Here is a 71466-nt window from a genome sequence, read left to right on the forward strand (position 1 = left end):
TGCGAGTACGACCGCGCCCACGCCTTCACGCCAGGCGGCGACAACCCAAGCCGAGCCGGGCAGATACGCCGGAGGGGAGGCGGCCTGGGCGCCGAGATCGCCCGGGACGGCGCAGAATCGCCGGCTCCGTCCGCGGAGCAACCCGTCTACAACACCCCCGACAAGAACATGCGCGCGGCGCAAGCCGCCGCAGAAGAGCTGAACCGCCTCGAAGGCGAAGAGTTACGCCGCCAGACGAAGCGGGTAACTGAGCTGCTCAACGCGGCCGCCAAGCAGTCGGCCGACCCCAGGAACGCCACTGCCCCCAGAGCTTCTCACGCTCGCGGCGCTGCAGGCAACGACAGGGACGGCCCGAGGGACACGGCCGAGTCCGCCTCCCCGCACCAAGCCGGCACCGGGATTCCCGGGCCACCCACGCAAGTTCCAGCCGCACAAGCCGGCCGCCCAGTGGCAACAGCGGCCGCAGCCGGCCACCATCAAGCCGGCGTGAGGAAGAAGAATCCGAGAGGCCGGTGCCAAGACGCCAGCACCGCGCGGCCCCGGAGGCCAGTGGTCACCGCCAGCCGGCCCACTCCCGGCTGGGCCCACGCATCGAGCCGGCCGACGCCAGAGATCGCCTCGACCGGCTGGTCGAATCCCGCATTGCGGAGGAAGAAGGGCCAGCCGGCCCAAAGTGCTTCGGGCCGCGGATCCTCAACGAGCCCATGATCAACGGCTTCCAACTCCCCCGCGACACGCCCAAGTACGACGGCACGGCCAAGCCGGAGGACTGGCTGCAGGATTACTCCACCGCAGTCGGCATCGCCAAAGGCAACAAGCGCTGGGCTGTGCGCTACTCCCCCCTCATGTTGCTCGGCTCCGCCCGCACGTGGCTCAACAACCTGCCAGCCGGCAGCATCAACAGCTGGCTCGACTTCGAGGAGGCCTTCATCAGCAACTTCACCGGCACCTACCGCCGGCCGGGTCGCCCCCAACAGCTCGAGATGTGCAAGCAGGGCCCGGACGAGACGGACCGCGCATACCTGACGCGTTGGTGCGAAATGCGCAACTCCTGAGAGGGCGTGCACGAGATCCAGGCCGTCGGCTTCTTCATGGCCGGCTGCCGGCCCAACACCATGATGTGGCACAAACTGCGCCGCAGCGAGCCCAAGACGATGGCCGCCTTGATGGCCATCGCGGACAAGTATGCGTTGGCTGAGGGAGCCAGCAGTGCCCCGGCTGAGATTTCGCCGGCTCCGTCCAGGCGGGACAACAGCAAGCCGCTCGAGCACAAGCCGGCCGAGGGCGGCCATCATGGCAGCCGGCGGGACAACTACCGCGGCAAGCGGCACAACGACCAGCCGGACCGCCGGTACGGCTCCGCTCATGTGGCAGCCGTGTCGGACCACGCGGCGGCTGGCGGCAGCCGGCGCCAGAAACAAACAGACCAGCCTTGGAAGCCGAAGTACACCTTTGAGCAGATGCTCGACTCGCCGTGCAAGTACCACAGCGGCAAGAACCCCTCCAACCACACCACCCGCGACTGCCACTTCATGAAGCGGCTGACAAGCAGCGAGCCACTTCTGCCTCCACCCCCGCCTCCACCAGCCGGCGGGCCGGGTGGCCAAGCCGGTGCAGAGAACGCCAACCTCGAGCACCACGAGGCTAACCAAGTGCACCATGGCGGCCGGTACCTGGCTGAGGATGCCACGTACATCATCTTCACCACCGAGCCGGAGGACAAAACGAGCCAGCAGCGCCGTTCCGACCAGCTACAGACCGCAACCCGGCTGTCCGGCTGGCGGGAGTAAGAGCCTAGGGAGCCGGCACGCGAAAGACGGCTAAGGGAAAGAGTGAAAGCGAATCGATTCTTGCACAACTCTTCATAAAAGTGCTGGATTGCCAAATTCAGCTCGTTCGACTGAAATACTGTCGGCCTCACCCAGCGGCACGCTCTTGATCCGGCGACGGACCGCAAGTCGGACGTACGATCGGAAAGGGCAACGCCAAAGAGTAGGGCGGATGGGAAAAAACGAACAAGCCGGAAGAAAGCAAGCCGACACACAATTGATTAATAAACACATTAAAGTGTGCCCTAATAAACGGATATTAATATTGTCATTACATATGCACCCGGCATCCCGGGGATTTAATAACTTGTCTTTGCAAAAGCAAGATTACATCAAACAGGAAAGTCTAAACGCCGGCTGGAGGAGGACCAGTCGGATCAGCACCAGGCGGAGACTCCATCTCAATCTCATCTTCAAACTCCTCCTCGTCGTCAGACGGCGGGTTCGGGTCCTCGATGAAGATACGCTTGTCGACGAAGTCGGCGATGGCGCAGGCGCGGGCAAGCCGGGCAGTCTTGTTCTCCGCCGGAAGGTTTTCCTCCACGCCGGCTCGCCGACACTCCAGCTGGTCGAGGTTGACCTCGTCGTACCAAGAAAGCACGAAGGAGAGGGCCATATCAGCTCCGGCACGTGCAGCCGACTCCTTCCAGTCGTGGAAGCGGTCAGGCGCCATCTCCAGCCATTTGATGAGGTTGGCAAGGTCCTGCGGCAGCGTCTCAGTCGGCCACAGCAGCCGGATCAGCTCCTCCGCCGCCTTCCGGAGTTCCCAGCCAAGCTTCGTGATGGGCTCGACGCGGGCGGCCATGGACGCCAGGTAGTCGTCCATGGAGAAGCAGGCCGAGCTCTACTCCCCAGTAGCCTGCCGGCGCGCCTCCCGCGCCTTGCCGGCCGCCGCTAGCGCCGCATCCTGCGCCTCAGGGAAGGCCGCTGCAAGGAAAAAGCAAGTCAGAAGCTTATCGAAGGCAGAAAAATGCAAATTTTCAAAGTAAGACTGGCGGCAGCCGACAAGAACCGACTGCCCCCAGCCTGAAGATGGGGATTTCAAAGTCCTAAAGTAAGACTGGCGGCAGCCGGCAAGAACCGACTGCCCCCAGCCTGAAGATGAAGATTTCGGTCCTAAAGTAAGACTGGCGGCAGCCGGCAAGAGTCGACTGCCCCCAGCCTAAAGATGGAGATTCCGAATCTAAGTAAGACTGGTGGCAGCCGGCAAGAGCCGACTGCCCCCAGCCTGAAGATAGAGATTCCGAAGCTAAGTAAGACTGGCGGCAGCCGGCAAGAACCGACTGCCCCCAGCCTGAAGATAGAGATTCCGAAGCTAAGTAAGACTGGCGGCAGCCGGCAAGAAACGACTGCCCCCAGCCTGAAGATGGAGACAGCGAAAAGATCAGTTTCTGCCGCCGGCTGCCAACCTAAGCTGGCAGCCGACAGCCGAAAGCCGGCAAAGGGGAAGGAAAGAAAGAACGCAAGGACTCACCCGCCAAGCCGCGGTCGAGCCTGCCAATCTCCTCCACCCACCGCTTGGCGGTGGCCGACAGCTCTTCAGATTTAGCGGTCACCTCTCGCCGAAGTTCAAGCCGCTGCCGGTCCACCTCCTCCAGCCGCTTGGACATGCCCTCCACCTTCTCCTCCTCAGCCTTTTTGAGGGCGGCCAACTCCTTGAGATGGTTAGCCTCAAGCTTGCGCATCCGCGTCAGCTCGCCGTCTGCCACCCTCAGCTTGGCAGCAGCAGCCCGGCCCGCCTCCTCGCTCTTGGCGCACTGGGCGCGGGCGATCCGAAGATCCTCCTCCAGCTGTGGAACCCGAGCAGCTTCAGCTGCAAGACGACAAGAAAAATCATTAGCCGAATGAAATCAAAGAAAAAGAAGCCAAGTCAAAAGGAAGAAAACCCTACCCTTGACGACCTCCAGCTCGCGAGCCAAGGCGGCCCACTCGATCTTGGCCTTGTGGTAGCTGGTCACCACCTGGTTGTACAAGACGGTGCGTCGCTCCGCAACCGTCTAAGAGAAAGTCAGTTGTTTAGGCGAAACCCGGACCGGCTCCCGCCACTCCAAGCAGCCAGCCCATGCCTCGGAGGGCTACCAGGATAACAATAAAATTGCAAAAACAAGAGAAGACACTCACCTTGTCAGCATCCTCCAGCGTTGCTAGCTGGGCAATGGTCTCAGCGGCTTTGGCCTTGAGGCTGGCGCGGAAGCCAGAGAAGAACATCTTCATGGGCGCCGTGCCTGGCTGCCCCTCCCAGCTGATCACCTCACAGGAGTCAGCCTGGTGCCACGCCTTCTCCATGGTGCCAGCCGAACCAAGGCTGGAGTCAGAGGCGGACGGCACGCTCAACAGCCGGGCACCCTTGGCCACGTGGAGGCCTGAAGGTGGCTCCGACGGACCCTTCATCCTCACCAACGCCCGGGAGTCGGCGTCCCTCGAGCGCGCTAGCTTCTCCCTCAACGGCTCCTTCCCGGCCGGCTCCCCCCTCGGCGGCTCCGAAGCCGGAGGCGGCGCAGTCGAGGCAGTCGGTCCGGTGGGGGCCGCCTTCTCCGGCGTCAGATGCGTCCCTTCAGGCGGCGCAGCCCCGCCGGCTCCAGCTCCGGCCGCTGGCGGTGCACCCCTGCCAGCCCCGGCCGCAGGCCCCAACAGTGGAGCGCGGCGCGGAAACAACTCGTCCAGAGTGGGCCCGTGGGCCGACTCACCCTGGGCGCCGCGGCCTGGCGCTGAAGGAGGTGCAGCTGAAGAAGACGCCACCGCGGAAGGCGGCGTAGTCGCAGGCGGCACGATGACGACAGGCGGCGCGCGCGCAAGCATCGAAGGAGGCGGTGTCGGTTCCCTCTTCCGCCGGAGCGGCGGCACAACGCGAGCAGCCGGCCCAGAGCCGCCGCCCTGGGTAAACTTTATGGCGGCCCTAGTCGGACAAACAAAAGAAGATAAATACAAAGAAAGGAAAGAAAAGGAATCAAAACAATGAAGAAAAAGGACTCACCCGGTTGCCTCGGGAACCTTCTTGGGCCCCAGCTGGCGCTGCTTCTTGGCCCTGCTCTCCAGCGCGGCCGTGGACCCACCGCCGGCCCACTTCTTCCTCTTGGGCGCAGGAGTCGCCGAGTCGGCAGGCGGCCTCATGCGCAGGGGCACCGCGGGGATCGGCCCCGTAGCGGACATCGCCGGCTCCTCCTCCTCCCGTTGCTCTGGCAAGGGCGGCGGGTTGTGCTCCCCCTGGCCGCCTCGGTCCGGTACCTCCGGCAGCTCGTCATCGCCGGCTTGGTCAGCCGGATCAACATGATCCGGCGTCCAGTTCTTCTCCGCCAGGTCGCCGTCCTCGATGCCCTGGCGGTCGAAAAGCTGAAAGCAAAGCAAAGTAAGTAACAAGTCGGCCACGCAGCCGCAAGCCGGGAGTCGGCCAAAGAGCAAAAACTTACCAACTCAGGCGGCGACGCTCGGCCGTGAGGCATCAGCCCCCAGTCCCAGTTCTCCGGCATGTTGGCCTTGGTGACGTTGTTCACCCGGCGGGCGACCTGGAACTTGTTGAGCTCGAGCTTGGATGTCCGGGTTGGGTCAAGCCGGCCAGACATGTGCCCAATTTTGTGGACACGCATCTGGAGCGGCAGCACCCGGCGCTCGGTGTAGGTGCAGAGGAGGTCCTCGGCGCTCAGCCGGCCCTCTGAAACGCTGGCCCCCAGGAAGTCCCATAGGAGATTTACCTCTGCGTCCGGGTTCGTCGTCTTGGCGTTGTGGCCCCAGTTGAGCCGGCTAGTTGGGGGCGCCGGGTTGTACTCAGGCAGGTTGAGCCGGTCGAAGGCCGGATTGTCGTTCCGCACGTAGAAGAATGACATTTGCCAGTTCTTCACCGAGTCCACCGTCGGGATCTTCGGGAAGGGCGTACCCGTGCGGGGGTATATCGAGGCGGCGCCGCAGGTCCGCAGGTGGCCGTCTGTCGTCTGCGCCTTGAGGTAGAACAGCCGGCTCCAAAATTCGACGTCCGGCCACAAGCCGGCGTAGCCCTCCATGAAGGCCACATAGCAGCTGAGGAGGATGCAGGAGTTGGCCGGCAGATGGTGAGGCTGCAAGCCGAAGAAGTCCAAGAACTCGCGGAAGAAGGGCGAAGCCGGCAGGCCCAACCCTCGATCGAGGTGCGCCCCGAAGACCACGCGTTCGACGGGTTCCGGCCTGGGCTCGATCTCGTCGCCGGGCACCCTCGTAACCACCCCCGCCGGAATCCGGCGGAGGCGCACCAGACGCGCGATGTCATCCTCGCGCATGTACGAGCCCCTCCAGGAGCCACTTGGCTGAGCCATTGATGAGGAGGAGGAAGAAGAAGACCAGGAGAGGCGAAACAGCGAAGAAGAACCGCTCCTCGCTGGGGGAGAGCGCGGTGGCGACGGACGTACCGTTGAAACGCGGGGCCCCGTGGCGCTGGCTTGACGCGCGGACGGCTATCGGGCGGTGAAGGAGTCCGGCCGCGCTTGGTCGCCGGAGTTCGCCAGGAGGTCACCGGAGAAGGAGCGGCGACGTGCGAGAGCGCTCAAGTGAAGAAGAGAGAGAGCTCGGGCGCAGACACGAAAAGGGCAAGGAGAGTGCTTCGGTACCACACCCAGGGGCATTTAAAGCCGCCTGCCGCGCCCGAGGCGCTGCCACCTGGCGATCGTGGGCCACGACAGGATCAACTGCGCCATAACTCCCCCCCACGACGGCAGCGGTTACTGGAAACGGCCACACCACGTCCCCCACTACCGCACCGGATCCGGGAAAAACATTGATGTGACCATACGAAACGGCAGCAGGAGCCGGCCGTCAGACCGGTCAAGTCGAGCGCAGGGCCCGAGGCGGCGGAGACTCCGGCGCGCCCAAGCCGGAGCCGGACATAAAAATCAATCCGGCCCCAAACTCTTGTAGCAAGACGGAGGCATCATCAAGCCGCAAAAGCGAAAGAAACGTCCGGCTAGAGCAAGCCGGACAAAGCGAGCCGGATGAGGGCGCAGTCGGCTGAATGAAAATTCTCAGTCGACCCCTCCAGGAGCTGCCAGATACATACGAGGGATAACTAGAAGCCAGGAAAACCTGCCTAGGTCCTTCTTAACGCAGGACCTTGCCAGTTCGGGGGCTAATGTCGGGGGGGAAGACCCCGGGTAGGTAAATGGACACGGAGCAGCCGGCTTGAGGTTGGCCGGCTCGCGGCAAAGGCCGGCTGAGGAGCAGCCGGCTGGAGCCGTGGCCGGCTGCCTCGGGAGCCGGCTGGCTCTAAGTCCTAGTCGGCCTGGCTGCGGCCTTCAACGTTGTAGCTGGGCCGGCTTCTACAAGCCATATCCAACTGGGGTTTGTACCCTAGACCGACTCGAGGCTGGCGAGTCTTGCACTAGAAGGAACTGGGTAGGTGGTCCGGGTTCGAAGGTCCACGCTGACCTCACCTCCCGTAAAGCGCGGGGCACTGTGGAGCAACAGTGTCACGCGGTGGACAGACCATCATGGCGTACGTCGGTCCGTACCGGCTACAGGGCATGATGGCGACAGGGACACCTCCTCGCCATACCGCTGACTCCGGCAGGCGGATGGGACGGGCCATGATGCCTCAACGGCTCCCTGACGTCAACGCCTCGGGAAGGAGCGGAAGCCGGAGCCGGCCATGCCGGCCACTAGACTATAGGGACTTCTATGTAAAGTGCCAGTGCCTATATAAGCTGGGCTACCCCCTCGTGCGGGGGACGATCGATCACTTCTTACTCATTCTAGTCTTAGCGCTGCCCTGTGAGAGAGACCTTCGTCTACCTTAGCCTCCCAGGAGCAGCCGGATACAGCTCTAGGAGCACCATTGTACTGTGTGATCACCATATACACTCATAGCAGGAGTAGAGGTGTTACCTCCACAGGAGGGCCTCGAACCTGGGTACGTCGACCGTGTCACTCGTCCCCATACCCGCATCCGGATACCACCGCGAGACCACTTAGGAACCACTTCGATTAGCCACCCTATGGCATATGTCATGACGATACCACGACAAGGGTCTCTCTTGCTTCACCCGAAGTACCATATCTCCGACGTTAAAGCTTCGGTTGCGTATTCGTCGGCTGTGATAATTCCTTAACGCATGTTGGTACACCGTGGTTCTGGCCAAAGAAATGTCTCGAGCTTCGTCAAGGAGGTCTACAGCGTCTTGTAGTGCGATGTTGGAAGAAGATTCTGTGTATGCTGTTACTCGAGGGGCTTCGAACCGAACGTCGGCTGGTAGAACTGCTTCGGCTCCATGTACCAAGAAGAATGGGGTGTATTGAGTCGACATGTTAGGTGTGGTACGCAAGGTCCAAAGTACAGATGGTAACTCTTCGACCCAGGCTCCGGCCGCTCCCGTAAGGCGTTCCTTGATGCCATCCCCTATTAGACCGTTGATCCTTTCCACCTGGCCGTTGGTCTGTGGGTGAGCCACTGATGCAAACTTTAGTTTGATACCTCCATCATCACAAAATTTCTGAAACTCTTTGGAGTCGAAGTTAGTCCCGTTGTCTGTGACGATACTGTGAGGCATGCCGAATCGACAAGTTATTCCCCTGAAGAATTGAACTGCTGTTTTTGCTGTCTGGTCTCGTACCGGTACTGCCTCGATCCACTTTGTGAATTTGTCGACTGCAACCAATAAGTACGTGTGTCCTCCAGGCGACGATCTTGGTTGTGGTCCAACTTGATCGAGCCCCCATTGAGCGAAAGGCCACGCCAGAGGTATTGTCATCAGGTATGTCGCAGGGGCATGCGGTTTTGGGGAAAACCGTTGACAGGGGTTGCACTTCATGACCAGATCTCGAGCATCCGATGCTGCTGTTGGCCAGTAAAATCCCGCCCTGAAGGCTTTTGCCACAAGGGCCCTGCTTCCTGCGTGGTGTCCGCAAGTTCCTTCGTGTATCTCGCGCAACAGTGCTTTTCCATCGTCAATGGCTATGCATCTTTGGAAAATGCCGGAAATGCTGCGCTTGTATAGTTCACCGTTTACTATGGTGAAGACTTTCGATCTTATGACGATTCGTTTCGCTTCTATTGGATCCTCTGGTAACTCCAGCCTCGTTAGATACGCTAGGAACGGCTTGGTCCATAGTGGTTCAAGGAGGAGGACTTGTCCAGCAGGAGAAGTTGGAGATTCTTCGGCAGCTCGCCGCGGGCTCGCTTCTGATTCGCCAGCCGACGATTTTGGCGGTGCCGACGCCTTTTCTTTTATCGATCGCTGAATGATCACTTCGTAAAACACTCCGTCTGGGATGGGGGAGCACATGGACCCGATGTTTGCCAAAGTGTCAGCTTCCTCATTGCTGGCTCTGCCGATATGTTTAAGCTCACACCCTTCAAATTTGGCTTCCATGTTCTGGTATAACTGTCGGTAGGCGATCATGTTTTCGCTGACCGCGTCACACAGGTTCATCGACTGTTGTACAACCAAATTCGAATATCCGTAGATTTCCAGGCGAGTTGCCCCGCATGCTTTGGCCATCTTCATCCCATGTAATAGCGCCTCATATTCTGCTTCGTTATTCGTCGGCAGGGGGAAATTCATACGGAGTATGTACTTCATCTTGTCTCCCTGTGGTGATATTAGTACCACCCGGCTCCTGCTCATGTGCTTCGTTTTGACCCGTCGAAGTACATTGTCCATGACCCCGACATGTCGGGTGCTGCCGGTGTTTGCGATTGGATCCAATCTGCCACGAAGTCTGGGAGGATTTGGGATTTTATCGCCGTCCGATTGACGTAAGTTATGTCGTGTGGTGCTATCTCGATTGCCCATTGAGACACCCGACCCGTGGCTTCTGGGTTAGTAATTATGTTCTTCAATGGTGCTTCGCTTACGACGACAATCGGGTGCTCTGTGAAGTAGTGCCGCAGCTTGCGAGCTGACCTCCACACTGCGTATGCGAGCTTCTGATGATGGGGGTACCACTGTCTGGCAGGTGTGAGTACTTCACTGAGGTAGTAAACAGGCCTCTGCACGCCGTGAACTCTCCCTGCTTCCTCTCGTTCGACTACCAGCACGCTGCTAAAGACTTGGGCCGTTGCAGCTATATACATAAGCAGTGTTTCCTTCTCGCGGGGGGTTACGAGGACTGGGGATGTCGATAAGATTTTCTTCAGATTGTCGAAAGACTCCTGCGCCTCGTCTGTCCATTCGAATTTTTCTGACTTTTTCATCAAGTTGTAGAAGGGCAAAGCTTTTTCTCCCAGCTTGGCGATGAATCTGCTGAGCGCCGCCAACCGTCCTGCCAACTGCTGCACTTGGTGCAGATTCTTTGGCGGCTCCATGTCAAGGATAGCTTTGATCTTCGAAGGGTTAGCTTCTATTCCTCTTGCTGAGATGAAGTAGCCGAGTACTTGTCCCCCTGGCACCCCGAAGAAACATTTCTTCGGGTTCAGCTTGATCTTGTACTTGTCTAGGTTGTCGAAGGTTTCTCGTAAATCGTCAATGAGAGTGGCGGTGTGCTTTGTTTTTACCACAATATCGTCGATGTAAACTTCGATGTTCCTCCCGATCTGTTCTCCAAGGCAAGCTTGCATGCACCGTTGATAGGTTGCCCCTGCATTCTTTAATCCGAACGTCATGACGTTGTAACAGAAAACACCGTGTGGGGTGATGAACGCGGTTAATTCCTGATCCTCCTTTTTGAGCTTAATCTGGTTATATCCAGAGTATGCATCCAAGAAGGAGAGTCGATCGCACCCAGCTGTGGAGTCGACTATCTGGTCTATACGAGGCAGTGGGAAGTGGTCCTTCGGGCAGTGCTTATTAAGGCCGGTGTAGTCGATGTACATGCGGAGAGCGGTCGTGTCTTTCTTCCGCACCATAACGGGGTTGGCCACCCACTCAGATTCCTTGAGCTCTCGAATGAATCCTGCTTTGCGAAGTCGACTAACTTCTTCGCCAATTGCTCTTCTCTTCGGTTCAGAAAATCGGCGCATCGATTGTCTGACCTGGTTTAGCTGTCGGGTCAACATTGAGGGCGTGCTCAGCGAGTTCCCTGGGGATACCTGGCATGTCGGATGGTTCCCATGCAAATATCTCCCAGCGCTCACGGAGGAACTCGATGAGCACGCCTTCCTATGCGTCAGTAAGGTCTGTCGACGTGTTGACCGTCCTCTTCGGGTCAGTGGGATGCACCTGCAACTTCTTTGTCTCTTTTGCGGTGTCGAATTCGTTGGCCCTTACGTTTCGATTGTCGGCTGGTGGCTGTGCATGATCCGTGACGGCGTCGACAGTGTTGAGCTCTTCCTTCGCTCCGAACCGTGAGGCAATCTTCTGGAATTCTCTGTCGCAATTTTCTGAACGAGTGAAGCTTCCATGAACGGTTATTGTAGTCCCATTGTTGCCGGGCATCTTCAGCTTTAGATACGCGTAATGAGGCACGGCCATAAATTTGGCAAAGGCGGGCCTGCCGAGGATGACGTGGTACTGAGATTCCCAGTCGACTACTTCAAACTCGATTTTCTCCTTCCTGAAATTATTGGGTGTGCCAAAAACCACATCCAGTGATGTTTTGCCCAAGGAGTAAGCGGGTCGAGTCGGTATGATGCCATGGAATCCTGTATCGGACTCTCTCCGCATGTCGACTGTTAAACCCATCGCTTTCATCGTGTTAGCGAATAACAAGTTCAAGCCACTTCCTCCGTCCATGAATACTTTGCTCATATTGTACCCCCCGATCTGCGCCTCAAGGATAAGGGCTGCATGACCTGGTCGAGGGACGGCCTTCGGATGGTCTGTCCTGTCGAAGGAGGTGCTTTGCTCCGACCAGTCGATGAATTCGGGTGTATCAACCATAGCAACTTCTGCATACTTTACTTCTCGTGAGAATTTCTTGATTTCCCTTTTAGAAAGGCTAGTTTTATGGATCATGTTGACCTGCCCACACGGCTCTGGGAATGTTTCGGTTGGTACATACTTTTCCATCGGATCGTATGGCTCTGGTACATATGGCTCTGGCGAATAACTGTAAGACCTTGCCCTTTTCTCCATTACGTGGACTCTTGACATAGCTTCGGTTCTAAGATCATCACAGAACTGTCGAATCTCCAGGAAGTGTCGGCAGTTCCTTAACAGATGACTAGATTTCTCTCGACCATCCTTTGGATCAATATAAGAGTGGAGGTAGCATGGTGCCTCGAGTTGCTCCGTAGCCGATAGATACGGCGAACGGGTGCGACCGTGGATCGGTTGCATGTCCTGTTGTCCTCGCTCGGACTGGCGAGGGTGGGTCGCTGCACGTTCTTCCTTCTTGCTGTGCGAGTCCCTCCGTCTCTTCCTTCGTCCCATTGCGGGGTCGAAACTTCCTCGGCTGCCTCCTTGCGTGTTTCTTGGCGAGATTTCCAAGGTTGCTGCCGGAACGCCATCTACCGAGACTGAGGTCCTTGAGTCAGATGTACTTGTCCTGGGGAGGCGAAGAAAGCCTCCGGAGTCGACGATGAAGTGAACTCCTCCGAAAGTTGCGGTCATGCCGTCGCACGATTCTAAAGGGATCGAGCGTGGCGGCTCGAGATGTGGTACGAACTCAAAGGATCCGCAGCGAATCGGGTCTTTTGCATCTGATGGTGTTGGTGACTCGAGTACGAACGCTGCAGACGTGACTGGTATCGCCGATGACCTGCCTTGTGCCGGCAGATTTCCCACAGACGGCGCCAATTGTCGAGGGTGCTCCTCGGCAATGCCCTCCGATAGGGGCTTAGGGTTGATGGAATCCTGCAAGCTGACACGAGACATCGGTTCACAGACAAGCGGGGAGAGCGATTTACCCAGGTTCGGGGCCCTCGATGAGGTAAACCCTTACGTCCTGCCTGTCTGTTCTTGATTATGATGATAATAGGTTACAATGGGGTGCCGAATAGTTCGGCTGAGATCTCGTCGAGATGCTAAGCTCTACGGTGACCTAGCTCTAAGCTTCTGGTAGCTAAGATTGCTAAGATTGATTGTCCCCTCGGCAGCCCCTCTCCTGGCCTTTATATAGGAGGCCAGGTCTCAAGAGGTCTAGCAGAGTACGACTAGGTTTACGAGTAGCTTTAGATCTAATCTTTCCTTGTTCGGTACGCTTCTTCGTCTTGCTTGTCAAGGAATCTTCTGGTGCACCACCCGGATGGGCCGCCTTTCCTCCAAGTGTCTTCATAGGCCTTCAACTAGGAAATATAGGATAGGGCAACGCCGGTTACCCGAAGGGTAGTGCCCACGTCACCCTCTCTTCAGAAAAAGATGACTTCATGGCGTCAGCGATGTTAATGGTCGTGTCAGCGACTGCCTCCGCATTGACACGTAATCGCTGACTATGGACCCGAACATTCACAATGTTTGTCAATTTGTGTTCAAGGCTAGTTTAGTGTTTTATGAGAAAATTTGGGCAAAATGTGGTAGATTTCTGTTTCCAAAACCAAAACTGATACTGATCGGTAAATTTTGCTAGAAAAAATGGTGGTTTATGCTAACAACTCTAATTTTAGGGAAGAAAACACTAATTTTGGTTTGTGTATATTGGAATTTTATTATTTTCAATGTCTTTGTTTAGTGCTAAATGACGCTAGCAAATATAACTAGTAGGCCACGTATAATCACCCAGGTTCACATATTTTTCACATGCCACACGTCATATTGTCACCCGAAAAAGACTAACTTAGACAAACTGAAAATTGGTTGATTGAGAGATAGAGACGGATGGGATAAATGGAAGCCGACCTACATAGTTCTTTAATTTTAAATATTTAAAATTCGTATTTCAAGAAAAATCTGAAAATTAATCATAGAGGTAGCCAATGACATAAACTACAAACCTTTAAAAATATCAATATGAACTATTTTATATTGTAGGCTACAGAAAAATGACGAAGTCTGATAAATTATATAGTGTTGAAACATGCACTGTTCACTATAAAATTTTGTCAAATTTTATCATTTTGTGTACCTTAGAATACAAAGTAGTTTGTTCTAAGATTTGACACATTTGTATTACATATCAATGGCTACCTCTAAAATTTTCTGTGAGATTTTTTTAGAACTTTTAAATACTAATTTCATTTGTTTGAAAATAAAGTGACTCGATTATATACAAAAAAAAGTATTTAGATACATCTAAATTTAAACAAACCTGTGATATCTACTCTTGCCCCTCCATCTAGTTCTAAAGAACTATATGGAAGTGATATTTTGGCTCTTGGGTGCATATTATCTCTTTATTTAAAAAGATATATTTTATATTTTTAATATATTTTTGAATGTCAAAAAGTTTCTAATATTGCGTCCTTCTCGGTTGATCCGGTCTTCCTTGTAATCTGCCATTTGCTCGAACACGAAATGGCAACCATCTCTGAAATCTGAACCCATTCCTCCCTTGTCCAGAATGTTCCCTTCCATCCCTGCCACGGCCTCCCGCGTCCTCCTCCCCACCACCGCCGCCGTATCTCGCCCCGCCATGGCCGCCGCCACCGCAGCCTCCGCGACCCCGCCGCCATCGCAGCAGCCAGCACCCAAGGCGGTCCGGGTGGTGGTGAAGGGCCGCGTGCAGGGCGTCTTCTTCCGCGACTGGACGGTGGAGACGGCGCGGGCGCTCGGGCTCGCCGGCTGGGTCCGCAACCGCCGCGACGGCACCGTGGAGGCCCTCCTCTCCGGCGACCCCGCCAAGGTCGACGAGATGATCTCCCGCCGCCTACCAGTCGGGCCGCCCGCTGCTGCCGTCACCGCCGTGCTCCCCTCCCCCGCCGACCCGCTCGACCCCTCCGAGGGGTTCCAGCGCAAGCCCACGGCCTGATGAGGACTGTTTTCTGATGTGGTAAACCCCTAATTGTTTCGCTTTAATAATTTTTATTATCATGTTATTGAGCGAGATGTCAGCGTGTTGAGTGGTTTTGAATAGAACTATTGGAATCGGAATTCTAGTGCCAGGAATGCCGGAGGGCGAGTTTGGTATTTTATCGATGCACTCTGCTCCTGTGTGATCATGGGTTTTGGGGCATGATGAGGTGCTGTGTCCGATAAGCAAACATACTAGCTGCATGATTGTACTGACATTTTGCAGAGTTATACCATGAAACCCTATGTAACCAAACCGAAATTAGGTGTTAGTACAGATTTGTCTCTAATCATTTCTTACACACTTTTATTACTGGTTACACTTAATAGTTCATCGAACCTAAAATTGAAGAAAAAGTGTAGAAGCTTAAGTTATAATGGTAACCACCCAGTTGAGCTTGCGAGCTCGAACTGTTCAGAATTAGCTTAGCCCACCCTCATTCCACAGCCACGCTCCCCAAAACCCAAAAGGACAATCCTATCCAGCCATCTCCCCTGCCCTAGGCAGCCAACTGAAGCTCTAGAGTATATTCCTCAATCCAGCGAGATGTCAGCCTACTGAATCAAACTATTGGAATTGGAAATCATAGTTACAGGATCATGAGTTTGTCGTTTATTGAGCCACGCTGCTCCTGTGGTTTGCTGGTCATGGGGTTTTCAGCGTGATGAGATGTGTCTCATAAGCAAATATACTAGTCGCAGGTTCTTGCTGACATTAGCAGTGTTATATATAATGAAGCCTTGTGGGATAAAACTCAAAGTAGGCATTATAACAGATTTTGTCCCTAATCATTTTCTACAGTTCTGCCATTTGACACTAAAATTACTAGTTGATCCTAAAACTGGACAAAAAGATGCGCACGATCTTATTTTGAGCTCCACGAGATCGAACAGTTCATAATGATCTTAGCACACCCTCATTCCCCGATCTTCAGGACCCAAAGGAACAGCCCCCACTCCTCGGGCCTTGTCGGCCAACTGAAACTTTAGAAACTCAGATTTGAATATTCGGTGATCCATTAGTTCCATATCATAAGGCTGTGAGTTACCACATTTGCTTTCATTCACCTGGATTAAACTCCTACAGTGCAGTGTGTGTCTGTGCTTATCATATCAAAGACAGTGCTAAAAAAATTACTCGAGAGCATCAGTAGAAACAAAAGGGTGTTATGATTCTTTTATTTCAAGAAAATTTATACAGTGCTGCTGAGTTGTGATTTAAGAATTTTTTTTTTTCGAGAATACACCCTGGAAGGTGTATCGATCACATAGAAGAAGAGGCCAAGACGGCCGGTACAACACCCAAAGGGCACCACGATACAACACAACGCCACACAAGCACCATGATACAAACGCAACGCCACACGGTTGACAACAAAACCCGCTATAGCTAACCGGCAAGGACACGCCTTGCACCGCCACCCGCCAAGAATGGAGGGGGTGATGCACTAAGCCTCTAGGCCGCGTCACAACCGAAGGAAGGAACTTCAGCAGGCCGGCTCCAACTCCAAGAAGATCCAAGCCAACGCAACCGTCCACCCGTAAGCGCCTAAGGGTCGGCAAGAGAACGGCGGGACCGAACCAAACTGGAGGAGGCGACGACCAAGAAGCACCGTCGAAGGTGTACATAGCGCCCCGGAAGCCCACGCTCTAGGTGGCGGCCGACATCGACTCCAACAGGTGCACCGAGGACTCCACGAACCACCAAGACGACGCCTCCAAGGAGGGGAACGACGCAGCCGCGCCGCCGCCGCCCGATCCATAGACCGGATCTAGGGTTTCCCCTGTGGACGGGAAGGGGAAGGATGGACAGTGCCATGACGACGCCTCCAAGGAGGTGACGGCGCCCTCAGGCGTCGCCGTCGTCAGCAACACGCAAGGATTTCTCCCGGCCCTGCCATCGACCCCACACCTTCGGACACGTGCAGAAAGGAGCCGCCTTGGCCTCACCACCGATGAGAGGCGCGCCATGGCCATCAGCCAAGCAGGAGCAGCCGACAACCGCCCCACCAACACTGAAAACGGGGGCAGGACGATGGGGATCCGGCCCACCGCTGCCTGGCCGGCCGCCGGCACCACCACGGTGCCCAGCTACCGGCGCCACCAGGCACCACCGCGCTGGCCTGCTGCCAGAAGCCCAGCCCCGCAGGCCCGCCCAGGCCCAGATGGGTAGAGGCGGGCTTGGAGCTTGCAGCCATGGCAGCAGGGGCGCCTCCACCGCGAGGAGGGCGCGCCTCCGTCGACGTCGCCGTGCCGAGCTCGCCGCCGGACCTCCGCAGCACCTCGCCGCCGAGAACCGCCGCCGAAACTCGCGCCGCCGCCAGGGAGGAAGCTGCCACCGCGCGAGGGAGAGGGCCCCGCCGCCGCCGTCGCCGCCTGGGCTTCGCCCGGCGGGTCTTCCGGCGACGGCGAGGAGGAGGGGCGGACGGGGAGGGGGCTGGAGAGGCGGCGGCGGGATCTCCCCCCGTGTCGCCTAGGGTTGGGCGACGCGGGGGCCGTATCAATACCGACTCGGGATCTGAATGGAAGAAAAGAACGAAAGGCTTGTGATTTAAGAATTATGCTGCCAAGATCAGATGGTTTCTGACATTGACAGGTTTGTCAGATAAATTTGCCATCAGGCCATGCCCAATGCACTGCCCTAGAGCTACTGCCTCACACCTTTAACTAGGTTCGGGTGGTCCAAAGTAGGTTCGGATGAGGAGGCAGCCTCCTCTTCAAGAAGTGGGATCTTAAGCCCAAAAAGCATGCTTTTTGGAGAGAGAAGGGGATACATAGTGTCATATTTGTGGGGTCCCTTCTCTCTTTTTTCTAACTAAAGTTGTAGCTTCCATTGGAGAGATAAAATTAACCATGTTACTTCTGACAACTTTTTACATGAAGCGGCTAGTTGTGTATGCCACCATTGCTCATGCCCTCAGACACTTCCATATAACCTGAACAACCCTCATCCCGAGCTATTAACTTTAAGCATAGCGAGCAGAACTACAAATTTCTTGAAACCTGATATTAGCTCAACTAACTAGTGAATCAGCAACATTACTCTCTGTTCCTGTTCCTGATCTCCATACAAATCCTGAATTACATATGCATTTACCTCAATCTCCACAGATCTATCTACCTTCTTCTAGCTAGCTAGACCTGTACTAGATTGCATGTTGTTACTCACTCAAACATTTTCTTGCAGCTCCACCATGGACTTGTCATCCCCCTCCCCTGCCTTGTGGTGCTGCACGGGTTTGAACTTGTATTGCCTAGCGCATATCAGGTAGTACACCAGGTTCATGACCTGCAGCAGCGTTACAACCCAGTAGAAGTAGTCCAGCTTGCCATGGTTGATGTTGTCCGGCAGCCAGTTGGAGCCATCAGGGCTGGCGCTCCACCGGTGCACCACTGTGATGAGCAGTGTGCTCACGTAGCTCCCCAGCGAGATGGAGAGCCAGAAGAGCGCCGTCGCCGTGCTCCGCATGCTCTCTGGCGCCTGGTCGTACATGAACTCGAGGTGTCCCACCGAGTTGAACGCCTCCGCTATCCCGTGCAGGGCGTACTGTGGCACCAGCCAGTATGCGGACAGCGGGGCCGTCCCTGCATCTGTGGTCCCCCCAGCTGCCGCAGCCTCCCTACGGTGGCGCTCGACGAAGCCAGCGACGAGGGAAGCCGCCACGGAGATGGTGAATCCTATTCCCATGCGGTGGAGAAAGGAGATGCCGCGGTCGAGCCCCGTGTAGCGACGGGCCAGTGGGACGAGCGCACGGTCGTAGACGAAGAGGGTGATGAGCATGGGCAGCAAGGAGAAGACGGTCATCGACCCCGCAGGGATCTGGAAGGATGACAGGTGCGGCGCGACTCGGCGGTCCATGGTGCTGGCTTGCTGCAAGGAGAAGGTGCCCTGTTGCGACGACGCAGTGATCACAAGGATGCCTGCTGCCCAGATCGGTCCCATGCGGATTACTGATTTGAGTTCCTCTACTCGGTGCACCGTGCTCAGCCGCCACATGTTGGGGACAGCGGCTGGCGGCTGCTTTCCTGAAGTGGCCTCCGCCATGAGCAGGTCGCCATCAGTGATGATGGCAGCGCGGTCGAAGAAGCTGCATGACAGAGTCAAGTAACAAATCAATTTGTTTTGAGAATTCCATGCTCAAGGAGCTTGCATTTCACGAGAGGAAAAGCCAAAAGAGAAACAATGGCAGGAATGCTGCCATGGTTGCCTCCGGTGTACCGGCCCTTGCTGCTCTCCGACCGATGGGGGTGCAAGGTGACACCTACCGCTGTCTGCTAAAGCGGGATGCTGGAGGAGGAGAAATCAAACTGGTGCATGGAAGGCTAGTCCTGGTTGAATTTCACTTGAAACCTTTTAGATTTTTGTTGTTGTTGAGTGAAACCTTCCAGTTTGGAGGCTCCGGAGATGCTGTGAAAGTTTGTTCTGGGGAATAAACCCAAGTTGCAATTTCAAAGGGTTATCCCAATTAGAAGTAGGTAGTTTCAAACCTGATTTAGAAGTATTCACATGTCTGGATTTATCCCAACTGAATTGGAAGTTGCAGACTTGATTTGAACAAAAGAGGGTATCTGAATTTGAATGCGCTCCCCGGTTTGCTATTTGCTCAGCTTGGGAACTGCCAACCAAAAATAAGTTTGTCGATTCGGCCTGGAGTGGCTCCTTCATCTTTTTGGCAGCCTGGCTCCAGTGGAGAATGACTAGATCTTTCGGGACGAATTAAGGCCACGGTTCAGTTTTAGAATGGCTGTCAATTATTCTTTTTTGATGCTGGACACTGCTGCTAGAAATGGTCTTAAAGCAAAATAAAGATTTGCACCCTTGCTATTTGATTGGCGACTGCCGTGAGTTGTATGGGTGAGGCGGCTGGTCGATGTACCATAGATGAGAGCTTATATCAATTTTTTCTTTACTATCGAGCTTTCATGCCTGATAATATTAGACTGACTACCGTGCTTTACATCATTTCTTATCAGCATCAACCTTGGACAAGTCGTTGGAGATGGACTAAAAGATTGAAACACCCAGCATCGTGCAGTGTTTCCTGGGGTAAAGTTTGCTAGTATTAGTGTCTATGGACTTCAAGATTTGACACAAAATTAAGTGAAGAGTATAAGTTTATTGACAGTAAGTTACTGTGGTTAAGATGTAAGGTGTGGCTGTTTTGAAATAAGGAAAGTACGATGGCAGTATGGATTAGGGAAGATGGCGTGGAGTGTAGAGAACTAGTGTCATTAATTACATGCTCATCTTGGTAACTTGTAAGGGAAGAAAAAATGCCAAACCACGTAAAGGCCACCGAAATGGGATGTATGTTTAAGCTGCGATGGCCGATGCCGACTCGAAGTCTCAAAGTAATGGAGGTTTTGGGTACAAACGTGGGAAAACAATACTCGAACACGGCTTGTTTTTGAGCTAGAAAGTACTGAACTCAGATTGCAACTTCTGTGCCAGAATCCAGAGGAGGACATCGTCTCAGCTCAGCACGGGCAGCTGTATTTTTGGCAGCATTTTGGTGACATCGCCTTCTCATCTCCTACGTCCCGTTGTCCATAAATGATCTTCTTTTTTTTTTTTTTGCGGGTGTCCATAAATGATCTAAATGGACTATTAGGATATGCTTCGACTAGAGGAAATTCTATGGACCCAACCCAACAATTCCTTGTAGAAAAGAAACAGAAAATAGAGATAAGACACAGCACATACTTACCGGAGCTGGCTGGTGTGCACGAGCTTGCCGTACATGGAGATGGGCGCGTCCATCTCGTCGTTCTCGTACAGCCTCCCCGTCTCCCCGCCCGCCCTGTCCACCCGCCGCTTCCTGACGGCGGCGACGACCACCTGCGCGAGCCGCGTGAACGGTGACCCCACGGGCTGGAGCCGCCTGTACATCGGGTAGCCCGCGACGAACGCGGCGAGGGAGATGCCCATGCACACCGCCGGCACGCCGAGGCCCCAGCCCCAGCCGACGTTGTCCTGCACGTACACCACCGCCGTCACGGCCACCAGCATGGACGCGCCGTTGCAGAAGTAGTACCAGTTGAAGAAGCCCCAGGTGCGGGCGCGCTCCGCCGACTCGGACTCGTCGAACTGGTCGGCGCCGAACGCCACGATGCAGGGCCGGTACCCGCCGGCGCCCACCGAGTTCAGGAACAGGCAGACGTACAGCACCGCCAGCTGCCACGGCAGCGCCTGCTCGCACGTGCTGCCGCCGGCGATGGCGGTGTCGCACGGCGCGGGGCGAAACTGTGGCAGCGCGGCCGACACCGTCAGGAGCGCCATCCCCTGCCACAAGCGCCGCCACAGTTCAGCTCTATCTCTTTCGTTTGCTTCGGTTTGTATGTGTGTCAATGTGTGTACTTACGACTTGGTAGACGAGGGAGGCGCCGGCGATGGTCCAGAAGCGGCCGATGACGGCGTCAGCGAGGTAAGCCCCGATGAGGGGCGTCATGGCGGAGGTGCCGCCGAAGTTGGTGAGGGTGGTGGCGGCCTTGGCGAGCGGCATGTGCATCTGCTGGGTGAGGTAGATGAGCATGTTCGTGGAGAAGCCCACCACGGCGAGCTTCTCCGCCACCTCATTGGCTGCCGCGCGAGCAACAACACTAAGTTAAGCAAGCAAATAAATTCAAATGAATTTGCAAGAGAGTACTATGCCATTAATTTTCTTACCGAAGATGTAGGGCATTGTTCTTAGGCCGCCCTTCTTCTTGCTCTTTGTCCCATCCATGGCCGTCGCCTCAGCCGCCATTCTCTGATCTCGTGGTGGCGATGGTGTACGATTGCACGTGTTGCCACCGCTCACTGCTCCCTCTATGGCGAGTTCCTGAAACCAGCTGTAGGCTTCACATATTTATAGATAAGCTACCACTGCCAGCGCCCCATGTCACTCGTCGACTATAAGAAAAGCTTCCAAGTTTATTTACAAGGAAGAGGAATTGTCCGAGGTTGATTGCATTATTTATGTGCTCCACTAAATAAACGTACGGGTACTTCTGTCCCTGGCCAAATGCCGTTGCCAATCTCCTTTCGGCATGGTCCCTTTTCACATTTCCGAAAGAGAAACATGGTGAGTCCCGTGTCCATGTGACAAACACGGTGAGGGCCCTCGCGTCCCCCAAATGACGAATGGGGAAAATCGTGTTCCAGTTGCGTCCTTTAAAGCTAAATAGCGTTTTATTTTATGTCCGACGTTCCTGGTACATAGAGTCTCTACCGGGGACGCCGGACACAAAAACAGAGTCCGGACGCATGCATGCAGCCCCTACTCCCAACATGTCATTCTCTTTTCCCACACTTTCTCTCACCTACTTTTCCCACATAGGATGGTCCCCTCTATTAAAATGCATGTATCTGGACCCTGTTTGATGGACGCGGCTAGGAAGGGCCTCTTTTTTGTATAAACTTTTGGTCTCTTTTTGTCCGGCGCGGTCCCAAACATGTCCCAAATCGTTTGTGCCGGACGTTTTTTGAGGGACGCGACTGGAGATGCTCTTAGGGCATCATCAGCGGGCCGGCACAAACGATAGAGGGTGTTCAAACATGTCCGCCTGGACAAGGGCACGGCCTAGTGGCGTGACTTAAACGGGCGAGCGGCGCGAACCTGTTCGCCGGGATCCATTTGCAGCTAAAATTTGGAATGAAAATGCGGTCATGCGGATGCGTGCACTTTCCCTTCTTGTTCTCCACGGGTCCTTCTATCAGTGGCACATTTACACTCCCCACCTGCCGCTCTCATAAGAAACCATCGACATAGTGGCCAAATCCCTTGCGAGCGATAGAAGACGGATGTGCTGCTCACAAATCTCTTATCTCTATTTTATTTACTACACGTTTGCACTTTATTTCTATATGTATGCATAGTTGCAGGAGAATCCTTAACCCTGGCTTATTTCCATCCATTGAACACAACCCAATTAAGATTAAACTAGATAGGTCCGATAAACATAAAATAAAATCAACTAGCAAGTCTTGTAGACGTTTCCTTTACAACACTTTAGCATTGCTTTTTAAGGTTCGATTAAACCTAGGTCTTCTAGGGGAAAAGCTTATCATGCTACAATCCATAATTCGGATCGAAGGTATCAACCTACCTATCTACCCAAGAAAGTTCGAATTTCCCCAACTATTACTTAGTGGATTTGGAAACTCCAAATAGTCCTGTTGTGGGGGTCCTTGTTGAGAGTGTGCATCTAGAGGCTAGCTTGGTGTTGAACTAGCTCTTGATGTGGTTGGGAGCCTCCAAGTTGCATGGGGAGTCTTGCCCCAACCTTGTGTGAAGGTCAGATGCCTTTACCGGCCTTATGTAAGGGTACATTGCCCCTATGTGTGGTTTTGGTAATTAATGACAACCCCTATGGACTAATGTTTTCATTGAGTTTATATGAAGGAATATTCCATAGGTACTACTTGTACTCCATGTGTTGGATTCAAGTATGGATGCCATGAAGATAAAGGTATACCTTGTGTATTGGCATCAAGATCATCGGTATGAAGATATATATATGTGATATGATCAAGAAGAAGAAACGAAGATGGAGTTCTTATGTGGAACTCAATATTAGCCATGCTCTATCTTATGTGAGTATGAGAAGATACAAGGTTGAGTTGGGCAAGTTCAAGATGAGCATCTCAAGTGAATCACATGCTTGAAGCTTGCCATCCATTTGGTGATAATGGACTTGTGAAGATGTGCATCAATGGAGCTTTCCCATCATAGTGTATGGGGAGCATTTGTGAGTCTTCACGAAGCAACATTGGTCAAGTGAGGCATTCGGCTTGAGTGGAGCGTGAAGAGCTATCATCAAGATCAAGCGGGATGCGCAAGGCAAAGGTATGACCTTGATAGGTTTTCCTTTTACCGGTCTCAAGGTGGTTGTTGGGAGACCGGATTATAGGATAGATAGCCGCACTATTAAGAGGGGCTTTCGGTTGGGTAACTTGATCACATCGTCTTAGGGAGCTCAATCCTTTGCATACTTTGCATATCCGTATTGCTTCTTGGTGTTTCTCTGTGTGAGGTTCTTGAGCTTGTTGCTAGCTTTACAACAAGCCCAAGTTCATCGAAAACGGAATCCGCATGCATCTTCTATTGCGTTTTCGAGGTTGGGTGATTTTACTCGGTTATTCATGATATAAGGTTCTACCTTTTATATTCATGATAAAATCCCCTCCTATAGATTCTTGTGTTTTCACTTTCCATAGGATAGCATTTGTTGTTGTCTTCCAAACAAAACTGGTTTCATTCGAATCGGGATTCGGGAGCAAAAGTTATTAAAGAAAAGAGGAAAAGAGAAAAGAATAAAAAGAAAAGAAAGAAAAAAAAAGGAGGAGGAGCAGCCGGCCGGTCGGCCGGCCTGCCGGGCCCCGCGCCGGCCCACCCGGCCGAAACCGGCCCGGGCGCTTGTGCCATCCGGGGTGGGCTCCAGTGGCCTTTGGGCCCATGTCCGGTCACAGGCCCGGTGGCCGACCAGCCCACCCGCGGCCGCCCCGGCCGGACCGGCCTCCCGCCCGGCCGGGCCTTACGCGCCCCGCGCGGCCCACCTCCCCGCGCGCCCGTTGCTCTCCGCCGCCCGTGCGCTGCTGCCGCCCCGCCCGGCCAGTGGGCCGGCCCGACCGGGCGCCCAGCTGGGCTGGTCAGCGCCAGCTCCGGTCGGCCGGCCTGCCAGCCGGCTGGGGCACCTTTTTGGGCCGTTTTTCTTCCCCTTTTCATTTTTTTTCCCCCAACGGCTCTATTTTCCCCTTAGCTATAAATAGGCTTCTTCCACCTTGAGCCAAGTTAGTTCTTCCCATTCTCTCACCTCCATTGCTACTATTTGAAGAACTTGCTCTTCCTCTTGAATCCTCCAACCATTCTTGCTCATATTTGAGGATTTGTGAGAGTGGATCTAGATCTACACTTCCACCAAACCAATTCTTCTCTAAGTGAGGGAATCTCTTGGGATCTAGATCTTGGAGTCTTTGGTTGACTTTCCCCTTGTTCTTCCTCTCCAATCTCATCCTAGCATTCGTTGCTTTGGTGGGATTTGAGTGTGAAGGACTTGAACACCTCCGGTGTTCTTGCCTTGCATCATTGCATAGTGTTGAGCTCTCCACCACGATTTGTTCGAGTGAGAGACCGTGAGCTTGTTACTCTTGGAGGGTGACCTCCTAGTTGGCTTGGTGATTGGTGCTCCGGTGATCTCTTCAAGAAGATTGTGAAGAGGCCCGGGCTTCTCCTTCGTGGAGCTTGTGAAGTGGTTGTGGAGCTTGCCATCTCCGGAGCGGAGAAAAAGCTAACCATAAGGAAAGGGCCATTATCCTTCGTGGGTGTGGTTCGGAGAATAGGGTGAGCCTTCGTGGCGCGGGGAATCCTTCGTGGGACCTCCACTCCTCCAAACGTGACGTACCTTGTTGCAAAGCAAGGGAACACGGGAATACATCCTCGTCTCCGCGTGCCTCGGTTATTTCTATACCCGAGCTCTCTTTCCTTGTGATAGCCATCGTGCTTGAAGTACATATATCTTGCTATCACTTGTGCTACATATATCTTGTGCCTATCTTGCTTAGCTCTAGTTACTATTGTCACACTTAGTTGAGCTTAGCATATTTAGGGTTTGTGCTTGTAAACTAAACGATAGTTTAATTCCGCATTCATACAAGACAAATCCGCAAGAGTTTGTAATTGCCTATTCACCCCCCCCTCTAGGCGACATCTCGATCTTTCAATTGGTATCGAGCAAGGTCTCTCCTTGTTTTAGGCTTCACCGCCTTGAGAGTAAAGATGTCGGCTAGTATAGTGCACAATGACACAATTGTCTTTAATGGCACAAATTATCTTTTGTGGCGAAATTGCTTGCTTTGTAATCTTCGGACCTTGTGTCCACATATAGAGCAATTTCTAGATGTAGGTTTTTCTCCTCCGATGGATCCTCAAAATCTATCTTTAGAGGATGAGAAAAACTTACATCTTGAAGCTCAAGTATCTAATGAGCTTTTATTCTCCTTGAGACCCGATTTTCGTAGGTTCTTGATATATATAAAGCGAAAATCGTCTCATGAGATGTGGATCAAGCTTAAGGAAATGTTTGGTGGATCCACTTCTCAATTGGTCGGTGGTGACTCCGAGGAGCTCTCTTCCCCTTCACATCATGAAGAGCTCCAAGTTGCTACCACCTCCGGCCGTGATGAGTTCTCATCTTCTTCCACTTCACCAACGTGTAGCAAGACACGAGGTAATGATATGGTGAGTGGTGAGGAAAATTGCAATGTTGATATTGTGCTCAATAGTGATGATTCTTCATCTCTATCCCATTGTAATGCTTCCTCTTTGGACTTAAACACATCTAGCATTAAAAATAACCTACATGCTTGTGTTGATGGTCCTTGCATATCATGTGTAAATTGCTTACATAGATCTCATGATGATATGCTTACCTTGTCTTGTTCCCATAATCAAAATGCTTCTATTTCCTCTAGTTGGTTGTTGACTAACAATGTAGAGGAAACCGAACACTCTATGGATCAAGACACGACTTCAAATGAGGATTCAAGAATATCTTCATCTTCATCCTCACGGTATGCACATGTGCCTTATGGCAAATGGATCAAAGGTATCTCCTACTTTGACTCCTAACACTTCCTCTAATGATGAGAATGATGATGATGATAATGATGAAGAATATAATATCTTGGTGCATAATATGGCAATGGTATATGCTTCTCTTCATGGTAATAAAGAAGCTCGTGCTAATCTCGAACACTCTATGGATACCTTGAGTAAATATAGGGAAACCATAGTGGAGTTGGAGTCCCATATTGAAAATGGGGAAAAGAGATTCACTCTCCTCAAGCATGAGCTAAAAGATGAGAAGCATACTAATTTTATGCTTACACAAAAAATTGAATCCTATATGCATGAAAATGAGAAAACTATTGTTGATGCTTGTGCTACTAACTCTACTTCTTGTGAAGCATCTACCTTAAAGGAGAATGTTGAGCTAAGGGCTCAACTTGAGTTGCTAACTAGCAATTGTAGGGAATTGGAAGAAAGCAATAAAACGCTCTCACACTCTCTTGAGGATCTTCTAACTTCCTACGATGGGCTAAAGTTAGCTCATGAGGCTTGTACCACTAAGGTAACATCTTGTGAGCCTCATGTGGACATTAGCACAATCTCTACTACAAATGCTATATCGACATGTGCTAGTCCTAGTAGTCCATCTAGTCAAACTAGTGATACACCTTGTGTTGGATTACTTGCTTTGCCTTGTTGCTCTAATAATGAAGCTTCTACTTCCTCTAGTACTTGTATTTCTACTAACCATGTAGAGGAAATCAAAGAGCTCGAGGCCCAAGTCCTTTCTTTAAAGAAAGACTTGGAAAAGCGTCATGAAGGGAAATCCGCACTTGACAAGATGTTGAGTATGCAACAATCCCCCAATGACAAGAGTGGACTTGGATTCAATTCCAATAACAAGAGCAAGTCCAAGAGCAAGAGCAACAAGAAGAAGGGCCAAGACAAAGTCAAGGATCCGGCCAAGTTGGTTTGCTTCAAGTGCAAGGTTGAAGGGCATCATGTTAGATCATGTCCATTGAAGAAGAAGAAGCACTTGAGTGAGAAACAACAAGGGAAACGGCCACAAGGTCAAGGTCAAGCTCATGCTCGACCTCAAGTTGAAGATAGGCCACTTCCCAAGAAGAATCAAGATATTGTTCCCCAAGAGAAGAAATCAATAAAGAAGAGAAAGGGGAACACTTGCTACTTATGCCGTGTGAAGGGGCACTTTGCTTCTTCATGTTTAGGTAGTATCTTATCTAACCCTATAATTGTTGATGATGATTATTCTCTAGGGAAGGATAAGGATGGCAATGTGTTTGCCAAGTTTGTTGGAACTCAAAGTGGTCTCAAGAAAAGGACCATTTGGGTTGCCAAGCCTATTGTGACTAACCTCTTAGGACCCAACTTGGTTGGGGACCAACAAGCTCAAACGTGATCAATAGGTACATGTGGAGGTCATTGGAGACTTGGCTACTTCATGAAGAATTAAGGGATCTTCATATATTATATTATGACCAAGCCAAGTCGTATGGATTATCATCTATATCTTATATCCAATGTTCCTCCCTGCGATAACGTATACTTCAACTCACCATATTTATTGTAAGTTACTTGCCCCTTTGCATGTTTGGTTTTGTACCAAATATTTGTGTGTATGTGTTGTGTCTTACTTACCTATCTTGTGTATTCAAGTATGTTTGTTTGACTCATCATATACTTGTGTATTGTTGGGAGCCTAATGCATCTTGATGATATCTTATTTGGCTCTCTTTGAGTGATTAATGGAACATCCCATTTTGGGGGAGTGTTATGCATTGTGCATCTCTCTTTCTTTAAAATGTGTGTATGTGGGTACCACCACTTAGTATTGATATTGCAAGATTATCTAGTAACTATGTGGTGTGGCATACTCATGAGAAATTCAAATTCTAAATGTCCATTAATCATCTCTAGTTGAATTTTAGTTGCCTCTTGTTTAGAAGAAATGTTTTATCACATTATGGGGGAGTAATATGTTTTGTACATATCACAAGCCTAGAAAATGTGAACATATGAGGTTATGCCACTTAGAGTTGATGCTCTTAATTATCTTGTTCCTAGGTGGCATGTTTGCTCAAACAAGCTCCACTTATATTAAAAAGCTTTTATTGGCTCATCTTATGGACTCTTGTTTGATTAAGAAATTCTTGGAACGGTTTTCCTCAAATACATATCTCTATATCTTATTTGGGACACTGTTTGCTTCAAGTTATTCTAATCATTGCCGTGCATGATTGTTTGACTAATTGAAGCCATCAAGAATCTTCATCCGTGCATAGTGCTTAATTATATACACTTATCCTATGCCTTTATTTGTGAAGTTGATCCTTACTATCATTGTCAATTCACCACCGGAAATTATGTCCAATATACTCATTGTCTTTGACAATTGATAACCTTGTATGTGGTTGAATTCATGGATCATCTTCACCTTGGATTGCTTCTTATTTACTTATTTTATTTCCAAGAAATCTTTGTTGCTCCCATTTGGCTTCCTTGTCCCTTTGAAAAATCTTTTGATAAATTCTCTTAATTCATATTAAGTGTTTGTTTTGGAAGACAAACCTTTTCCTTACGGTACATTGTGCCATTGTGAAAAGTGTAGAGGGTTTGGTTTATTTGTTTGAACCTTGCTCTTTTTGGGAGTTTTGCTATCTCATTCCTTCTTCTATGCTTTATTTGTTGAATGAGATAAACCTTTGAGCATGTTTGCTTTATTTCATCATTTATGCTCAATGGTTTCTTCTTAGTTCATTTGTTGAACTTTGTTGAACAAATCTTTTGTGATTTGCGTCTTTGATATAATTTGGACAACAAATTTGTTTGGTCACACCTTTTATGCCCTATTCGATTCTTTTGGTGTTTTGTCCAAAGTATATCTTTCTTGGATCTTTAAAGTCTTTATGTGTGCTTATATGTAATTTGTTTATATTTGTAGCATGCTTGCTTTGGTTGATCCATTATATAGGGTATACTCCATCAAATCCTAAATGGCTAAGATGTGCATGAAATTCAAATTTCATCTAAAATATGCACATATTTATATGGAGTGTGTCCTATATATTGTGGTTTGTCTAACCATGTTGGACCCAATAAGTTTGGGGGCCAAGATGTACTTGAATGATGTTCTAGGTACATTGGAGATGCAATGGAGGCTTGTCTCATCTATAAGGAAGGTGTTATCACCATATGAGAATTGGAGTCAAGACTAGGAGGATCGATGAATCTCTATCTACTACATCATGCCATTGCTATCTCGGTAACAAGTATCTTATTCATGCATACTCATATAGCATCCAACCTCTTGTAGGTTGCATCTTGGCATGAAATTCTTTATTTCGAAAATATTGAGGTTCTTGAAAAATCCTTTTAAAGAAAACTTCTTATTATACATTTGAGTAATTTGAGAAGATGCATATGATAGGAATATATATATATATATATATCATGTTTATGATTCACCTATCTCAAATACGCCCTCTAGCAATTTATTGCATATCAATTCCTCAAAGAGCTCTTATGTGCAATATTGATGAAATTGCGAAATAAATCCATATTTATGATACTTGTTGCCTTTCTCAAAACATTCCAACTAGCTTTACTTCCCTTATTGTTGGTTGTGATGTTTTTGAGATTTTCTTAGTTGAAGCTCATTCATATACCACTAGTGAAAATTGGAGCCATAGGCTATATATGCCTTTTAAGCAAATATCCTTTGGTATATTTTATGACTTCATCTTGGATATCGTATCTTATTTATTTTGATAACCTCTTGTGTGTGCATGTTTCTTTATGGATCACTATGTCCACTTTAGAAACTTATATACATGAGAGCGTTAATCCATCACCTTGATATCCTTGCTCTTTGCCAACCATCTTTTACCCTTTTGTTTTTAGTGATGTTGGTAAAGAAGATTTATGAGTGCTTGGTTTATTTGTTTTACTTCATGCACTCATATCTCGTAATTGTTGGACTCAAGTTGTTCTTGATAAGCATATTATCTTTATCTTAGTTGTGTTCTAAATGATATATATAGGGAGTGAGGATTCCATGTTTGTGCATATTGTATTCAAATACAAACATTATAAATTGTGCACGAACCTTGGGGAGCTTTCTTATTTTTATTTAGAGCACTATATCTCTCTTATCATGATATCCTTGTTTGTCCAATTAGATCTTTGATTGCTTGCCTTATTTGTGAAAACTTTCTCCATCATGATATTCTTATGCAATCTTTGATCCTCAATATAGTTTGACTTCCTTCAAGTATTCATCATTGATATGTGCATTTGATTCCACTCAAATTATGAGAAGTGCACACTTTGGGGAGGAACTCACATTATATTGGCCTTCTAAATTTTTTACCCATTTTGACAATCGATGCCAATGGGGGAGAAGTTTAGAGGGTTCAAGGGAATGGTTTTATACTAAAGCTTGGTTTGTGCTTAAGTATTTTGCCTCTCATGCATTCCATATTTATATGTCTTGCATGGTTGTATATATATAGTGAAAACTATCCCAAAGGTTAATCTTGACAATGTATGCAATGAATTCATGTTCATCACACGTGCATACATTGTGGGGGAGTTCTCTCTATATATATTGGTTCTACTCACATCCATTGCATTTGTTGTAGTTGTGTGAGTAGCGCCGGTTTTGATATGGACTAGTTGCTTTGTGTTACTTGACCATATCAAATACAACCTCTTGTATACAACTTATTCTCGGATAAGTTGCGTACTTGTCACTAATATTCATTATATAAACCCTCTTATTGTGGTTGTCATCAATTACCAAAATGGGGGAGATTGTAAGGGTACATTGCCCCTATGTGTGGTTTTGGTAATTAATGACAACCCCTATGGACTAATGTTTTCATTGAGTTTATATGAAGGAATATTCCATAGGTACTACTTGTACTCCATGTGTTGGATTCAAGTATGGATGCCATGAAGATAAAGGTATACCTTGTTTATTGGCATCAAGATCATCGGTATGAAGATATATATATGTGATATGATCAAGAAGAAGAAACGAAGATGGAGTTCTTATGTGGAACTCAATATTAGCCATGCTCTATCTTATGTGAGTATGAGAAGATACAAGGTTGAGTTGGGCAAGTTCAAGATGAGCATCTCAAGTGAATCACATGCTTGAAGCTTGCCATCCATTTGGTGATAATGGACTTGTGAAGATGTGCATCAATGGAGCTTTCCCATCATAGTGTATGGGGAGCATTTGTGAGTCTTCACGAAGCAACATTGGTCAAGTGAGGCATTCCGGCTTGAGTGGAGCGTGAAGAGCTATCATCAAGATCAAGCGGGATGCGCAAGGCAAAGGTATGACCTTGATAGGTTTTCCTTTTACCGGTCTCAAGGTGGTTGTTGGGAGACCGGATTATAGGATAGATAGCCGCACTATTAAGAGGGGCTTTCGGTTGGGTAACTTGATCACATCGTCTTAGGGAGCTCAATCCTTTGCATACTTTGCATATCCGTATTGCTTCTTGGTGTTTCTCTGTGTGAGGTTCTTGAGCTTGTTGCTAGCTTTACAACAAGCCCAAGTTCATCGAAAACGGAATCCGCATGCATCTTCTATTGCGTTTTCGAGGTTGGGTGATTTTACCGGTTATTCATGATATAAGGTTCTACCTTTTATATTCATGATAAAATCCCCTCCTATAGATTCTTGTGTTTTCACTTTCCATAGGATAGCATTTGTTGTTGTCTTCCAAACAAAATCGGTTTCATTCGAATCGGGATTCGGGAGCAAAAGTTATTAAAGAAAAGAGGAAAGAGAGAAGAATAAAAAGAAAAGAAAGAAAAAAAAGGAGGAGGAGCAGCCGGCGGTCGGCCGGCCTGCCGGGCCCCGCGCCGGCCCACCCGGCCGAAACCGGCCCGGGCGCTTGTGCCATCCGGGCGGGCTCCGAGTGGCCTTTGGGCCCATGTCCGGTCACGAGCCCGGTGGCCGACCGGCCCACCGCGCGCCGCCCGCCGGACCGGCCTCCCGCCGGCCGGGCCTTACGCGCCCCCGCGCGCCCACCTCCCCGCGCGCCCCGTTGCTCTCCGCCGCCCGTGCGCTGCTGCCGCCCCGCCCGGCCAGTGGGCCGGCCCGACCGGGCGCCCAGCTGGGCTGGTCAGCGCCAGCTCCGGTCGGCCGGCCTGCCAGCCGGCTGGGGCACCTTTTTGGGCCGTTTTTCTTCCCCTTTTCATTTGTTTTTTCCCCCAACGGCTCTATTTTCCCCTTAGCTATAAATAGGCTTCTTCCACCTTGAGCCAAGTTAGTTCTTCCCATTCTCTCACCTCCATTGCTACTATTTGAAGAACTTGCTCTTCCTCTTGAATCCTCCAACCATTCTTGCTCATATTTGAGGATTTGTGAGAATGGATCTAGATCTACACTTCCACCAAACCAATTCTTCTCTAAGTGAGGGAATCTCTTGGGATCTAGATCTTGGAGTCTTTGGTTGACTTTCCCCCTTGTTCTTCCTCTCCAATCTCATCCTAGCATTCGTTGCTTTGGTGGGATTTGAGTGTGAAGGACTTGAACACCTCCGGTGTTCTTGCCTTGCATCATTGCATAGTGTTGAGCTCTCCACCACGATTTGTTCGAGTGAGAGACCGTGAGCTTGTTACTCTTGGAGGGTGACCTCCTAGTTGGCTTGGTGATTGGTGCTCCGGTGATCTCTTCAAGAAGATTGTGAAGAGGCCCGGGCTTCTCCTTCGTGGAGCTTGTGAAGTGGTTGTGGAGCTTGCCATCTCCGGAGCGGAGAAAAAGCTAACCATAAGGAAAGGGCCATTATCCTTCGTGGGTGTGGTTCGGAGAATAGGGTGAGCCTTCGTGGCGCGGGGAATCCTTCGTGGGACATCCACTCCTCCAAACGTGACGTACCTTGTTGCAAAGCAAGGGAACACGGGAATACATCCTCGTCTCCGCGTGCCTCGGTTATTTCTATACCCGAGCTCTCTTTCCTTGTGATAGCCATCGTGCTTGAAGTACATATATCTTGCTATCACTTGTGCTACATATATCTTGTGCCTATCTTGCTTAGCTCTAGTTACTATTGTCACACTTAGTTGAGCTTAGCATATTTAGGGTTTGTGCTTGTAAACTAAACGATAGTTTAATTCCGCATTCATACAAGACAAATCCGCAAGAGTTTGTAATTGCCTATTCACCCCCCCCCCCCTCTAGGCGACATCTCGATCTTTCACCTTACTTAGTGGAGAAGTGGGTATGTCTTCGTGGTGTGCTCACCGAGGAATAAGGTGACACACTCTTGGCGGTTGGAGGCCTTCATGCGCCGCACCTCCTCAATGTAGGTGTACCTCCCTTGGGAAGGAACCACAGGAAACATTTCGTGTATCACGTCTCCATCCCGGTTGTCTCGCTTCCTTTACGTTGTTCTCATTACTTGTTTGATTTTCCTCACCGCCATAGAAATGGAAAAAGACGCAAAATTGAGTAGCGTCTATTCACCCCCCCCCCCATCACTCACATATACCCATTCAAAAGCCTCAAATTGCAAAATACTTTAAATAAATTTTGTAAAACCTATTCACCCCCTATAGGTTACAATCTCTATCATTTAAAAAAAAGCAAATAACCCTATTCTTCGATAAACCTCCTAATGGCCCTGGCCATCTCGCGACGTGGACTCAATCCAAAATTTATCTTTTGAGTAGACTATGGTCTGTCGTCCTCCTCATTATAGTCCTCCTAGAATTCAAGTCTTTTCGCCGGAATCCGGGTTGGATAATCTATCAAATGCTGGTTAAGTGAATTCATGTCGGATTATCAATTCATTTGCGTCGGACCAGAATATCTTAAAAAAATAATGCAATAGTTTGGATACTAACATTTTACACTACACTATCGATTTCCTATACACTAGCAATTTCCAATACACTAGCAGTTTATACTACACAAGCAGTTTACAATACACTAGCAAGTTATACTACACTAACATAAAAGAAATTAGACCAACAATTTTATCCAACATCATAAAAAAAGGGTGACAGGGGCGCAACACTCATCAGTGAATGGAGGAAACATGGGGCGGACGGAGGATCGAGAATATGGAGAGTGTGAGAGATGCGGCGAGGCAGGCGGTGTGATGCAGCGATGGGGGGTTGTTGTGCGATGCGGCGGTACACGCGATGTCGCGTTTGGGGAGTGGAGTGGGGTGGAGGAGACGATGTGTGTCTGTGTGTGTTGTCTGTATTGTTTGTGGCCCTCTTGTGTCTTACCAAGGACCGAGCTCCTACTTGTGGCGGAAAAACGGTATGCCACCCCGTCTGGCCTAGGGGGCGGGTGAAGGTTCCTCTTGGAGACTGCCAGCCTATAAGAAGAGTTAGCGGTGTGGGCGCGTCGGCTGGGCTATGTCACGCTACTGATACAGGGCACCCCTTGTGTACTGATGGTATAGCAAACCATACCATGCCACCAGTTGTTGGTGGTGGCCCGGCCAGCACCTCAACGTGTTTTGCGAGCTAAAAAAAACGGCCGTGCAACCTAGACACCGTAAAAGGAGTCCCTAAAACAGTATATTTCCTGTCATACCCCACAGTTCGATTTTTTAAAATTTTGTATCCTTTCTACCGTAATCCCTCAACTGCCGGCCGCCCGCCCCCTCCGGCCACCAGTTGCCGCCCTCGCCGGCCGCACGCGCCCCGCAGGTGCGAGCGCTGAACAATATGCTGATGATACAATTCTACTCATTCAAGACAATGCTGAACAAGCAGTGAATTTGAAACTCATTCTGTATATTTTTGAGTCTATGTCTGGACTTAAAATTAACTTTGAGAAAACTGAGGTCATGATGATTCTAGATGATGAGGTGAAGGCACACTTCTTTGCTTCTCTCTTCAACTGTCAGCAAGGAAATTGGCCCATAAAATATCTGGGCACACCTGTGTGCGCCAGAAGACCAACAGTTGCTGAGATGAAGTTTCTGGGAGAAAAGACAAAGAAGAAAATGAGTGGTTGGGTTGGAAATGCCATGTCTATTGGAGGGAGAGTTGTCAAGATTGATGCATGTCTGTCCAGTGTGGCTGTCTATCAAATGTCAATGAGGCTGCTCCATAAGTCAACTATTGAGCAACTTGAAAAACCCATCAGATCTTTTTTCTGGGCTGGAAGTGCTGACAAAAGGAAATACCATTTTGTTAAATGGAAGTGGATCTGTAAACCAAAAAGAAAAGGTGGTTTGGGTATAAAAAATCTCCATTGGTTCAACATCAGTCTTATGTGCAAGTGGTGGTGGAAAATGGAGAATGAAAATGGACCTTGGCAAGATCTGATGAAACAAAAATATATGAGTCATGGGGGTATTTATCATACCAGGAAAAGGCCTGGAGATTCCCCATTATGGTCTGATATGTTACAGGTGAAGCAGATTTATCTAAGAGGTAGAAGAATGAAGGTGGGGAATGGCAAAGACACAAGCTTCTGGGGTGATGCATGGTGTGATCAGATTCCTCTAAAAGACAGATTCCCAGAAATCTATGATATTTGTGTGGAACAGAATGTGACTGTGGCCGAGGCAGCAGACATGAACTGGAGCTTCTCTTTCAGAAGATGGATGACACCTGATATTGCTTTGCAAATTCATGGTTTGAATCAAATAATGTCCCAGACTGTGTTATCTGTTGCACAAGATAAACCCCATTGGAAATGGACAAAAAATGGCAAGTTTTCTGTTAAATCAGTCTATAATCACTTAAGCAGCAATGGCAGAGATAGAACTTTCAAACACCTATGGAAGAGTAAAATCCCTCTGAAGATCAAGATCTGGCTCGGATGATCCGGCACAATGCCATTGCCACAAAAGATAACCTGTTGAAGAGAAACCGGCGAGGAAGTGCCACATGTCGGCTTACGCAATGGGCTTGAAACCATTTCTCATCTTTTCTTCTCCGTCCAGCTGCAAAGTTTGTTTGGAGCGCAGCTTGGCAATTTGATTGGAGCAAGATCTAGGCCTGGATCTTTCACACAATTCTTTTGGTGGATCCCCCAATTCATCCCCGCAAGAGAAACACGCAGATTGCGGGGTTGGCTGCGATCTGCTGGGCAATTTGGAAGCTTAGGAATAGATCCTGCTTTGATCATAAATTGATCAAAGACCCTGTTGAGCTAATCAGCTACTCCACTGTTTTTATGAATTATTGGGCAGGTAGTCATGGTGAAAAAGATGCTGATGAGCTGCGTCGAGGAGCTGATGGACTCTTGAAACTGGCCACTGCCTCAAGAACCGCTGGAGAAGCTCGGACGGGACCTGGACGTGGACAAAGGACACTGATGATCAGAGAAGCCAGTGACTTCGTTGATGAAGCAGATAATATGGAGGAGGAAGAACACACAGATATCGCTTGATGTTTTTGGTTGTAGCCCGTTTGATAGGGGTGGTTTCCTGTTGGTGACCTTCGTTTCAGTTGTTCTGGTGTGTTGCTCGATTTAGGTGAAAAACTCCTGGTTGTTTCAGGTTGTCTGCTTGCCTTCTGGCGGCCTTTGTGTATATCTCGTGCTACGTTTCGTTAGCTTGATCTTGTGTAACTTGCCAGGTTGGCAAGAGATACTATACTGTATGGTTTCGTTATCTCGCGGTAATGAAATCCGATCCAGGTGGATCGTTTGGAAAAAAAGGTGCGAGCGCTGAGCTGACGGCCGCCCGTCCCCGTGCGCCCCCTTCGCCCGCCCATCCGCTCCCAGCTGCCGATGCAGGCCGCTCGCCCCCATCGGCCACCAGCTGCCGCCCCCACCGATTGCACGCACCCCAGCAGCCGCACGCGCTCAGCTCCCGGCCGGTCGCTCCGGATTCCGCGCCCTAGCAGCCGCGCGGCCCTTCCCTGCTGGCCGCCCGCTTTGGGTTCCGGCGAATTTTGGTCCGATTCCGACGAATTTTGGTAGACTCCGGCATTCGTACGATGACTGGGTAGTCGGGATGGGGTTCGCTCTGGGAACGCCTCGCCAAACCAGGTAATTGGATAGACTGGAAAAAAAATCGTACGGAAGTTCAATGCGATGTCTAGACCGACCTTTTTTCATCTACAAAACTGTAAAATAGGAGTTACTATGAGGATGGGAGCTAGATGCGATGTCTGCAAGTTGCTCTTAGGCCCAGCATATTGGCGGTGTAGATTTTGGCACGTAGTCTAACCAAATACCGGCGGCATGATGTTTTTAAGGTGCATCGGTACTATTTTATGCATATAAACTATTTCCTGCTAGAGGGAGCATATGTACCCGGAGCCGAATTAAATTTTCGCTAGGTAAAACACTAACAACAAATCCACTCCAAGTTTAGTTTTTTTCTTCTCGGCCAATATTTTCATAATCTCGCTGATAAGCGTTTCTCCCGGTACCCACTGGTAAAGGAAATGCCAGCCGGTATTTATCAATTCTTTTGTACACGAAATTTAAAGAATTTTGATAAGTTCTCGATAAATTTAATTTCCTTTGAAAAATCTTGGGCGGTATTTGAACATGTATTTCTAGTAATCGGTAATGCCAGTGCCCACTAGTATATTTCGACAACGAGAAAGAACACCTTGGTACTTCCTTCGAGCTTCCATTGGTCACTACAGGCCAAAAAACTAACACTAGTAAACTTCTCAAAGGTAATTCTTTTTATTAATTCCTGACAGGACAAATGTACCATGCAATACACAACAACCAGCATGAATAATTTGTCTCCACTAGGTAGGAACTAGGAAGGCATGTAACCAAGAGAAACATTGCCACAAAGGAAATACTTCCTCCCTCTGGAAACGTGTGACTCAGATTTATGTAAATTCACATGTAATTTAAACAAATTTAGGTCAATTATTTCCGAACGGAGGTAGTAGGACAAGATCAAGTTGCTGCCCGCGCAAAGTCCCCCTAAACATCTTTAGTGAAGAAAAGTTGTACTCCTACATAAAGCTGCAATAATGCAAACGAAAACTAGACAAGGCCACCAAAGCTAGGTTAACTGATTAGCTCATGTCAATTTTTCGCACACTGTTGCCTCGCTTGGTCTGTTCCCGGCACTACCTAGCTAGCACGGACACCGATGCAAACCTACCGTTTGTTGTCGGCTACGCGCGCATGCATGCGGTCTAGTAAAGGGAGCCGGCTCCTCTAACTTTGCTTCTATCAAGTCAGGACCCTGACATAGGCTATATCCACCACCCAAATCTCATCCAAGGGTTCTCCTTTGCTTAGTACTAGTAGCTGCTACTCCACTGACTCGTGTGCCAAATCCATATGCGCTCTGATATTGTTTAACAGAACCATCCTATAGACAATCAGCCTCAGCACATCTTCAACGGCAACGTAACCACGTGGCGGAAAAATGAAGCTAAAATAAAGCCCAACAGCTCGACGTATAATGATCGGGTCATCCGCGCAGACGCAAACGTGGCTGAAATATGCGCCTCGGATGCGTCTCCGCGGATGCTGAGTGGTACGCCGCGTGACCGCTTGCGTTTGGGCGGATGTTTCGTTGGGCCCGTCTGGCAGCGACCATGGCTCGATGCGTCTTCTCAGCAGTGGCACCGGTACTGGCGACGAGGCGTTGCTTCGGCATTCTGCGTCACGTTAATGGCGATGCCTCGCCTGACGAGCGGCCGCCGCCCACCTCTTACAACGAAGTTAATGGCGGTGCCACGAGTGTCGCGCCCCTCGGCTGCCTCCGGCGTATATAAAGAGAGGCGCATGCTCGGCTGCCCCGACAGCTTCGACGAGGAGAACAAAGATAGCGCAGACGTTTCGTCGGGCCCGCCTGGCAGCGACCCTTGCTCGACGCGTCTTCTCAGCGGCAACCAGGCTACTGCGCCTCCACCTCCGAGGAGGAGTTGGAGGATGACAAAAGCATGGACAACGTCCTCGACGCGGCAAGGCATGCGAGGTTCATTGCTGATGCCAAGCGGGAAGCAGAGGAGGAGCGGGCGGCCCACGCGGCGTTCGACGCCGAGATGGAACGCCGCAGGGAGGCGGCCGCCGCTGAGGACGACTCCTCCGGCATCGATTGGTCCTCTAATGACCCTAATGAACCTACCCCGAAGGAGAGGACGGCGGAGCAGAGGGCGTTAGTCGACTCCTTTAGAAGTCTGAGGATGCCGCGAACGAGGCGCTGCGATAGCAGGCGGACGCGGTGGCTCACCGAGCACATCGCTGCCGCTTCGCTCCAAAACTGAGCAGCAGCAGCTACCAACTAGTACTAATCCCAGCAGAACCGTTAGATGGGCTTTGTGTGGTAGATATAGCCTATGTCAGGGTCCTGACTTGGTAGAAGCAAAGTTAGAGGAGCCGGCTCCCTAGTAAAGTTGTTCACTGTTGTACTGATAAGAAGGGGATGGATCGACTGGAGAAGAGAGAAGCTAGTCCACGAGACCAATACAGATGATGGACCGGACGCATATGGCTGGTTGGTCCAAGCACGCACCAACTGATGATCATGATGATTGGATCAAGAGAGGTACGTTAATGCAGTCGTAGCTTGCTAGCTCGCTCAATGCTATGATTTGTGGGCGGCAGCGTTGATCTTGATCACAGTATTCACAATCTGATTGGGGGATGGCGAATGCTGTCGTGATCTCTTTGAGGTCGACCTTCTTACCGGCTGGTGTTACTAAAACTTGACTGAATCGATCGAGAGCACGAAGTATATTGGGTTCAGTCGCCAAGCCCAAGCGCCAAGGCATGATTGGTCTGATCGGTTGGCTGTATCTTCCAGGATCTGCTTCTGCAGCCATGCTACACCTCTGGCCGATCCCTCTTTTTCCTACCCTTTTGTTCGTAGCATCTGGAGCATGATTCCGTTGGATGTCGCTGCTGCGTAGCGGAGCAGAATACGCACAGCAGAGCATGGTTCCCAAACGCACCCGTCCGAAACCCGGGACACGTACTACGTGCGTGCGATCCTTTTCTTCAGTCCAAGTCACCTATCAAGATCGATCTGGCGGACTTGGGAGCAGTGCGATCGGCAATACTGGTCGGAGGTCGCACTCCGGCACCGGCCGACGAGCGTACCGCGACAACACAAAAGGCGGCCGGGATCCCGTTTCTGCGTCATATCTCAGCTCCTATGCGGACTGCAGGCATCATCCACAGGCCACGGCGATTGACCGTGGACTGGGCACAGCTCCCAGACTGGAATGGGCGGCAATTTCTTCCACGGAAAGTCTTCAGCTCGCAATCTTTCGGGACAAAAATGCAAAACAAAATGCTCCATCAGTCCATAAAAGCATATCGCTAGTACTGTGCATATACATCTAAATTTAGATAAACTAGCGGGCGATGAATAGAGGTAGTACTAAGAATAAATCCTTAAACACACGCGTATGGTGCAGAGGACTCCAATCAAACCTGGCCGTGTGATATGGTCCAGCCATTGCTTGCTTCAATCGCTTAGAAGCTAGAGGGTAGATACATTCGTATTAAAAAAGATGTTAAACCGGGGAACCGCTTTTTTTATTACGGATATAGTAGATGTAACATACTTTCCATATGCAAAGCTACTATCACTTATACCCACCTAATGTAGTTATTGTTACTCCCTCTAAATCCATAAGAAGTGTGATGGTTTTAGTTTATTTTTAGTCAAACTTTGCTAGGACACTTGTTATGGATCGGAGGGAGTAAGTTATTTTTTGAAAGGAGGATAACCTTTGGCCCATAAGCCTATACACACAAACATAGATTATTAAAAGCTACCAATGCCGAACAAAGTTGACTCAAAAAGGAAAGAAAAAAAAGAGTACAGGACAGTAAATCCATTGGAATGCCACTAACCTCATAGTAAAATACCAATAAAACAAACAAAAAATACACAACTACTAGGCTAAGCCTTCAATAAAGGATCGCCACACGTGCGTCAATAATGATTAGCTCAACCGCAGGTCCGGGATTCTCATTCCTAGAGCCAAGTTTAGAGCCACCACCTTAAGACTAATTATAGTGAAGAATAACATTGAGTAATAACATGCATATGTTACTCATCTATGTTACTACCTTTATAATGAGATGTAACATATGTGTGGTGTCATGTAACACATATATATTGTGTTGTAGACTCATATTATCTTGAGAAGTGTGATATTATGGTAACATAATACCACCTCACTCTTTTTTATTCATTTATTATCATGTCATGTCACCAAAATGATATTACTATCTATGTTCCCCCACTATGAGTAGTCTAAATAAGGAAGCTGCTGAGGCGTGCAGAGTTGATCTAAAAGAAGAAGAAGAGTTGATCTATAAAAAAAAGAAAAAAAAAAAAGACGACATCAAGGGTTCGACAGACGACAGGCAGATCGAGGCGGTGACTGATCCTCGATGTAGATGATGCATCCTAATTTTCGAGTAAGAGGAGAGAATAACGTGCACGTATATGTACCTTTTGCACTGTCGCTGGATCACTCACATCTTGCATAGTTGCATCGTACGTCACGTGCTCGTCTCATCTTTGGGTTCAGACAAGGGAGGCAGTCCTTTGGAATGTTCAGCTCGAAAGAGATGTCAAATGGATGGCGACAACTGACGATACGACACCACTCACGGCTGTACGTGTGGTGAATAATGTGCTGTACGTGCCACTGAAGCTAAAGCTCTAGCCAGGCCAGGATCCTTGGTTTTCCGTGGAAGGAAGGATGAGCGTGATCGTCGGTAAGAAAGGACCTTTGTTTCTTTTCTTGCAGAGGTCTCATCTTGTGTTCGTTGGTGTTTCTGTTTTAGCTCATGGAGAGTGAGAACTTCTGCTATGTTACTGTATTCAGAGTTCCCCGAATTGAGGGATGAGCGTGATCGTCGTCAAGAAAGGGCCCTTGTTATTTTCTTGCAAAATTCTCATCTTGGTCTCGCTGGTGTTTCTGTTTTAGCTCATAGAGAGTGCGAACTTCTGCTACGATACCGCATTCAGATCAGTTTCCCATATTGTTGGATTGGTGCCAGTGAGTGCCTTGCCGGTACCAGTCATCCTCTCGGGCTGCTGATCTTGGATATGACCATGAAACTTCAGTCGTCCCAACTAATCTTTAGAAGGAGTAAAAAGTAGAGGAGTCCGTTGATAAAAGAAGTCTATGCGACAAAAGAAAAACTAGACCCACCCACCCACCCACCCTCTGGCGACGCTGGCGATTTCCAGGCGATTCCACGCCGCCACCGCACCCTCCCCTGCTCCGACCTCCCGCCGCCGGTGGTACTCGCCGGTGCGGCCGTCCGAGGACCAGCATGTCAATCCCGAAGTGGACGCACGGTTTCCTCTCCTTCGCAGAAGAGGTGAAGCTGGGGAGGAAAAGGCGCAGAGGGAAGAGGAGAAGAAGATGGCGGAGGGGCGGAAGCAGGCGCTACTGCGGCGGAAGCTGCTAATCCTTCAAATATGCCTGGCGTCGCCATGGGCGATCGAGCAAATGGCAAAAGGGTGGAGGCCGCAGATGTCTAGGCAGGGACTCGAGGAACAAATCGATGCAGCTCAGGCCATGATCGATCTCAAGGATCCAGACGATCCGATGCGAACAATGGCGGCTCAGGGTCTGGAGGATCTGGAGAAGTGGACGCCGTGAGGGGATCGACACCGTGCTCACCTACGAGGCCATCCCCATTGCTGCTGAAGTCCGGAGGTGATGGGCGACGGGGTGAGGGTGTGTGCGGTCCTCGGCGTGGTGTGGAAGTGCGGCGGCGTATGGAGAGGATTCGTCGGGGAAATCCGTCTCCGACGAGGTGTTTCTCGCCGGAGAGGGAGATGGAGATGATGCGGAAGCCCCAGCGGAGGGCCCCACTACGCAGCCGCTCTGTGCTGATGGCCATGGGTGGCCGTCGATTGGATCCACCTGGTCGCGATCGGGCCGTTGGTGGCACACATGGAGAGGTTGGTTTGAGAAATGTGTTTTCTCACCTGGATATAGGGGAGGCAGCTCCGCCCGTTTCAGACAAATCTCTCCAGGCCGGATCTAGGTCATCTCGTGGGCCTCAGACACTCGTCTGGGTCAGGATGGATTTGGTCCGGGCACGATCGTTTTCTCCAGAAGATTTCCACCCCGCTCGTGGTGGCTTCCTCCCCAAACCCACGAGAATCAGCTTTGCAGAGTTGTGGGGAGCTGAAGAAGGGAGAAGATCGTTTGTTGAGGTGGTCAAGATGGCGGGTGGTGGTCGTGGTGCGGGGAGATTCAGTGGTGCTAGTGGTGGGCGTGCATGGTGCTGGAGGTGGTCGAGCTCCTCCAGTGGCTTCCATGACTGCTAGATCGACTGCTACCTCCCTCGGCGCTACGTCTGATCAAGTTGTGGTCAAATCCGAGTTCCCGCAAGCTATGATGCAGCAATTGGGTGCAGCTGGACAAGGTATGTTTCCCATGATGCAGCCAAACATGTGGAATCTGTCGATGAACCAGTGGTCGCAGTTCTTTGGACATCAACAAGTCCCACCTGATGGGTTCAATTCTATGATGATGTTGCCTCAGGGGGTTGCTCCTAGTATTCCTCAACCTAACAGTCACGAGAGTAGTGCCAGTCTGAATCCTATACTGCAACAGCAGTCCTCTGGTGGTAGTAAGAACAAGAAGAAGACTCAAAAAGTTTCTACATCTGATGGATCTAAGCCCGGTGGTGACAGAAATGAGAATAATTTGCAGTTGGTGGTTGCTAGTGGTCTTTGACCTGTGATGGATCCTAAGTTCAAGAATGTCACTTGCTATAACTGTGGTGAGCTTGATCACTATGTGGGTCTATGCACCAGAATCAAAAGGTGTTTCATATCCAGTAAAACTGGCCATCACATGGATAGTTGTCATATGTGGTATTCTCTCTTGCCTACTGCTCAATATTGGGGGAGTGCCAACCCAGGGCTGGGGTTCTTTTATGTGGAGGTGGAAGGACCAGAGGTAGTCCAGTGGCTTAACATGGACAATGTTGGAGTAGTGGTGGTCAAGGAAGGTGAGATATCTGTTAGTGAGCTTGAGAAGAGTTTCAATAAAATGTGGAAAGTGAACTGGTTTTGGCAAATCAGACAACTTGGTCCTAAGAAGTTCTTGGTGAGGTTTCCCCCTAGCAAGAGGATCAAAGAGTTAGTGGAATACCCCTCCATCAACCTCAAGAAGGAAGGTGTGGTTATCTACTTTGTCAATTGGGAAGGCGAAGTTGAACCTTTTGAGGAGTTCCAAGAAATCTAGATCAAGATCTTTGGCATCCCTGCTAAGTGGTTAACCTGGAAGACAATTTGTCAAGTTTCTACTACATTAGGTGTGCTTGTCAACATTGACTGGCATGGTATATTCAGAAGCTTCTACAAGGAAGTGAGGGTTAAGGTGGCTGTGATGGACATGTCAAAAATTCCTACTAACAAACTATTTGAGATGGAGCAATGCTTCTTCTTGATTGACTTCATTGTTGAGGCTGAAGGGGATGCTATTGATGTAGATGATGAGGACGATGAGGACCTTGGTCAAAGTAATGGTGAAGACAAGATTGATGAAGAAGCTGAGCTTGGTAATGACTTCAAGGCTTTTGATAAAAGTAAAAGTGGTGGAAACAATAGTAGGATGGAGACTGATACTTCCATCCCTGATCCTTAAGGTGGAAAGAATGTATCTAGGTCTTTTGCTCACCAATGCTTGGAATCAAGTGTGAAGGATAAGGTGTTGGGGATTGATCAACATGTACCTGCTTCTAGTGCTTTGGTGCTGAGAGATGCCGAGGAGAATATTGGGAAGAGCCTCCTCCAACAATTTGATGCTGAAAGTGATGAAGAAGATGAGGTTGCAAATAAGAGGAGTGAGGACACTATATTTGACAAACCTGACCTTCCCATGCCTTCTTTAGTGTGGAAGGAGAAGAAACAATGGGGTCATGTCCAAGCTACAAGTATGAGCTCTAGAATTCCAAGAGATGGCAAGACTGCTATTGAAAAGGCACAAGACCTTAAGAAGGCAAAGAACTTGGAAATCCCTAAAGGTAACAAAATTTATGGCTTTTCCAATTCCTTTGTTTCCCTTGACAATTAAGTTTTATTTGATAAAGCAAAACATGTTGGCATTAGCCTGGGTCACAAGAATTTTAATGTTGATTCTATTATCAACAAAATTAAACAGGTTGAAACCAATAGTCTTAAAGACTTTCATGTTTCTAACCCGGCCCTATTTCTTCCTGTGGACATTAGTCTATCTGTGGAAGAGCTAAGAGTGGGTGTGGAGGATGAAAATGTGGTTTTATCTGATTAGGAGGATCACATTAGTGATGTACCTGATGAGGATGAACCATGGACATTAGTCTATAGTAGAAAAAGAGGAAGAAGAAAGTTAATTTTTGAAAATGGTATAGCCCTAATTTGGAACCCTATGGTCTTAATAGACCTGATAAGCTTACTAGAGTGCATGATCTCATTAGAGAGATATGCCCTGATATTATTTTTTTTCTGAGTCAAAAAAAGAAGAGTTCACAAGCTTACAGTTGCAACAGCTAGACCCTTGGGGGAAATTCTCCTGGGACTGGTTGCCAGCTGTTAAAACTGCTGGTGGTATTCTTGTTGGCATTAGTCTTGACCTCTTTGATATAGTTAAGTGGGACATCTTCACTTATTGTGTCTCTGTTCAAAGAAAAGCCAAAAAAGATAATGTTGTTTGGAGAGTTCTTGCTGTGTATGGCTCTGCTTATGAGGAGAATAAGTTGGATTTCATAAATGAATTGCATAATGTATATGCTTGTTGGATTGGTCCTACTTTAATAGGAGGTGACTTCAACCTCATTAGAGAAAGATGTGAAAAGAACACTGGTAATGTAAATCAACATTGGGCTAATTTGTTCAATGATTGGATTAATATGGAGCTCAAAAACCCTACTAGGCAGTTTTCTTGGGCTAACAACTAGGATAATTTGGTCATGGCCTTGCTAGATAGGGTTTTTGTTTTTACTTGTTGGGACTCTTTGTTTCCTGCTAGTAGTTTATCTTCCAAGGCTAAAGTTGGTAGTGATCATACCCCCATTATTGTTGATACTGGTGCTTTGAAAATTCCTCATGATAAACAGTTTAGATTTGAAAAGTGGTGGCTTAAAATTGAGGGGTTTGAGCAAGTGGTGGCCAAATTTTGGCAAACCCCCTGTCATCTACAAAGTTTTGTTGATAGATGACAATTTAAGATGAGGAAAACTAGAAAAGGTTTGAAAGGCTGGTCAGCTAATATTCTGCTCAAAGAAAACTTAAGCAACAGCTGGTTATTGAATATGATTTACTTGACATTGCTTCTGAAACACAATGCGTATCCCCTGTTTCTAAATCTAAAATGAAGAATATCTTTGTTGAACTTACTAATATTTGGAGACATGAGGAAATTAAGGCCAGACAAAGGTCTAGGGAACATTATATTTTGGAGGGTGATCGTAATACTGCTTACTTCCATTCTCTAGCAAATCAGAGGAGAAGGAAGAAACAGATTGGTCAACTGCAAGGTGATTCAGGCATGGTAGAAGATAACAAAGGTATGCTTGAAATTGTTGTTAATTACTATAAGAACATTTTCTGCCAAGAGCCTTGCCTTGATATTGATTTAGTGGATGATTTCTGGGACCCTGAGGATATGGTGTCTCAGGATCATAATAATATGCTTGATGCTTCTTTTTTTGAAAAAGAGGTGAAGGAGTCAATCTTTGGCTCTTATGTTGAGGGTGCTCCTGGCCCTGATGGCTTTTTTTCTTTTTTATCAACACTTTTGGGAGCTCATTAGAGCTAATTTCATGGCTATGGTGAAAGATTGGAATGAAGGGAAACTAGATCTGTTCAGATTGAATTTCTCTTTGTTAACTTTAATTCCCAAGGAGGCTGAAGTTGTAACTATACAGAAATTCAGGCCAATTGCCTTAAATAATTGTAGTTTCAAGATTTTCTCTAAGTGTGCCACCAATAGAATGGGTGTGGTTAGTGAAAAGCTTATCTCACCTAACCAAACAACTTTTATTAAGGAGAGGTATAAACTTGAGAGTGTTGTTTCTGCCGATGAAGTTATTCATAATGCAGTGCATAATGGTCAATCTGGTTTTATCTTTAAGCTTGACTATGAGAAGGCCTATGATAGGGTTGATAGGGATTTTCTCTTGAGAGTCATGAGGATGAGGGGGTTTAGCCCCAGGTGGATGTCTATTATTGAAGGTCTTTTGCATAATGGGTCTGTGGGTGTTAGGATCAATGACTGTAATAGTCATTTTTTCTGACCAATAGAGGTGTGAGGAAAGGGGATCCTATCTCCCCTATCCTTTTTAATTTTATGGTTGATGTATTCACCAAAATCTTGTCCAAAGTTGCTGTTAATAGACAGTTAGCTGGGCTCCTGCAAGAATTGGGAGGTGGAGGTATCATCAGCATATTGCATACTGATGATACCTTACTTTTCCTAGAAAATAACTTGTCCTCTGTTATAAATTTGAAGTGGATCCTGGCTTGTTTTGAACATATGTCTGGCATATATGAGGATCAATTTGCACAAGTGTGATTTAGTTCCTATTAATGTGGATGATAGTGATGCATAGTTTATTGCTCAGACTTTGAACTGTAAGCTAGGTGAATTCCCTATGCAATATTTAGGAGTTCCCTTGCATCACAGTAAACTTAGAAGAGAAGATATCCAACTTGTTGTTGATAAAATTCTGAAGAAGGTTGTTGGTTGGAGCGGAAAGCTTCTTAACCATGCTGCTAAATTAGAGCTGGTTAGAAGTGTCCTAGCCAGCATCCCTGTATATTTACTTAGTGTGATCAAATTTCCAAAATGGGCCATTACCCTTATTAATTCTCAAATGGCTCAGTGTCTCTCGGATAATTATGAGGGACATCACAAATACCATTTAGCTAACGGGGGTCTGGTCAATAGAAAAAAAGAGTATGGAGGCTTAGGCATTCCTGACTTATCAGAGATGAATATGTGCCTGTTAGCCTCCTGGATTAAAAGATATAATTTGAATGAGAGCAAACTTTGGAAACAGATTATTGATATTAAATACTCCCTCCGTTCCATTCTATAGTGCCTATAGTTTTTTGGCACGGAAATTAGCGCAAGAGTATTCTTTAGATAAGACCCCCTGGCTTAATGATTTGAGATCGAAGTAAAATGAGAGAAATCAGTAACTTCCTAAATTAACATAACAAATCTCACAAATCTCTCTGGTTGACTCTCCATATATGTGCAGCCAGGTTCTACTATTAAGAAAAGAAAAACAATGCTTCCTAAATCTAAGGAATTCTTTGGGGTCATGCATTAGGAATCTCAATTATTTGTATCCCTTTTGTATGGATTTTTTCATGCATGTCGCGTGGGAGCTGACCGGTAGAGGGGGTAATTGAAAAAAAGCCAAGCTACAACCTTATATTCTGAAACAAATGCCAAAAACCTATAGGCATTATAAAAATGAATGGAGGGATTATAGTGTTGATAATCCAAAAAAAAAAATCTCTTGCTCTTCTACTGGTGTCTCTCCTTTCTGGAAAGGGGTGATGTGGGCTGCTAAAGCTGCTAAAATGGGGTATCAATGGAAGGTAGGGGATGGGAAGAAAGTTAAATTTTGGGAAGATCATTGGTTTGGGTCCTGCAGCCTAGCTATTCAATATTGGGAATTTTATTTCCTGGTTAATAAGCAAGATAAAACCATTGCTGAGCTTTGGGATGGGGTTTCTTTAAAAGTAACCTTTAGAAGATGTTTTGATCATAGGTTGATGGTGCAGCGGCTGGAAATCCAGCAAATTGCACAGTCCATTACCTTGAATAATGAGAAGGATGCTCTGATTTGGATGTGGGAGGCCAATGGGGTCTATAGTGTGAAATCTATGTATGTTGTGGTAAATTTTGGTGGGATTAAACCTGATGATATTCACTGTGTTTGGAAACTAAAGGTTCCCCCCAAAATTTATTTCTTTCTCTGGTTGTTATTTCATAATAAGTTGCTCACTAGAGACAACTTGATTAAAAGACAAAATGTTGATGATTTGACTTGTGTGTTTTGCAATGAAGTTGAACCTTGCCAACACTTGTTCTTTGACTGTGTGGTTGCTTCCAAAGTATGGAAGGAGACAGGTTTGGTTTTGGGCCTTAGGATTAAGTTTGCAAACCTGTCTGATATCACTTCTCTTTGGAATGATAAAAAAAATGCTTTACTCAATATGATTTTTTGCGGCTACCCTAAGAACCATCTGGATTACCAGGAATGACCGTGTGTTCAATCGATCTCAATGGTTTGAAATGCAGGGGATGTGGAGGCAAGTGGCCTTCAGTTGTGCCCAGTGGAAAATCCTGTTGAAGGAAGAAGAAAGAGGAAGTCTGAACCAGGTGTTAGCTCGGCTGTCGCCGTTGCTGTCGTGGCCGGAGCCTGGCTGACCCCTCAGAAGAAGGCGAGATCGACTTTGAAGGTATGCGACATGAACATGGTGCAAGGGTTTGGGCTGATGCTGATCACGGCAGAAGATTTGGCGAGAACCCTATAGGCCAACGCTCTGATGTTTGATGGCGACGGCGCAGGATTCAAAGTGCTGGAGCGTCCGTGAAAAACAGTCCTGAGATGTTGTTGTTTGTGCCCTCCCCTTTTCCCCTCGCGGTGTCAAAACTCTTAGTGTCGGTCTGTAATATGGTTTGTTATGTTGTGGAGTGAACTGTTAGGCTTTTGCTGTTGGGCATCAGTTCGTTTGTAAAAATCTGAATGGTTGTTCCGTGACTATGTTTTCAGCAAATGGAACCGAGATTTGAAGCCCTGTTTTTCTAAAAAGAGTAAAAAGTCCTTTTTTCTACCAAAAGGCTTTTCATTGATCATTAGAGGAAGAAAGAGGTACAATTAATAGAAAGCCAAACAGTTACATGCGATCAGGAAAATATCAAGAACAGTAACTAAAAACAATTCAGTTGGCGGTCGAGCCACTGATCAAGGTTGATATCATTGGTAGTCTGCCATGTCGCAGGTGGCAGTGACTCAAGATCAGCGGCCAAAGCGACTCAGCGAGAAGGTGGACTGCGGTCTCAGGCATGATTTTGCAAAGGAGGCAGATAGGGTTGCAGCATTGCATGGGCATACACGCCTCAGCAGATTGTCGGACGGCCAACCAAGAGAAAATTACTAGATGAAAGCTTGAAAACTGCATCAGGTAGCACCCTCGGACTGAACTGCGTTAGCAGTTGCAGTTGTTCGCCTGGGATATATTGTTGGGTGTGCAACTCGCGGTGGATATTCCACAGTTAATGGAAATCGCCGATTAGAAAGAGTCTGTATTTTCCCAGGAATGGGCAATCTGAGCGACCATTTAGACTTTTGACTGCCACTCGTCTATATGTAACTTTCGTATTCTCTTTTTTTCTCTGCATACGACAGCCGGATCAACTGAAAGCTCTCAGTCTTGTCCTGATCAGTGCGACATCTTGTAAGGCACAGGATGACAGGACGTCAAGATGACAAAATGGACAGTTCAACCTACAAGCACTACTCGTTATTGGATACACTGTTTAGTGTTGAATGGCCAGGAGGAGCAGAACGCTTTGGAGAAAATAAGTTTACCAGTGGACCTCACCCGCAAAAACTTTGACCAGATAATGATAAGGATGGTATTGGTATCCAACCGTGTGTCTTGTCGGGTGCCAAACAAATCGAGATGGCAACTCTCATCACATACAACTGTACAAGTACTACATTACCAATCGATGAGCACGAGCTGAAGACTTCTGTAACCAAATCACGCTCATCCTCTCGCTCAAATACCCACCTAGATCAAATCCATATAATATGAAATAATGAACAGTGCACGTCCTCAGATTTGTGCACTAGATATCCTTCCTAAATTCTTTATCCAAACCTATTGATCATTAACTTAGAGAGGATGTGTACTTCACCACAAAAAAAGTATTTGTCCACGATGTAAAAAAAGAAGTGGTTTTATACATCACGGGTCCTGCTGTGGAATCAAAAGTGAAGTTATAGAGATATACTCCCTCAGTCCCACAAAGATAGAGATACATCCAAATTTTGACAAACCTTTGACAGGTTTCGTGAGACGGAGGGAGTATAACGCATTGCAGGGTTTAAAGAGCAGAACTTGAGACCACCAATTCACACGGTATAAGGTTTGAATATGATATTAATATATGTACTTAGAAAAGCATCTCCAGGATACAAGAAACTGAAACAGTCAGCACCATTGCACTAGCGGGCATGTATCGGTTGGTAGTACTCAGCAGAAAAGATATTAATAAGATGGACACTGAACTGTACCGCTTCTGTTTGTCTTCCGTTGGTAATGCCAATCTAACCATCTATTGTTGATCCTCAAACTCATGGCCATGATCCAAGAGATAGTTGGCAGCCAGCTCTTCATCCCTGTTGCACGCAAAGAAGACCTCCAACACAAGCTCACGGTTGAACCCCATCCCCTCGAGCTGTCAGATATGAACAAATGCAATCAAATATTAAAGCTAGTATACACGACATGCATGTAATGTTATAATAAAAATTAACTGATGGGTTAAATGTGACAGCCATATATCATGGACAAGAGCAAAAGTTATGTGAAGCGCCTTCCTGATCTAGCAAGCACAGTACTGAGCATGCATGTAAAGTCTTATGATAAACTGTGATGCAAATGAAGTGATATGTTGGAATACTACGTGTACAATATATGTGCATTTCGTAGCTATGAAAGAAAAAGGGGCGCACAAAAGGTTACTTTGTTAGCTTGTTGCTGATCCAAAATTAAGTACTTCCTCCAATCAATAATAATTGTCAGGTCTTTAGTTCAATTTAGTCCAAATTTGAAGTAAAGCCCCAACACTTATTATGGATCAGAGGAAGTAATGTTTTGGACTTCTATCAATTTAAACACACCTTTCTAGAGATTTAGAGCTGGTGTCTGGGAGTAAAAAAAAAACCTTCAGCTGTTTACATACAACATATCTGCACCTATACCACACAGCTGTAGAGGTCTCCCATTGGATATCTTATTCTGCCCATGTAGCTATTTCGATACTTTATGATCCAAGGATTTCACTAGAAACACTTGTAATAGCAAGAACCGAGGCAAATAATACAAACTAGAACAAGTATGCATTTTCTTCACGTACACAACACGTAGCTCTCTTAACTAGCAATGCAACAACGATATTATACAATCCAATAATAATGGCTACTCAAACTAACTGCAGAACACGGATAATATAAACTTAGAAAGGTCTTGCTCCCTCTGATCCATATTACTTGATGCTAATATAGATGTATCTAGACACATTTTAGTTGTAGAAACATTCATTTTAGCATCAAATAATATGGATCGGAGGGAGTACAAGAAACACAAATAATAAGAATGTACTGTACCCGCTGGATGGCATCCCGTTCTTCTGCAGTAACTGTAACCTGCTGTGGCAATTGAGCTGCTAGGGCACCTAATATATTCGCGGACCTGTTTGAACAAAGTGTATAAATATAATTTAAATCGCATGTATGGCTGCCATAACAATTGCACATTGTTGGGTAATGTTTCTTAATTCTTACGCGCCAGCACCACTCTCAGGAGTTTCGTTAACCAGGCGGAGAAACTCAGCCTGATTTTCCTGAATCAACCGCAGGATCTGTGGGTTTTGTTTCCCCAGCTCTTGGAGCATTGGCTGTGAATAAAAAGGCTCATATACCAACTGATTTATCAAGTATAAAAACAATTAATTAAATTACTAAATAAATAGGCTACTTCGTACCTGCAAGATTTGAGGATTAGACTGAACCAATGTAAGCAGTGCTTGGAACTGCAAGGAAAAGGAACATCAACGTTAGGACAACATAACACTTCAGTGGCCAACCTGCATTAAAAGATTGCAATGTACCTGAGGTAGCTGTCGCAGTGCATCAAGGGCACCGGCACCCACACCAGCACCAGGATTGGACCCACCACTTGGAACACCCTATTAATATATGTATATGAAAGCCAGTTTAAGGAATCATCATCAAGTTTTTTTTCCAGAATAAACATGTACAACAGGAAGGTAGCTGTAAATGCAGCACACATGGGAGTGAAGAATGCTTTATCAAGAAGAGAAACAAGCACGTCAATGTAATATTCGTATTCTCCACGCTAGGAGACTCCAGAACAGACAGTTGAAGAGCATATCTAATCCAAATTGCATGAGATCTTACGAATTTCTAACTTATTCAAGCAATACCAACCTCCTGCTGTAAAGATCCTAAAAGAATGTTATCAGTGCTTTTATGAATTATAATCATGCTTCTGATGATGTCCTATGGCATTTCACTCAGCATGTAAAACAATTATGTTGTGAACATGACTGAATGTCTAACACAGCGTAAACTAGTTTAACTGGGTCCAGAACTCTACTGCCTTTGTAAAGCTTGACCTATCCTTTTCCATGCGGAAATATCCTGAAAATAAAACACTCAAAAAGGTGTTTAGAGAGCACATACCTGGGGGAAAAGGTTTAGAGGATTTGCATTAGGCCCTGCAGAGGCGCCACCAGCTGGCTGAACTGGTGGTAGAGGTGCAGCCTGAGCCTGAGATGGAGCTTGCAGGCTTGGTGCCTGTTGACCTGGAGCAGGTCCTCGAGCCACAGGTGGGGCCTCTACAGTCTCAGGTATTCCCTAGCAGTCAAACCAAAATTGAACTTAACCTGTTATTTTCTATGCAAATTCATTGTACTCCCTCCAATCCATATTAATTGACTTCAATATGGATGTATCTAGAACTAAAATGTGTCTATATACATCCATATTAGAGTCAATTAATATGAACCGGAGGGAGTAACAGTAAGCATATCTGTTCTTTCTTCATCATACAAATATATTACATTTATATGCAAAACCTTGTGTATTCAGAAATGAATCATGAATACAGTATATCAGATCTTTTTAGGGCTCTCCAGATTTTGTACATAAATAATTAAGCACATGAAAGGCGAGACAAAATTAAGAAGCATGGAACTCACAGAATATAGATAGTCGATAGCCCTCTCAGGATTGTTATATGCAGCACGTAGAGCACGGACAACCATATCACGTTCCCAGGTGCCACCACCCATGTCAAGAATTTGTTGGATTGTCTGTTCTAGACCGCCACCAGAGACAAGGTTTGATGCAGCCTGACTGTATACATCAGCATCACCTCTATACAGCACAAGCAGGATAAAGCAATATTAATTATAGTAGAAACAAATTATACAAAATTAAAAGAGAATCAATTCAGTAACCAGATAACACAACATATAGAAGCAGCAATCGCAGACATTTACTGTTGGCAAACACACATGAGAACACATAAGCTCTGTTTGGAACCTCAGTTTTTTTCAAAAACAAAGTACATCAAATACAACAGTATTTCAGTGCCCGGTCAAGCAATACTTCAGTTTTTCTCCTTTCTCAGTTTTAGAAAAAAGGGGTCCTGCCACCTTCTCCAAATACTTAAACAAACAGTTTTGATGACATCATGGTTTTCAAAACTGCAATAGGTATTTCTATAAACTATAGCAGTCAGAGAGAACTTTAAAAAACACCGTGCTGCCAAACACGTCCATAGACTGAAATGCTAGTTTTAGATATCTAAAATACATTCAGAAATATAGTACAAAACTGAAACAGAGAGAATTTTAGCCTATCAAAATAGTCAATCATGTACGGAGCATGAAATTTTGAAACTTACGCATTTCACAGGTTTCATCACTCTTTCTACACCCTTCTCTACAATACTTTCTATCAGTTAAGCAGTACAACTTCCCGAAATACTAAATAAAAAATTACTTCAATGCCAAACTATGTCAGGAAACTTGTTACACAACTTATCAGCTGCTACTATTACTACTTCATTCATCCGGCTTTACATTCTTTATACAGAAATTCATTTCTTCTCACAGATTCAAGAAAAGTTCAGAGTCAGGGCTCATAAACCATCAATCAATTGATATAATTGGGTGTCCTGTCTAACAGAAACACAAACAAACAAAAAACATGTTGGGTCACCAATGTGCAAAATAGAATAGATAAGAGTTTACAAAAAGAACCCACATATGACAAGAGACCCTATGCATAAAGTTAGCAAGGAATTTGTAACTGAAATCACAAAGGAAAAGCTCTAATTATACGATTAACAAACCGATTACATGCATTAAGAAGAAAGCATAGCATCTAACAGAACGAAATAAAGGCTCTGAAATGGACTCACGATGCAGTTACAGCAGCAGCTGCTGGATCAAGTGAAGGTTGCACACTGGGAGGCGCCCTATGAATGGAAATAAATTATTAAGATAAATAGAAGGCCCCAATACAAAATCTGGAGGAACAGCTAACTCACGGTTCAGATGCAGCAACAGGTGCTTGTGAAGGTGATGATCTTGCAACAGAGGCAACAGGTACAGATGGAGTAGAAGCAGCAGCAGGGGCAGCGGGCTGAGATTGGCGAAATGGGACAAATTAAACATTCCCAGTAAGATATTAATAAAAACAAGGGTTGCCCAAAACAGAAGCAGGGGTGATCTTACACAACAGAATTATATGAGGAAAAAATCTACTACTTTGTTCTTACATGATATCAACTAAAGTGAACAACATTCTTAGAAGTCGAGAAGGTTATGATCAAATATCTCTCACCTTCTTACTATCTATAGCAACACAGATATCCTTCATGTTCACTAACCTAAACATGTTCAATTTGAAATGTCTACAAATAACCCTAACAACAAAGAGGGATATGACATGGCAGAACACTGTTGATGTGGCTAGCTTGTTTGTATGTATGTTGATATTTTAGATAAAAAAAGGCTTGAATGGAGATGCAACACAGACAACAAACTAGGACCAGGGTGGAAATTGCACAAGAAATGACGAGCTATTAATAGAAAGAATAATGTATGTTACACACTTCAAGGCAGAGAATATATTTGGGACCAACTAGTGCAACACGAACCAAGAGAAAGCTAAATATCTCATATCAAGCTTTTTTTTTCACACAGCAAGTCATAAGAACCGAGAACAAAATGTTGCTTCAAGTACAATACTTAAATCTCCGAAAAAATTACCTGACTAACAGGCGCCTTTGAAGCAGTAGAAGCACCACTAGACGAGGCCTTTGGCTAAAAAAAATGCATAACAGATAAGTAAAACAGAATCCAGAATCTAAAGGTTACAGCCAAAAGAATCTTCAAAATACACTTGTGGTACAGTACAAACTTTAAGTAATGTTGAAAATGCTTCAGAAAATAACGTTTGAAGTGAAGAACATCTAAATGTGGATCCACATCAACAAAATGACCAAGTCCAATATTTATTGCTTCCCCTAATTATATTGGGCTAAAAAACTAGAAAAAGTTTGGAGTACCCTCGCTTGATTAAACATGTAAAGGCAATTCAGTAATTGTAAAAGTCACATGCCTATGATTATATCTAGCTACACAAGAAAGGAAGGGTGGAGTCCTTACTGGTTTGGGCACACAACTCGTTTTGATTATCAGATGGATGGAATACTTTGATTACGCAACAGGGTGTCGAATAAGGTTAGCAAGGTCCAATCTACGCTCGTCCATGTCCCAGCAATACAGATAAGTTTACAAATTACACTCATCAATCAGTGTCCTATGCATACATGAGAGTGTGTGTTTCTGCTTGAGCCGTACGAGATGAAACTAAAGTAGGCTACATAATCAAGTTTAGTGCCTGCAACATACAGTGATGGCAGTAATACCCAATGAGACCAGCAAAGGATATGGCACAAATTCTTCAACATTCCAACGAGTTGCAATTCAAACCAGTGGGACAAGAGCATGGAGTACCTTGGAGAGCATTATAACAAGGAAGCTGTTCTCCACAACATTGTTGTCTCCCAGAGTGGTGTTGTCCTTGAGAATCTTCCCCTGGTATATGAGCATCTGCTGGTCCGCAGGGTACACGCTCTGCCCCTGAGCACTCTCGATGATCCGCTTGACCTCGCCCACCTGCAGAACAGAGCCAGCTATAACCAGGGTACAACTGCCGTGGCGAAGCAAAGCATCAACCACATTGATTACAATTCTAACACGAAACCTCCCATTGAGCAAAAAAATCGCGCAGACGTCGAGCACTGCCCAACAACACTCGACATGTTCAACTCGGAGCACCCAACCGATGCAAAATCACAGGCATCGGCGCCCTAGCACGCTGGACCCCAGGTCGGGGCCGATCCACACCCGACGCACCAGCGCAGCGGAGCTCAACAACCACCGACTAAACCCTAGATTCAGATTCCCAGAGGCGCGGCGCCGGCGCACGCGCACCGAGCGACGGGGACCCCCGAATCGCGCGGAGATGGCCCCGAATCGGACCGAATTGCGAGACGATCGCGCCGAATCGCGCGACTGGAGGCGGGGGAGAGGGGGTCGTACCGAGGCCTCGGGTGCCGCCTCGATCTCGAAGCTGGTGCCCTTGAGGGTCTTCACGTTGAGCTTCATCGCGCCGTCGTTCTCCTCCGCCGCCGCCGCCGCGCTCCCGCTCTCGGCAGCTGTGATGACTCTCGCGCGAGGGTTTTCGGCTTGACTCGGCGACTGGCGAGGGAGGAAGACGAGGCCGCACGGGGGAAGACAGTTGAGTTTATAATACGGGAGAAAAAAAAAGGAGATAATCAGGGAGCCGTGACGAAAAAGATGTGTACTCTATCCTGGAGAGGAGTTGGTATCTACTTTCTAGCTGCAGTCGCTGACGCGTGGGGCCGTCCAAGTGTGGACCCGGCTGCCAGTGGGTGGTGGCTGAGGAGGCCAGCACTGTGGGGCGAGGCGGTGGGCGGATCGGATGCTCCGTGCTGTTCTGTGGGCGGATATGTGTTCGCGCCACGTGGCAGATAGGCACTGGATGGGCGCCCGGAGCTCGCGTGTATCTGGAGCGGACGTGTGGGTATGCTGGTTGGGCGTATCCGCGGGTAGATACTTGTTTCCTTCGCAGGGGGGGAAGCGGAGGGAACGGATAGATGCGGAGCAGGAAAAGGTGGGTGTCGTCGGTGTTGGGTTGGACAACAAGAAAGAAAAAAGGACGTGTCAACTTTCTTTTCCTGTCAAAATATTGCTGTTCCACTTTCTTATCTTATTTTTTTTTCTTTTGCGAAACATAGTATATACACTTATCCCTATAAATGAAATGTATGCACGCACACCATATCCGTACGAGAACCTTTAAGTGACTGGGCTCAAAAAGCTTATCTGTTTTAATATGGACGAAGCCACCACATGCATCTAGCGATGGACGCCTCCCACCAAAAGAATATACCTCATTTATGAAACATTGTCACGCCTTGGTTGTCCTTGGTGTTAGGTTGGAGAACAAGAAAGAAATACTCTTTTTTCCTTTGATTGAATACACATCACTTTTTTCCTTTGGATCGGTTAAGCTGTTTATTTACTAGGGAAAAAGTGTATAATGCTTCTTGCTCTACAAATGCAAACATCATGAAAATATCATGTTGTAGAGTCGAGAACCTTCCGTAGCTCGTGCAGTTGCATTATATACGTCGTGACAGATCAAAGGGCGCATCGGCGGTCAGTGCAGGTTTCTCTCGTCACCTTACCATAGATATATGACCAAACGGATTGGGCACAAAATTATGATAAAGGGCATGTCATTTAGCCTATTTCGGGTGGACATATTGAGTGAAAAAACCATGTTACATATTCGAGAAAGTAGATCGAGGGGAAAATAATATCAAATGAATGGATTATCAGCATCAACAAGATCAACCAATCGATTCGAGCAAACTGACAAAATTAACAACATCGCCCACAACCTTTTAAATTTAGCATTTCCGTTCCATCACCGAAAGCATGGACCAAGCTCGGCTTACCCAAATCACTAGCAAATTGTGTAGAACATTGTTTTTCGAGAATCAGCTAGAAGCACCACCTTTTCATGGGAAGGAAATAAATATATACAAATATGTATCAGGAAAATTAATAAAACAAATATATTATCAGTTAGATTATCTTGTTATTGGCATATTGGCAAGGCGTACTGGGCATGAGTATCACCGTTGAGGTCTCTATCTTCGAGTGTCCTACTCGTTTATATATTTTTCATGTGTCATTTTTACAAGACAAAATGGCATGATACACACTTCTACGTCGTGTTTCTTGGTGTTGTTTTACATCAGCCTCTTTCCATCTATATACTACAACAAGCTCTACTACTACTAGCTTTCGCCGGCTTCGGTGATGGATGGGTGACGCGCTATTGTCTGTAATCGTCGCTAGGTGGTCCAAAGATCTAAATGTATTTTTTTATTTATTTTTTGGAGATATTTGAACAGTTGTTGATGATTACGAATAGATTTGTGGAATTTCGGAAAAAATAGCTTCTACTATGATCTCACAACCAGCACATCGTGAAGTTAGTTGATATGTGTTGGATAATTAAGCACAATTTTCATGATTAATTCCAGAATATTAAACATGACGACAGTAACTACTAGCATGTGGAACTCGAACATACTAGATGCATTAATCAACATGAATAGTAGCAGGGCAAACGGTACAACATCCATCACTAATTAAACAGATCGAGATATGTCGCACGTACCGATCTGGTGGCGGTGGCGGTGTAGCAGATGACGTTGCAGCAGTAACGTTGTTGACGACGGGAACGATGGGTCGAAGTAGACGGCGTTGAAGACGATGGTAGGCAGCACCGCCCGACTTGGATGGAAGGCGACCCGTGATGAAGAACTTGAGCAGTCGCGCAGAGCGCTTCCCAAAAACCTAATTCGCCCTCTGCCATTCAGGATCGCAAAGGCGAGCGGTTCCGGGGACCTGCTCTCCCGTTCGCCGGTGCACGCCGGCGGGCGGGATGGAGTAGGCTACGATGGCGGCGCAAGCAGAGAGAGCTGGAAACCTTAACTCGTGTGTATGGTGGGTTTCTGCGGTAGCAGGGCAAGAGATTATATAGGCTCGGGAAACCCTAGGCAACGTGGGCCACGCCCACATCGCACGAACGTTTCGAGTCGGTTACAGATAGCCCATGATCCGGAGCGACCCGAACCGACTAATTGCGACGCGTCCGTCTAGTACTCTGTTCGTTTTCCTGAACTACAAAAATAAAGGAAAGTCTCGGCTCGAGACTCAATCCACTCACCACGATTGCGACGCACGTCGTGTCGTGTTGTGTCGGGACTAGCGAGCGAGGAGGAGGAGCGCACGTGTACCACTCCTATTCTCACTCACTTACTAGTGGTGGAACAACCCACCTTATAAGGTGATCTTACTTTCTCCCAACTTTCCATGTGGGACTAAACTTCTCACCTCTTGCCACTCCCTAGTGAGCTGCCACCAAATTGGGCTCAAACTCACATGGCTGTCACTAAGTGGACTTTGAGATTTATGGGGAAATCAGAAATCTAGTATAGGCCACTAAATGTGGGCCCAATATTTAAACAATCCCCCACCAAATCTCAAATATCCATTTAGAGATTTACCAATACTCGATGCTTGTTTAGATACCAGTGTTTCATCGATGGATGGATGGTGGAGGCGGCGGCTGTTGGATCTTGTGCCCGTCGAGATCCATCGTCGGCTTCTGCTCGCGGCGCGAGGAAGGGGGCGGCGATGAGCGTGGCGAGGATGGTGTGGTTGCGTCTTCTGCCATCCACCAAATTCTCCTTTGTCACCGTTGGCCAGCGGATGGCGGCGTGGGGGCATGTTCGTCTGCTTCGGGTTTGAAGGTGGTGGTCCTAGGGTTCTTCTTTTGCGAAGATGAAGACCTGTCGGATGCTGATCCTTTTCATCTAGCCGGAGTGTTGAGTTCCGGAAGGCTCCACCGACGAATGCATCAACGCATCTTTTGCATGTAGTTTGCTGGATGATACGTCCAAAACGTATCTACTTTCCCGAACACTTTTGCTATTGTTTTGCCTCTAATTTGTGTATTTTGGATACAACTAACACGGACTAACGCTGTTTTCAGCAGAATTGCTCCGTGTCTCGTTTTTGTGCAGAAATCCAACTTTCAGGAAAACCTCGGAATTTATACGAAGGCCCTATTTTCCCGGAATATTGGCGGAGCCGAAGGGCAAGTCAGGTGGGGCACGAGGGCCCCACACACTAGGCCGGCGCGGCCCAGGGGGGCCCGCGCGGCCCTAATGTGTGGCCCCCTTGGCTGGCCCCCGACGCCCTCCTTCGGACTACTTATCGCCCTCGACCTAAAAACGCACGGGAAGAAGTCGAAGTCGCCAGAAACCCTCCAGAGAGCCGCCACATCGCGAAACTCCGTCGCGGGAGCCAGAAGTCTCCGTTCTGGCACTCCGCCGGGACGGGGAATTGGAGGAGATCTTCACCGCCATCACCACCAACGCCTCTCCATCGACCAGCCATGTTTCCCCCCATCCATGTGTGAGTAATTCCCCCGCTGTAGGCTGAAGGGGATGGTAGGGATTGAATGAGATTGGTCATGTAATAGTCATAAGATTGTTAGGGCATAGTGCCTAGTATCCGTAGATGTCACTTTTATGATATTGTTGCAACTTGTTATGCTTAATGCTTGTCACTAGGGCCCGAGTGCCATGATCTCAGATCTGAACATGTTATTGATTCATGAAGATATTCGTTGTTTATGATCTTACCTGCAAGTTGTATACACATGTCGCTGATGCGCGTAAATGTACACGTCCGTTGGGAACCCCAAGAGGAAGGTATGATGCGCACAGTGGCAAGTTTTCCCTCAGAAAGAAACCAAGGTTGAATCGAACCAGGAGGAGCCAAGAAGCACGTTGAAGGTTGATGGTGGCGAAATGTGATGCGGCGCAACAACGAGGATTCCGGCGCCAACGTGGAATCTGCACAACAAAACCAAAGTAATTTGCCCCAACGAAACAGTGAGGTTGTCAATCTCACCGGCTTGCTGTAACAAAGGATTAAACGTATCGAGTGGAAGATGTTTGCAAAGAAAACAGTAAAGAACAATTGCAGTAGATTGTATGCTATGTAAAGAATAGGACCGGGGTCCACAATTCACTAGAGGTGTCTCTCCCATAAGATAAAAGCATGTTGGGTGAACAAATTACAGTCGGGCAATTGACAAATAGAGAAAGTCATAACAATGCATATACATGATATGATAAATATAGTGAGATTTAATTGGGCATTACGACAAAGTACATAGACCGCCATCCAACTGCATCTATGCCTAAAAAGTCCACCTTCAGGTTATCATCCGAACCCCATTCAGTATTAAGTTGCAAAGCAACGGACAATTGCATTAAGTATGGTGCGTAATGTAATCGACAACTACATCCTTAGACATAGAATCAATGTTTTATCCCTAGTGGCAACAAGCACATCACAACCTTAGAACTTTCCGTCACTCGTCCTAGGTGTCAATGAAGGCATGAATCCACTATCGAGCATAAATACTCCCTCTTGGAGTTAAGAGTAAAAACTTGGCCAGAGCCTCTACTAATAACAGAGAGCATGCAAGATCATAAACAACACATAAACAATAGATTGATAATCACCATAACATAGTATTCTCTATCCATCGGATCCCGACAAACACAACATATAGTATTACAGATAGATGATCTTGATCATGTTAGGCAGCTCACAAGATCCAACAATGAAGCACAATTAGGAGAAGACGACCATCTAGCTACTGCTATGGACCCATAGTCCGGGGGTGAACTACTCACTCATCACTCCGGAGGCGATCATGGCGATGAAGAGTCCTCCGGGAGATGAATCCCCTCTCGGCAGTGGTGCCGGAGGCGATCTCCCGAATCCCCGAGATGGGATTCGCGGCGGCGGCGTCTCCGGAAGGTTTTCCGTATCGTGGCTCTCGATGCTGGGGTTTTCGCGACGGAGGCTATAAGTAGGCGAAAGGCGGGTCAAGAGGCGGCACGAGGGGCCCGAGGGCAGGCCGGCGCGGCCGGGGCCTGGGCCGCGCCGCCCTATCCCCTGGCCACCTCGTGGCCCCACTTCGACTCTCCTTCGGTCTTCCGGAAGCTCCGTGCAAAAATAGGACCCCGGGCGAAGATTTCGTCCAATTCCGAGAATATTTCCTTACTAGGATTTCGAAACCAAAAACAGCAGAAAACAAGAATCGGCTCTTCGGCATCTTGTTAATAGGTTAGTTCCAGAAAATGCATAAATATGACATATAATGTGCATAAAACATGTAGGTCTCATCAATAAAGTAGCATGGAACATAAGAAATTATCGATACGTTGGAGACATATCAGTCGCTGTCCGGAACCAATGGCCCCGAAGTGACAGAAATCGGGACAACCGGAGGGGATGGTAGTGATGTGAGGATCACATGTGTTCACGGAGTGTTAATGCTTTGCTCTGGTACTCTATTAAAAGGAGTACCTTAATTTCCAGTAGTTTCCCTAGAGGCCCGGCTGCCACCGGCTGGTAGGACAAAAGATGTTGTGCAAGTTTCTCATTGCGAGCACGTACGACTAAATATGGAATACATGCCTATTGATTGATTAGTACTTGGATGCCGTTTTATTATTATTTGCAAATGCCCCTGCTTTGATTGTTATATGAGTTTCTCTCATCCATGCAACGCCCGTTAATCCGTCCTTGTGCCTACGGTATTTTAATCCTGCAGTTTACTATAATCACTACTGCTGTCTTTATTTCACCGCTGCTGTTATTTCACTATTCCTACTGCTATAAAACTGCATTACTCGATAAACTCTTGCGAGCAAGTCTGTTTCCAGGTGCAACTGAATTGACAACTCCGCTGTTAAGGCTTACAAGTATTCTTTGTCTCCCCTTGTGTCGAATCAATAAATTGGGTAATACTTCCCTCGAAGACTCGTTGCGATCCCCTATACTTGTGGGTCATCAAGACTATTTTCTGGCGCCGTTGCCGGGGAGCATAGCTTTATTTGGAAGTTCACTTGGATTGATATTGTTCGCTGCAAAGTCTCCATTATGGGTAAACCTCGCGATACTAAGATCGCCATATTACCATCCACTACAAGAAAAGGTACAACTCTTAGTACCTCTCGCTGCTCTTGATTCACCATCTGTGATAAGTAAACTTGTTTCACCACCACAAGCTTCAAATGCCGGTACTTCGCTTGAATCTGAAAATTCCTCTCATAATTGTGATGATGCTTCTGCTCGTGCTTGATAATGATGGTTCGTTAGGATCTTTTCTAGATGCTACAATTGCTAGGTCTAGGCAAATTGAAAATACTGAAACTCCTAATGAAAATGCTGCTACACCTGTTAATTCACTCGAGTCTCGTTGAATATTCTAGTGATGATCTTGATGAAGATTATGTGGAGCTTGATGATGATTTTATTGAAAAATGCAATGCTACTACTGATGCAAGAAAAATTAAAAAGTTGCTTGCAGAACATGCTGTTAGATATAAACTGTCTCCTGATCCTAAATTTGCCACATCTCATATAAACATTAAGGATAAAGATTATGATTTTTCTCTTGATCTATCTCATATAGCTATTGTTGAGAAAACACTCTTTTGTGGTACTGAAAAAGAAAGTGATGTTGAACACATGATTGAGTTATCTACTCTGAGTAGCTTGTTTTCTGATGATGTCAAGATGCGTACTTATTTTGTCGCTAAAATTTTTCCTTTCTCATTAAAGGATGATGCTAAAACTTGGTATAATAATTTGCCTCCTGGTTCTATTAGAAGTCCAATTGACTTGCGTGATGTTTTCTTTCGAAAATACTTTCCTGCTAGCGCTCAACATATTGCTTTGCAGAGAATTTATAATTTTGACCAGGAAGATGGAGAGAAATTGCCTGAGGCTTGGGCGAGATTTTGCTCTCTTATTAGAGCTCAGCCTGATCATGATTTGGAAAAGCATGATTTATGATACGTCTCCAACGTATCGATAATTTCTTATGTTCCATGCTACTTTATTGATGATACGTACATGTTTTATGCACATTATATGTCGTATTTACGCATTTTGTGGAACTAACCTATTAACAAGATGCCGAAGAGCCGATGTCATTGTTCTCGCTGTTTTTGGTTTCGTAAATCCTAGTAAGGAAATATTCTCGGAATTGGACGAAATCACCGCCCGGGGTCCTATTTTTGCACGAAGCTTCCGAAGACCGAAGGGGAGTCGAAGTGGGGCCACGAGGTGGCCAGTGACAGGGCGGCGCGGCCTGGGCCCCGGCCGCGCCGGCCTGTCCCTCGGGCCCCTCGTGCCGCCTCTTGACCTGCCCTTTCGCCTACTTATAGCCTCCGTCGCGAAACCCCCGAGCACCGAGAGCCACGATACGGAAAACCTTCCAGAGACGCCGCCGCCGCGAATCCCATCTCGGGGGATTCAGGAGATCGCCTCTGGCTCCCTGCCGGAGAGGGGATTCATCTCCCGGAGGACTCTTCATCGACATGATCGCCTCCGGAGTGATGAGTGAGTAGTTCACCCCTGGACTATGGGTCCATAGCAGTAGCTAGATGGTCGTCTTCTCCTAATTGTGCTTCATTGTTGGATCTTGTGAGCTGCCTAACATGATCAAGATCATCTATCCGTAATACTATATGTTGTGTTTGTCGGGATCCGATGGATAGAGAATACTATGTTATGGTGATTATCAATCTATTGTTTATGTGTTGTTTATGATCTTGCATGCTCTCCGTTATTAGTAGAGGTTCTGGCCAAGTTTTTACTCTTAACTCCAAGAGGGAGTATTTATGCTCGATAGTGGGTTCATGCCTTCATTGACACCTGGGACAGTGACAGAAAGTTCTAAGGTTGTGATGTGCTATTGCCACTAGGGATAAAACATTGATTCTATGTCTAAGGATGTAGTTGTCGATTACATTACGCACCATACTTAATGCAATTGTGTGTTGCTTTGCAACTTAATACTGAATGGGGTTCGGATGATAACCTCGAAGGTGGACTTTTAGGCATAGATGCGATTGGATGGCGGTCTATGTACTTTGTCGTAATGCCCGGATTAAATCTCACTATATTTATCATATCATGTACATGCATTGTTATGCCCTTCTCTATTTGTCAATTGCCCGACCGTAATTTGTTCACCCAACATGCTTTTATCTTATGGGAGAGACACCTCTAGTGAACTCGTGGACCCCGGTCCTATTATTTACATAGCATACAATCTATCGCAATACTTGTTTTACTCGTTTTCTTGCAAACAATCATCTTCCACACAATACGGTTAATCCTTTGTTACAGCAAGCCGGTGAGATTGACAACCTCACTCTGTTTCGTTGGGGCAAAGTACTTGGGTTGTGTTGTGCAGGTTCCACGTTGGCGCCGGAATCCCTGTTGTTGCGCCGCATCACATTTCGCCACCATCAACCTTCAACGTGCTTCTTGGCTCCTCCCGGTTCGATAACCTTGGTTTCTTTCGAGGGAAAACTTGCTGCCGTGCGCATCATACCTTCCTCTTGGGGTTCCCAACGAACGTGTGAGTTACACGCCATCAAGCTCTTTTTCTGGCGCCGTTGCCGGGGAGATCAAGACACGCTGCAAGGGGAGTCTCCACTTCTCAATCTCTTTACTTTGTTTTTGTCTTGCTTTATTTTATTTACTACTTTGTTCGCTGCACCTAAACAAAACACAAAAAAATTAGTTGCTAGTTTTACTTTATTTACTGTCTTGCTCTCTATATCAAAAACACACAAAAAATTAGTTACTTGTCTTTACTTTATTTGCCTAGTTTACTTTATTGCTACTAAAATGAGTAATCCTGAAGTTGAAGTTCGTTCTTTTAAGCAACAAGGTGGAGAAAGTTTTAAAGATGCTTGGTACGGAATTAGTAATGCTCATCATAGGTGCATTAAGAAACACTCCACCACTATCCTTCTTAGGAACTTTTATGTTGGTTTATCTAGTTGGAATAGGTATGTTCTTGATGCTCTTTCGGGAGGTAATTTCCTAGGTACTCCCGCCTTAGAAGCTAGTTGCATCATTGAGAGTCTAGTTGGAATACCACCTGTTAATGAAGTTAAAATTGAAATCTCTCTTGAGGATGTTATGAAAAAATTGGAAACCATAGAGAAAAATTTTCCAAATATTGAAACTAAATTGGAAATGTTATTGGATAAAACTGATGAACTTGATAAATCCCTAGGAGGAATTGATGAAAGAATTAGTGTCCTAGGAACTTGTGTTGTTCACGATAATCAAACCAATAGGATTGATGAACTTGAAAAAGCTATGGGAACCTTGGGTTCAACCTTTTCTTCTCTCAAGTATAATGAGAAAGCTTATGTGGGTAAAGAGCAAAAATTTATGTATGTCTCTAAAGTGCCTAAACAAAAGAATTATTATAGGCCTAAAATTGATAAAACCCCTAGCATCACCATAGAAAATTTAGATAATGGAGCACCTAAAGTACCCTCTGCAACAAGTTGTGTTTGCATGAAAAATAATGATGTTAATGCTTCTACTCTTGATAATACTTGATTTGCACTTTCTGCGCCTAGCTGAAAGGCGTTAAAGAAAAGCGCTTATGGGAGACAACCCATGTTTTTACTACAGTACTTTATTTTATATTTGAGTCTTGGAAGTTTTTTACTACTGTAGCAACCTCTCCTTATCATGTTTTTGTGCCAAGTAAAGTTTCTATGTCAAAGTTGATGTTATATTTGGGATCGCTGCGCAGAAACAGCATTGCTGTCCGTCACGAATCTGGGCACAAGTCTCTGTAGAAAATTCGAAAAAATCTGCCAATTTACGAGCGTGATCCTCAGATATGTACGCAACTTTCATTAGTTTTGAGTTTTTCCATTTGAGCAAGTCTGGTGCCATTTTAAAATTCGTCTTTACGAACTGTTCTGTTTTTGACAGATTCTGCCTTTTATTTCGCATTGCCTCTTTTGCTATGTTGGATGAATTTCTTTGATCCATTAATGTCCAGTAGCTTTATGCAATGTCCAGAAGTGAAAAGAATGTTTGTGTCACCTCTGAATGTGTGAATTATTAATTGTGCACTAACCCTCTAATAAGTTTGCTTGAAGTTTGGTGTGAAGGAAGTTTTCAAGGGTCAAGAGAGGAGTATGATATACTATGATCAAGAGGAGTGAAAGCTCTAAGCTTGGGGATGCCCCGTGGTTCATCCCCGCATATTTTAAGAATACTCAAGCGTCTAAGCTTGGGGATGCCCAAGGCATCCCCTTCTTCATCGACAACATCATCGGGTTCCTCCCCGAAACTATATTTTTATTCAGTCACATCTTGTGTTCTTTACTTGGAGCGTCGGTTTGTTTTTGTTTTTGTTTTTGTTTGAATAAAATGGATCCTAGCATTCACTTTGTGGGAGAGAGACACGCTCCGTCTGTTGCATATGGACAAATATGTCCTTAGGCTTTACTCATAATGTTCAAGGCGAAGTTTCTTCTTCGTTAAATTGTTATATGGTTGGAATTGGAAAATGCTACATGTAGTAATTCTAAAATGTCTTGGATAATGTGATACTTGGCAATTGTTGTGCTCATGTTTAAGCTCTTGCATCATATACTTTGCACCCATTAATGAAGAAATACATAGAGCTTGCTAAAATTTGGTTTGCATATTTGGTCTCTCTAAGGTCTAGATAATATCTAGTATTGAGTTTTGAACAACAAGGAAGACGGTGTAGAGTCTTATAATGTTTACAATATGTCTTGTGAGTTTTGCTGCACCGGTTCTTCCTTGAGTTTGCTTCAAATAACCTTGCTAGCCTAAACCTTGTATCGAGAGGGAATACTTCTCATGCATCCAAAATCCTTGAGCCAACCACTATGCCATTTGTGTCCACCATACCTACCTACTACATGGTATTTCTCCGCCATTCCAAAGTAAATTGCTTTAGTGCTACCTTTAAAATTCCATCATTCACCTTTGCAATATATAGCTCATGGGACAAAATAGCCTTAAAAACTATCGTAGTATTGAATATGTACTTATGCACTTTATCTCTTATTAAGTTGCTTGTTGTGCGATAACCATGCTTCTGGGGAACGCCATCAATTACTCTTTATTGAATATCATGTGAGTTGCTATGCATGTCCGTCTTGTCTGAAGGATCTATCACCTTAATGATTGGAGCATGCAAATTGTTAGAGAAGAACATTGGGCCGCTAACTAAAGCCATGAATCATGGTTGAAGTTTCAGTTTTGGACATATATCCTCAATCTCATATGAGAATAATACGGATGAAGCCCGGTGATCAGGGGGGTACGTGAGCACCCCCTGACTACTCGACACGTGTCTAACGCCGTTAGCCAGAGACTCAGAACACGTTTCCCTTATCTGGTAACCATCGGCCGCTCCACCAACCCCTCACCCCATTTCCTTCACCAACCCCTCGCCAGGAACGCCGGAGCGGCACAAATCGAGTCGGCACAAATTGAGCTGGACCACGCCGGAGCGGCACAAATCGAGCTGGACCACGCCGGAGCGGCACAAATCGAGTCGGAGCTCGCCGCCGCGCTCCCCGGCCAGTGCTCGTCGTGGACCCTGGCGGCTGCAGGTCGTGGACCCTGGTGGCCTCTCAGGCGGCGCGCAGCGCCCCCTCGCCCGCCACGACGCCCCACGCGCCGGCGTACTGCAAGGAAACGAGGGTTGGCACCCTACTGGGCGCCCTGTGCGGTTGCCGACGACCTCCATCACCATAGCCGCCGCCGAGGGAGCTCCAACCTCCATCCCGCCATGGACGCTGCCCAGGGAACTCCGGCCTCCCTCCCCCTCCACCAGGCGCCGCCGCAGCACCCTCCACCCCCATACCTCCCTCCTGCAGCGCCATCTCCCAACCCCCTCCCCTGTTGCCGAACGGCGAGCGGCGAGCGGCGTCCGGTGGCGGTTTGTCAGGGAATGGATTGGTGGAGGACCGTGGAGGCGGACGTGGTCCCAAGCGGCCTCCAACCGGCGGACGAGGCGCGGCGGTGGACGGCGTCCGCGTCGGGATGATAGCTCGAGATTTTGGCGTGCTTGCGGGCGGCTCTCCTGCTTCGTGCGGCGGCCGGGAGGAGGCTTGGACGGAACTGCTGGCGGCGGGATCTGATGAGGCCACCCGCCTCTGCCAGAAGCTGGCCGCCAAGGACCGCCTCGCAACCGAGCTCGCCGAGAGGGCCGACGCGCTCGACTGAGCTCTCCGCTGTGGCGAACCACACTAGAATCGAGATGGGGATTGGGATTTCACGGCCGTTTGCTCGCTGTGAGCATTTACTAGGGGGTGCGAATCTAAAAGCAAATCCAACGGTGTCTAGGGGGTGCGCACGTACCCCCCTGAACACCAAATCCACTCTCGAGAATAATAATTGTTGCTACATGCTTATGCATTAAAGAGGAGTCCATTATCTGTTGTCCATGTTGTCCCGGTATGGATGTCTAAGTTGAGAATAATCAAAAGCGAGAAATCCAAAATGCGAGCTTTCTCCTTAGACCTTTGTACAGGCGGCATGGAGGTACCCCTTTGTGACACTTGGTTGAAACATGGCATTGCGAAGATCCGGTAGTACAAGCTAAGTAGGACAAGGTGCGGGCACTATTAGTATACTATGCATGAGGCTTGCAACTTGTAAGATATAATTTACATAACTCATATGCTTTATTACTACCGTTGACAAAATTGTTTCATGTTTTCAAAATAAAAGCTCTAGCACAAATACAGCAATCGATGCTTTCCTCTTTGAAGGACCATTCTTTTACTTTTATTGTTGAGTCGGTTTACCTATCTCCCTCCACCTTAAGAAGCAAACACTTGTGTGAACTGTGCATTGATTCCTACATACTTGCATATTGCACTTGTTATATTACTTTATGTTGACAATATCCATGAGATATACATGTTATAAGTTGAAAGCAACCGCTGAAACTTAATCTTCCTTTGTGTTGCTTCAACACCTTTACTTTGATTTATTGCTTTATGAGTTAACTCTTATGCAAGACTTATTGATGCTTGTCTTGAAGTACTATTTATGAAAAGTCTTTGCTTTATGATTCAGTTGTTTACTCAAGTCATTACCATTGTTTTGATCGCTGCATTCATTACATATGTTTACAAATAGTATGATCAAGGTTATGATGGCATGTCACTTCAGAAATTATCTTTGTTATCGTTTTACCTGCTCGGGACGAGCAGTAACTAAGCTTGGGGATGCTGATACGTCTCCAACGTATCGATAATTTCTTATGTTCCATGCTACTTTATTGATGATACCTACATGTTTTATGCACATTATATGTCGTATTTACGCATTTTCCGGAACTAACCTATTAACAAGATGCCGAAGAGCCGATTGTTGTTTTCTGCTGTTTTTGGTTTCAGAAATCCTAGTAAGGAAATATTCTCGGAATTGGACGAAATCACCGCCCAGGGTCCTATTTTTGCACGAAGCTTC

The 71466-nt window shown here is 47.4% G+C and overlaps 3 protein-coding genes across 3 annotated transcripts; 1 reads left to right on the plus strand and 2 right to left on the minus strand.

Moving 5' to 3' along the window:
• The first annotated feature begins 14162 nt into the window (after positions 1–14162).
• On the plus strand, positions 14163–17938 carry LOC124694817 (acylphosphatase-like). Its single transcript, XM_047228053.1, has 2 exons — positions 14163–14591; positions 17799–17938. Exon 1 carries the CDS (start codon positions 14163–14165, stop codon positions 14568–14570), a length of 408 nt encoding a protein of 135 aa, XP_047084009.1. The 3' UTR covers positions 14571–14591; positions 17799–17938.
• LOC124693599 (protein NRT1/ PTR FAMILY 3.1-like) lies at positions 17761–21469 on the minus strand. Its single transcript, XM_047227166.1, has 4 exons — positions 21279–21469; positions 20974–21191; positions 20320–20894; positions 17761–18699 (listed from the first exon to the last, which is right to left on the minus strand). The coding sequence occupies exons 1-4, from the start codon at positions 21355–21357 to the stop codon at positions 17781–17783; spliced, it is 1791 nt and encodes a 596-aa protein (XP_047083122.1). The 5' UTR covers positions 21358–21469; the 3' UTR covers positions 17761–17780.
• A 29750-nt stretch (positions 21470–51219) lies between these two features.
• LOC124695864 (ubiquitin receptor RAD23d-like) lies at positions 51220–57668 on the minus strand. Its single transcript, XM_047228951.1, has 12 exons — positions 57523–57668; positions 56935–57096; positions 56185–56238; positions 55461–55555; positions 55332–55388; positions 54103–54280; positions 53585–53758; positions 52990–53067; positions 52864–52911; positions 52664–52776; positions 52487–52571; positions 51220–51555 (listed from the first exon to the last, which is right to left on the minus strand). Exons 1-12 carry the CDS (start codon positions 57586–57588, stop codon positions 51433–51435), a joined length of 1233 nt encoding a protein of 410 aa, XP_047084907.1. The 5' UTR covers positions 57589–57668; the 3' UTR covers positions 51220–51432.
• Between the last annotated feature and the right edge of the window lie 13798 nt (positions 57669–71466).

This window comes from Lolium rigidum, chromosome 1 (assembly GCF_022539505.1).
Source record: "Lolium rigidum isolate FL_2022 chromosome 1, APGP_CSIRO_Lrig_0.1, whole genome shotgun sequence".
NCBI lineage: Eukaryota > Viridiplantae > Streptophyta > Magnoliopsida > Poales > Poaceae > Lolium > Lolium rigidum.

Coding starts and splice junctions, on each gene's coding strand:
- LOC124694817 (XM_047228053.1), top strand. CDS start 14,163: ATGTTCCCTTCCATCCCTGCCACGGCCTCCCGCGTCCTCCTCCCCACC.
- LOC124693599 (XM_047227166.1), bottom strand. CDS start 21,357: ATGGCGGCTGAGGCGACGGCCATGGATGGGACAAAGAGCAAGAAGAAG. Junction 21,192..21,278: donor AACAATGCCCTACATCTTCG/GTAAGAAAATTA, acceptor CTCGCGCGGCAG/CCAATGAGGTGGCGGAGAAG. Junction 20,895..20,973: donor CCTCCCTCGTCTACCAAGTC/GTAAGTACACAC, acceptor CGCTTGTGGCAG/GGGATGGCGCTCCTGACGGT.
- LOC124695864 (XM_047228951.1), bottom strand. CDS start 57,588: ATGAAGCTCAACGTGAAGACCCTCAAGGGCACCAGCTTCGAGATCGAG. Junction 54,281..55,331: donor GCTGCTGCTGTAACTGCATC/GTGAGTCCATTT, acceptor TGTGCTGTATAG/AGGTGATGCTGATGTATACA. Junction 52,912..52,989: donor CACTGCGACAGCTACCTCAG/GTACATTGCAAT, acceptor TTTTCCTTGCAG/TTCCAAGCACTGCTTACATT.